This window comes from Enhydra lutris, unplaced genomic scaffold, assembly GCF_002288905.1.
Source record: "Enhydra lutris kenyoni isolate GAN:26980312 unplaced genomic scaffold, ASM228890v2 scaffoldscaffold35, whole genome shotgun sequence".
Lineage (NCBI taxonomy): Eukaryota > Metazoa > Chordata > Mammalia > Carnivora > Mustelidae > Enhydra > Enhydra lutris.
Window position 1 is genome coordinate 11,515,164 of NW_019154119.1, and position 72,089 is coordinate 11,587,252.

The 72,089-nt window shown below is 42.6% G+C and overlaps 1 protein-coding gene across 4 annotated transcripts; it reads right to left on the reverse strand.

The window, feature by feature from the left end:
• Positions 1 to 15,819: 15,819 nt before the first annotated feature.
• On the reverse strand, positions 15,820 to 51,663 carry LOC111154078 (DEAD-box helicase 1). Of its 4 annotated transcripts, none has more exons than XM_022513439.1 (26): positions 51,607 to 51,663; positions 48,464 to 48,515; positions 48,107 to 48,170; positions 46,933 to 46,962; positions 45,996 to 46,092; positions 44,063 to 44,110; positions 41,576 to 41,659; positions 41,263 to 41,346; positions 40,813 to 40,889; positions 39,836 to 39,908; positions 38,112 to 38,188; positions 37,885 to 37,999; positions 37,015 to 37,153; positions 31,791 to 31,851; positions 28,813 to 28,911; positions 27,641 to 27,730; positions 26,718 to 26,906; positions 25,815 to 25,866; positions 23,921 to 24,067; positions 19,927 to 20,018; positions 18,409 to 18,481; positions 18,183 to 18,255; positions 18,061 to 18,103; positions 17,220 to 17,315; positions 16,820 to 16,937; positions 15,820 to 16,145 (listed from the first exon to the last, which is right to left on the reverse strand). In XM_022513439.1, the coding sequence occupies exons 1-26, from the start codon at positions 51,620 to 51,622 to the stop codon at positions 16,015 to 16,017; spliced, it is 2,220 nt and encodes a 739-aa protein (XP_022369147.1). In that variant the 5' UTR covers positions 51,623 to 51,663; the 3' UTR covers positions 15,820 to 16,014. The 4 variants fall into 4 exon arrangements, 3 of the variants coding, with proteins under 3 accessions (XP_022369147.1, XP_022369146.1, XP_022369148.1); XM_022513438.1 differs by having other exon boundaries at positions 16,817 to 16,937; XR_002641059.1 differs by lacking the exon at positions 51,607 to 51,663 and having other exon boundaries at positions 16,817 to 16,892; positions 17,236 to 17,315; positions 45,996 to 46,064; positions 46,935 to 46,962; positions 48,464 to 48,517.
• Between the last annotated feature and the right edge of the window lie 20,426 nt (positions 51,664 to 72,089).

Here is a 72,089-nt window from a genome sequence, read left to right on the forward strand (position 1 = left end):
TGTTCTTCGGGATTATTTCCAGGGACGCAGAGCAGGGTAGCTGAAGGGACAGGAGCTCCAAGACAGAGATAAGAAAGTTCCAACCCCAGGCTCAGACTCACCAGGTGACACTTTGGGAACGTTTCTCAGAACTTCCTTAAGCCTCCCATTCCTCATCTGTAAAGTGAAGGCACAGTATGGCCTCCTCTGAAGAAATCTGGGGTCAGTAAAAAGAGATAATGAGCCCAGAGCCCCTGCTTTAGGGAAAGCACTCGATAAAACGTACCTGTCATTGTTCTCATTGAATCGGGAAACTGGCCCTGGGACAACAGCCCGATTTCTGATCGTGGGCCCCGAGTTCGAGTTTGCACTGGTTAAATGAAGGGGAGATTCATGAGCACCCCGGCAGCCCAAGGTGGGACTGGAGAGCTAGCTTGTGATTCCACCTCTGCCTTGGCTCTACCCGGGGTGCCCCTGGGCCCTCGGAGCCTAGCCACGGGGCAGGCAGGGGCCCGGACTTAGATGACGCTTCTCCGACTTCAGACTGATGGAAGGCCCACCTCGTCGGCAGCATTGGCCTTGCCCCATGAGAGTTCTCAACCGTCTCATGGCTTGCTTATCACCTAAGTGATGTGCAGGGCAGCTTGAAGAGGCTGGAGAGCTGGAAGAGATAGTCTTTCTTAAAAGGGAGGGGAAAAAAAGGCTTACCAGCAGCGGCAAAGCAGGTGCTATGAAGCCACCGCAACTAGTCAGATCAGGGCCACCATACTGGGTGAGGGACACGTGGGGCACTTGCAGGCCACAGAGTGAAGAAGGCCCCCCTCAGTGCCGGAGGAACTTGCCCCTCATCACTGCCACCTCCAGGGCTAGGCACACCTGCACGGGTCCCAACACACGAGTGCACATGGGTCCTCAATACAGAGTCCCTGTGGGGTCACGAGTAGCCCAGCTTTGTGTCAAGACCCAACTCCCTGCTGACCAGAGATGGTAAGACCAGACGATCCCCCCTGGCCCTTCCAGGTTGACTATCTCAGGTTCCTGTGCTCTCCCCTGTCGGTAATGTCTCTATGTCCCCTCCATGTGGTAAGTCCTTAGAAGTGATAAAGGAAGAGAAAGGCCCAACCCTGCCTTTGAGCCCTGGAGGGGTGCTGTGCCCAGAGATGGTGCTTGATGAGTGAAATGGGGCACAGGATAAATGTGGGACTGAGTTAGGAGAGACAGTGTTAACATGTGATAAGAGAGAAAGAGAGAGAATATTAGAGAACCCTATTCACATCCTGTGAAGCAACAAGATGGTATCATTGGGTGCTGGAGAACAGGAAGGAAAGAAGGAGGCTGGGGGCCCCCAGTGCCTCAGGCAGCCCTGGTCTCCCCTCTCCCTGCTGGGGGCTGCCAGAGACAGCCCTGCACCAAAGCTGGCCCACTGCTCAGTCTGTCAGCTGCTGCATGGAAAGATGAATCCAAGATTAAATGAGACCAAAGACTCCGTGGTCAGAAACCGGGAGAAGGAACCATTGTCCTGTATGAGGTAAAAAGCGAAACACCTGGGGGGCAAGGACAGACTCAAAGCTGTGGAACCCTGATGTGCTGGGACCAGCAAGGTAATCTCTGCCAGGACCAGGACAAGCCACAGATTTGGGCCCAAGACGCAATTTGAAGAGGACGGTCTACGGCTGGGAGGGGTAGGGGGTGAGGTGGCAAGACAGCTGAGCTGCTCCGAAGACCTGACAGCTGCCAACACTTAAGGCCACCCTAGGCCACATGAACAGAGGTCTAATGTCCAGTTCCGAGGAGGTGAGGAGCCTGTTTCTTTCCACACCAGCCGGACCCTACTTAGAGCATTGTGTCAGTGCTGGGGTCCATCCCTTGTCATTTTAAAATTCAGAGCAAAGTGACTGGGACAAAGAGGACCTTGAAGTCATATTAAAGAGACACAATTGAACGGTGCTGGCTCTTTGGTCTGAAAAGAAGCAGCCCAGTGGGAGGTATTTCTGAAGGACCTCCAGGGGTAGAGAGTTATCTGGCTTGGGGGTGGAAGAGTGAAGAGCAATGGAGGGAATTATGGGAATCCGTATTTCAACACAGAGCTATAATTTGTCCAGCAGTAAACTCATGGCCTCGCACTGAGTGAGCTCCCCATCCCTGGGAGCATGCAACTGGGATGTGCAAATACCACATGCATGGTTGGAGGGGTGGATTCCTGTGTTTTCCCTGCATCTTTGAGGTAAGATTCTGTGGTTAAATACAAATTCTTCCCCAGGTTGCAATGCAAAATGTGCCCGTCCGGATGCAGAAACACCGGCTGCCCCTCTCCTTTCCAACAATGTGGGCTGTACATGCTCGTGAGGTCCAAGGTGCCAAGCCTCAGGTCCACAGCAGAGGTGATGTCACTGTGGAAACACGAACATTCCGGCCCACACCTTTCCAGGTCACGGAGCTGTCCCTACAGCAGGAAGAAGCACTTCCTGGCTCTGGTCCCTCTCAGGGCTCCCCGGCCTGGTATCCTGTTTCTCGTCTGGCAGGGCATCCTGTGATGGTCACTGGGGCCGCTGGAGCCTCCCAGGGGTGCAGGCCTGGCAGAGCCCTCAGTGCCGACCAGAGACATCCCAGTGCTTGGAGCGGCTGGAGACTGGGCAGGAGCTGGCCCCCGAGGACAAGCTGGGGAGCGGCCGCCCCACGGCGGGAGGAAGTGCCACCCCAGAGAAGACCCTTCTGCCTTCGTGGCACTGCCCTCGGTCTCCCTGGGCTAACTCTCTAGCAAAACCCCTTTCCCAGTGTGTTGGATGCTGCCCCTGAACACAGCCCGGCTCCCGCCACGTGCCAGGCCACATGGCCAGCGGGAAGGTCACCACAGAGCAGGCAAGGACAGAGGTGGTCTCAGAAACTCAGAGGCCTGGGGGTCTGTCCCTGAGGAGGGTTTTGTGTGGAGGCAGCTCCACATCCAGTGCAGAAAGGGGTGTCTATCCTCCAGGAGGAACAGGCAGGGGCCTGAGCATAGCCTCAAGGAGCCTGTCCACCTTGGAGCCCCTTCCTAAGGGAGGACTCAGAGGTCTCTCGGCTCCAAGTTTAGGGAATTTAGAGCCTGAATATATGGGGTGTGGCTTCACCGGCCACAGGTCATGAAGTGATCAAGATCATAAAAGACAAAAAGTGCCCTAAGGAAGTGGGGCAGACCATTCAAAGGACTGTGTCCAATGTGTCGATGGGGAAACTGAGGCACTGGTCAGGCTAGCTGCTTCTTCCTCTCAGTTCTAAGGCCCATCTCAGTAGCGTCCCAGAGCAAAGCCTCCAGGCTATAGGTCCCTGCGGTCTCAGCCATTCCCGTCCTGCCAGGACAAGCAGTCACCCTTCTGTGAGGTGCCATCCAGCTCCTGAGGGCAGCGGGGCTGTCCTTCCTGACTGCCCACCAGCGCTAGCGCCCGGGACTGGCCCCCAAGCTGGGGTGTGATTGCCTCTGGGTCCTGCATTTGCCACGTAGTGTTTTCAGGGTAGAAGGACTGCCTTCGCCTATTCCTAACCGACGTGCTAATCCCCCAAGAATCCGGTGTCCTGGCCAACCACCCCTCCCTGAGGCTGACTCTGCGCCTCAGGTCCCGCAGGCGGCCACACTCGACCAAGGGCAGCGGGGCACTGCTTTCCTCAGCAGCGGCTGAGGGAGATGCCTCTTCACCTCAAAGGTTCAGATAGAGACGGACATGCCCGGATGGACATCTCCCTGCCATGTTGTATGGAAGGAAAACGGACCAACAGCTACAGGTGCCTCAGGACACAAACCCCATTTCAGCTTCTGATGTCTTCCCTGATTTCCAGGGCTCAAATCCCAACTTGCTACTCACCAGCCATGGACCGTGGATACGTTATCTAACCTCTGTGAACCTAATCATTTTCATCAGTGAATGTCCACACCCCCAGGGCCCATCCGGAGTAGGTCTGGGTCTATGTCACCCAGGCCCCAGGCTCCTCCTTCCAGCTCTAGCAACTTCTCTTGGGGGACCTTCTTCTTTCCTCATCCCATTCATTTACAGGGGGGTTCTGACCCCAATATGCCCAGATATTAAGAAAGGAAGAAAGGGAAGGTGGGAGGAAAGAAAAGAAGTGGAAAATGGAGAAAAGTTACATATTCTAGCCTCCCTTGCAGAGGTGTGGCCTCAAGTTCTGGCTGACGAGATGTGAACAGACGTTGTCGGGTCAGACTCGGAGAAGACTCTTCAAAAGGATGACAGGCAGGGAGTTCCCTTTTGCTCCCCCCTCCATTATTTTCCCCCTTCCTGCTGTTTTTAGTGCACATACGATGGCTGGAGCCCCAGCGGCAAGCTTAGACCATGAGGCATCTTTGAGGATGAAAGCTGTGAGCTCAGTATGGCAGAGCAGAAGGAAGCTGCGTCTCTTGAAGATAAAGGACCAACTACGTCAGCTTCAGGCTGCCTGCCTCCAAAACAAACAGCGACGCCTCCTCTGTGGTTAAGCCACCATTGTGAGCATACTGCTGTATGTAAAGGAACCTAATCCAGATGTCTCACCGAATTTTTACATTACTATTCGTTGATCATAGGGATTTATTTTATTCTAGTTATAAAATAAAATTTTAAATCTATGTCCAGCATTCTGGATAGTGCGTGTGTGCCGAATATTCTGGTGGCAAAACAGTGAGAGACACGGACATAGAATGAGGAGAGGGAGACATTTTACAATTATATCACTTTTTCTAAAAGTGAAAAGAGGGGGGAGAGGGAGGGTATTATTTTACTGATTTTATGGTATGGAAATGAGAGGTTGTTAATTTTCAAGTTAGAATTAAGGCTTATATTTCCTTACGCTTAATTCTGGCCCCTTCCGCCCCATCAACAGCAGGTGGGAGGGCTCTAGGCGATCAGAGTAATTCCTCCACGTCTTCCTGCCACGGAGCCTGAGTGGATCAAAAGGCCAAGAGAATGAGGAGACTTTTCTCCTTGAGAATAGCTCCTCAGCCCCTTGAAATGAATGAGCAGCTTCTTTATCACACTATCCCTCCAGCTCACATTCCCCACGGTTGGTGAGGCAGAAAATTCACAAGAACAAAGCTCTGGCCCTAAAAAGATCTTCTTTTCAATTTAGGGTCAATTCCACATTTGGGGCTTCCAGGAGAGTCACCTTTAAATTAAGAAAAAAGGGGGCTGTTGCACGTAAGCCGGGGAAATCACACACATGAATGTGCACAGCACCCGCCCCCCCGCCCCGCACCACACACACGCCCTTCATGGGAAACTCACAAATGGCGCTCCTCAAGCGGGCTTCCAGGAGGCAGGGGTGTGCCAGGAATCACAGGACCCGGGAGTCCCCAGGATGGATTCGTTGCCCTCCCCGCTGCGAGTCCTTGGGCGACTTCCAGGGGACTCGTCTAGTCCTTCTCGAAAATGGGCCAACTGCCTGCCTCCTGCCTTCATCATGTGGCAGTTCTCCAGCCAAGAAGATGTGCCATTAGTGAAGGCATCCCACTTTGTCCCCTGCCCCCAGGACAGGTGGCCCTGTCACTACAGCCTGAACATGTGGTAGCATTCTGCCATACAATCTACCTGGGATCACAGTCCCCCCTCCGCCGTTCAGGACGTATCAACATGCACTTGGGTTAATTAAAGTCAACATTCTTTACATTTCACCCCTTATAAAATGTCAGAAAGCTAGACTCCACGTGGAGGCTGGTCTGGCTCAGCAGGGGTACGACTGCTGAACCCTTGTTCCTAACCTATCAGCACGGGGCGGGATTCAGCTCCCGGTGCTGTGGGACCGGCTGCCCGCTCTGAGCCAGCCAGCCCTCAGCAGGGCTGGTAACCGGGGCGGAGAAGAGGGCGGCCGGGCAGCCAGTCCACACCCAGGGGCCAGGTCAAGGTGATCGAGTTTCTCGCTCCAGTCAGAAGCCCCATCACCCCTGGCTCCAGGGTCATACACTCAATCTTGGGGCTTGAGCTGTAACACGGTTCATTTCTGGGCCAAATCCCTGAAGCTGAAGGTTTATTTTTAAGGACAAGCAGTTTGCTGTTTTCAGCGTTTCTCATCAGAAATAGTGCAATTCAGCCCGATCTGCATGGGAAGCATAATTTATCATCTCACACAGATGGTTGACTAAGGGTGGGGAGGAGGTTTACTTTCCATTTTAGTTCAGCAAACATTTCCTGAGCCCCTGAGTGTGCCAGGCACAGGCCACGGCAGTGGGTCTCATAGACCAGGCAAGCTCCTGATCCTTGAGACACAGTCTAGGTAAGAGGAAACAGTGTCCCCCCCCCCCCCAACCCTGCCTGGTCCAACCCCAGCTTTGTCATCAGACAACCCTGGCTGGGAATCCTGGCTCTACCATTTACTATCAGGGTCACACTGGGAAATTACCTCACCTCTTTCTAAACAAGGTTGGTCAACTCTGTTGATCTTTTCAAAAACCAACTTTGGTTTTATTGATTTTTTGTTCTCTATTTCACTAATTTCATTTTTAATATTTATTATTTCCTTTCTTTTACTTGCTTTGGGTTATTTTTCCCCCAGTGCCTTAAAGTAGGTTAGGTTGATTTGAAACTCTCTTCCTTTTTAATATAGTCACTCACAGCTATAAATTTCCCTCCAAGCACTGCTTTACCTACATCCCCATAAGATTTCCTATGTTATGTTTGTTTTCATTCATCTCAAAGTACTTTCCCTCTTCCCCTTTGATTTCTTCTTTGATTCATTGGTTGTTTAGTAGTGTGTTAATTTCCACATATTCATGAATTTCCCAAAGTTCTTTCTGTGACTGATTTCTAGTTGCATTCCAATGTGATTGAAGAACATATTTTATGTAATTTCAATCTTTTCAAATGTGCTTGAGGCTTGCTTTATGGCTTAGCATAGCATATGGTCTGTCTTGGAGTGTTCCCTGTGCACTTTAGAAGAATGTGTGTTTTGCTGTTGTTTGGTGGAACATTCTGGAGATGTCTGTTAGGTCCAGTCAGCTTATAGTGTTGTTCAAGTCTTCTATTTCCTTATTCATGATTTGTCTAGTTGTTCCATCCATTGTTAAAAGTGGGGTATTGAAGGGCCCAAGCACTACTGTCAACTTGTTAGATCACGTCTTTGAAGGACGTGCCTTGCAGAGCTGTAGAGACCAAGAATGCAAAGCATGGTGGCACAGCCTGCCACACAGTGGCTATCACTGCTGTGTCGCAGAACTACTGGACAGAGTATAGCACGGTGGTACTGAGGATGTCCTCCAAAGGTGGTTCCAGGTTAAGCCAGGACAGCTTCAGCCTGAAAAACATAAGCTCTCTTAAAGAGAAAGATGAGGCTCACAGCCTGTCTTTTTCTATGGCCTTCTAGTCAAGATATGCAGATCTCCTGTCCAAAACACAAAAACTGAGTAGCAAACAATCTTAACTTCCCAACCTTATATCGTTAGCTAATGTCTAAAATTCCTTCATAGAAGGTTCTTGTGATAATTCTTCCATCCATCCATCTATCCTTCCTTCTCAACACATGTTTGTGAACCTTGTCTGGGCCAGACTCCGCCCTGAGGACCGAGGATACTGAAACCAGACCTGCTGTAAAGGGCCTACTCTACCTGGGGAAAGACACGGATATGTAAGCGGGTGAATAAAATGTAGGCATATAAATTGCTGTCATGAAGGAGCAAAAGGTTTGCAGGGCCCAGAGGAGGGAAGCGACCTGCCTGGTGTGGGAAAGAGAGGTCGGGATCAAGACAGCAAACAACCAACATTAACAAAACTGACCAGATCACCAGCAGCGGGAGTCCCATAACCCTCCCTACCCTGCCGGTCCTCTCAGGTACGAGGGCCCCTGGGAGGAAAAGGAGGAAAACAAGAGGATGTTACACAAAGTGAGTCATCAACCTCAAATAACCAAGAACTGCAAAGGCAGAAAGTTCTTGACTTGGAAGTTTGCCAACATCAATGCTGCAAAAATAACCATGATGAATTTACATATTTCTGTGTGAGTATCGGTCCGCCATAACACTGAAATCTTAGCCATAGGAAATTGGAGCTTTTGGCCCCATATGTTCAAAATCATGCTCATATTTTGGTCAAGATTTTCTTGAAGAAGCTAAAAGCTCTACTTTCCTATTGAGAGTGGTGCTGGTGTTCCATCCTGGCCTGGCGGGGACCACAGAGGAACAGTTCCTGCTCAGGATTGAAAGGCAGGAGGTTTCGGGTCCCTGTCTGTTCGGGGTCTCAACCCCTACGGAAGAACTGCTGCCACCAGCTAAGTCGCTGGACACTTGTCATAGCCTAAAACTTAGCAAGTCACTAACACTTGTATGCCCACTCGGTACACGGCAGGGAGAGAGGAGGGAGCCCAGACACCCACCCCTCCCTGGAGCCACTGGAGAAAAAGAGTCATAAGACAGTTTTTAAAAATTAAGAGCCACCTAAAGTGTAAGGACGACCCGAAGGCTTCCTAGGGGCAGAGCTTAGGATGGAAAGCCACAGGTGCTGGGCCTGACAGACAGCTTAATGGACTTGGACTCACCTCTCTGGGCTTTGGGTTTCTTATCTGTACACACAAAAAAAATTTAAAAATTCAAAAAAATTAAAAAGAACTTTGGCTCTTACATGAGGCTGAATATAAACTATCGGGCTCATGGCAGGCATTCAAAAACGTGCCCCCACGAAGGAGGTAGAAGTGACTCAGCCCCGTAAGGATGGGTGGCATCCTGACAGGCAGGGGGGAGGTGGGAAGGTCTGCCCGCAGGCAACAGCAGCCCTGCAGTCCCAGCTGTGAGAACACAGGGGACGCAGGGGTGAGTGCTTGCATGCAAACTTGGGTTGTGCCGCTCACTTGCCAGGGCATCCTAGGCAACCACTAAACACTGCGTGCCTTGGTGTTCTCATCTGTAAAATGGAAGAGCTAATAGAACTTATCTCCTGGGGTGGTTAGGAGAATTCTTCAACATGAGTAAACATAGAACAATAGCTAGCACATAGTGAAGGGTCAACCGATGTCAGCTATTTTTCTTACATAAAGAGGGTTGTGAGGAGGCCCGATTCGGGAGGAATGGCAGATATGGGAGACGACAGTAGGAGGGCTGGTACCAAATTTTAGAGAACCCTCAGTGCCCAAGGTAGTCTGGACTTAATTAAGGCAATAATGGCCCATTGCAGGTTCCGGAATGGAGGCTGTCATGGATTCACTGCAAGCTGAAAATGATAGACTCAAACGAGTTCCTATCACAGCTTTACATGACACCAGAAAAGGCTGTTCTTGAAGAGTGACTCAAGTCTCCTCCCGCCTCTACCCCTCAAAGATGGCATTCTTGGGGAAAAAAAGCAGAAGACAAACGACAGATCATGTGTCTGCTCATTTTCCTGGTCTCTCATTTGCAACCCCAAGTCATCACTTGGTCCGCAGGGAGACTGGCACTCGGGGCGTCCGATCATCATTCTGACTTCTCAAATTAAACAGCCATGAGCTACTTTCTGAAGTGACTAGGCTCATTGTTTGGGCTGCCTGTCTAAGCCCACACATCCTGCCCGCACCCCCACCCATCCCCACCCACGGGCAGGCTAAGCCAACTAGGATCATTCTGCAAATCTCCACCATGCTCTCAAAGGGCAATGCTGTAATTCCTGGGATCAGTGGGTAAGTGGCAGGAAGATGAGTGGGCGCTAACACGCTACCCCACCTCACTTCATTCAGATCTGGGCCTTTAGAGACAGGCAGAATCAAAGGAAGTGACTGAGGAAGTGCATTCTGCATTCTAGAGATGGTAATGAGAATGGCAATTAGCATTAATGCAATTTTGACGTGTGTGGAAGTTCTTTGTACAGAGAACTCCAAATACTGGGTTGGAAAGAAAGTGGGTGCTGTGATCTTATAAGTGCTTTGTAACAGAAGAAACCACTGGAGCACAAACTGTGTGCCCCCAACTCCTGGGGAAAATCCTAATGCACATTTCTTGGCCTTCAGGATCCAGAAGAAAAGACCACAGACTCTGACAGATGTAATGGGAAATAATTCCTTTGAATCTATGATTTGCCTAGCAGAAGGGGAAAAAAAAAAAAAAAAGGAAAGTCAGGTAATCCTTAACTGACCCCAAGTGGTAAAAATATACCAGCCCAAGTGTTTAGGGCTTTGTGGGTATTCACGGTGTGACATTAGCGCCACCTGGTGCACTTACCGGGGAAATGTCAAACCATAGAACCACAGGAGCGAGCACAGATGGGTCCTGCTGCCTTCAGTCATTTTGTAGAAAAGTATTACTTCAGTGCGGGGTGGTGAGCTGACAGTGGTAAAGTAAATAACAATTTATGGACAGAAGGATATGATGGAGTTTGTTACTACAACCAATAGAACTAACGTTTTAAGTGGACAGAATTTAATGCTGTGAGTATAATCCAGTGTCTCCAAATTGCTAGCCTTCAAGTGCCAAACAATACCTCACAGCTTCCAGCGTGTATGACTACAGGCTAGCCAGTTCTGCCCCAAATATGTCCAAGAATTCTTGGGAGTGCCTGCTAAACCTGACTGCCACCAAGCCGGACTGTCATTTGGTTTAGACAACTGCTCAGGGGTTTTCTGGTCCCCCACCCTAACCCCTGCAATGAGAGGTCCTAACCAAATCCCACACCCTCCAACACCATTTCGTCAAAACACAGCGCCCTCCCTTTAATACCTAATTCCTACTGACATACCTACTTGCTAACAAGACAGCAAATTTTTGAGGATTTCAAGGGGATCCCCATGTAGAAAAGGAAACCCCAAACTCACTATCAGACCCCATTGCTCCCACACTTAACTGACCCATTCCTCCCGGCAATCTCTCTCTGACTCCAACCTCCAACCAGGCAATTCCTATTCTGATCAGGATATCCCGTGCCGGACCCTCTTCCCGGAGACCCTGACACACCACAAACAGCTGGGAAGCCCTCAACACCTAATCTATCGCCTGCAGAAAGAAAACCTCTGGCTGCCTCTTCAAAGTCCTACTTTGGCAGTAGCCAGTATTTATGCTCTGATTGGGATTTAAGGAAACATACAGCTAACAGCCAACCAGAGCCTTTTCTGGTGAATAGGATGAGTTACCAAGCAGGGGAACAAGATTAGAGGTACAATAATGGGTTGAACCAATGATTTCAATAAGTCTATAAGGTAGCTCCGTTTTTAGCAAAACCAAAGTGGCAATGCCAAAAACAGAAGGAAAAGATTAAAACATCCTTAAAAGACTTGTCTGAATCGTCAAAATCACTATTTTGAAGGAAACATCTGGCTACAAAATTTATTTTTAAGATAATCTCAGTTTCTCAAAAATGATAGGACACCATTTTTATATATATATTTTTTTCTCTACAATAACCTCCACCGCATAACACAATATGCGGGGTTCCAGCCTGAACCTAAACTCTATTTAATCTTATAACATGTTTCAGCTTGGGTGTATGCAGAGGGCACACCGATCTGCAAAGGAATCAAGAACTATCCAGAGTCAGGCTCCATTTAAAGCAGAGACTCGAGCCTCGCAGCGGCTCACCATCACCTGGGGCAACAGGCCCCACTCCAGAACAATAAAATCGGAGTTTCTGGAGGTGAGGTGCAGATATTGGCATTGTCTTCCAGAACTCCCCAGGTGCTCCCACTGTGCAGCCAGGGCTGAGAACCACCAGCCTACAGAAAGAAACAAGGTATCATTTTTAGTATAAAGGTAGCCGACCAGCACTGAACCACAGATGATTCTTGTACAGCAAGCCTCTCAGCTACCCTTCTGAATTATCTCACCTGGATCTTAGGGTAAAAGACTATAGTGAGAATTATAGCTCTAAGAGCCATTTCTCTGGAACGGTGTTTCTTGATCTGTGGTTCAAGGTGCATCTGTGCCGCGATCTTCGGAGGAATGTGTTAAAATGCCGATTCCCAGGTCCCACCTGAGACCTACTGATCTGTGCATGTGATTAGCTAACGACAAGTTGGGGACTGTTGCCAGGGTCAGATCCAGGCCTGTCTGACTCCAGGTTCTTTCAAATTCCCCTCAAACTGTTGACCAGTAAGAGTGGGATCTCTGTCAGGAAAACCAAAGCTTTAGATGACTTTAAACGAAAGGTAATTATTTAAAGCAATAGAATGGAAAACAACAGCAAAAATTCCCCTTCCACTCCTCCCTCCAAAGGAATCCTCTATCAATTACTTTAGAGGAGCCAAATAATATCCCTCCCTTTCCTTCCTGTTCCACCACATTCTTTCCCTTCTAACGAATATTCCTTTTCCCCCAAATAAGGTCACTTGGAAAAATCCCTGGTAGGTGTCAGCATCTATAGGAAAATAATAAAATGTCTATGTAAGTGAACCTACCCCAGATCACATTTTACATTTACCTACACAGTTCTCCTATCTTACCTATCTCAATCACACTACAGTGATGTGCATAGTTCCCCCCTAAGTCCGAAGAATAAGGTAAAAAATGTTTCCAAATGGTTCTACCCATTTAGAACTGACTGGAAACCCTTTTTTTTTTTTTTTAAATCCAGGCTATTATCAGTCACCTCTACACACACTACTACTTTGGGAAAAAAAAGCAGTTTTGCACCTGATTTACAAGCTGGATCATTGTACAACAATGACGGTGGTGGTGAACGAGTGTGGTGAGAGGAAGGAGTCATGTGAAGAGAAGCCACATGTAAGATTTGGGTGACCTCTGCCCGCTGGCACCAACTCACACACCACACCAAGAACAAGTATGAAAACAAACTTCCAACGCAACAAGTGCCATTTGTAAAATACACTGTGCAGAATATTCTTCCTGTCTTGTTAGTGTCTGTGTCAACCAGTACAACCCTTGCAGGAAGTGATCTGGTAATGAACCTGAAAAATGGTCATAAGCATCACGCATTTTAATGCAACAATCCAGTTTCTCGAATCCAGTAGCAAGCAATCCAAAAGAGATCAAACATGTTCACAGCAGTGAACAGTATAAATACTATAAAACATGGGACGAGCACCTCTTATGTGCTGGACTTCACTGAATGCTTAACACAACCCCTGAATGATGAGAATTACTTTCACCATTTCTATAAAGAAAGAAACTAAATCTCAGAGGAACAGGCCTCTGTCATCTGGCTCGTATGGGTTAGGGCCAGAATCACCCCCTCGGGTTCACACCCGCCTCAATCCCCTTGGGGCTCATGAGCAGTAAGAACGCAGCAGTCATGTAAATTACAGCACATTCCACAGATTACAGAGCCATAAAGTATTTACAAGGGAAATACTATGTCAAATGAAAATACTGAACTGTGTGTACAGTAGGACCTAAACAGTATACCAAAAACCTCACGCACAAAAAATGAACTAACATGTTAGTAATTTCCTCTGAGAGTGGGAACAGAAGTCAAAAGGATGGAGGGGTAGGCACTGTTATAACCAGAAATTTTCACTTCTGTTTGTAATAGGAAAATATGTGCTAATGAGGTAAGCGATGTTTTGGCAATTCTATAGCTAATGCCACTGGCTAGAGTCCTTGAGACTCAGTTCTCTTTAACACAATGGATCCATAAAGATACCAGCTCACTTAAGTTTATTAATATTTGAAATTGAAAAAAAAAAAAGCCCCAAACACAAAACCAGTCACTATGAAAGTATAACCCTACCATAAATCAAAGCCTGAAGCTAGCTTCGAAGAGACAGAATGAAAGACTAGATAATGAGGAGGAATGTGGCAAGACTGTTAGGCCCCAGGCCGTGCAGGGTATGTTGAAGGTGGGGCAAGTCTTTGTACTTCTGTGTAGCGGGGAGACTGACAGAATTCCAGGCACAAGGTATGTGAGTATACTTACAAGCTCTTACACGGTAAAGGCTGAAGCTATGAGTCAGAAAGACGAACAGGTGATGGTTAGTATTTAATATGTCCCGGGCTTTCGTGCACCCCTCGTGTTCTGTATTAGCTGGGGTAGAGGCTTAACCATACGGTGGCTCGGAGACAATAAAGTTACACGAACAGGTGGGCCAGCCAGAGAGGGTAGCAGCTCCCCTACAAGGTCCTCCGGGTTCCTTGTCCCTCTGCCATTCCCAAAGTAGGACACTTTCCTAACGTGGACACAGGCTCACTACCACCACCTCCGAGGTGCAGCTTGAGCAAGGAAAGGGAAGGCAGAGGACATGAAGTTGTCACATCACTTCGACTCGTACCCCATGGACTAGAACCTGGGGAAGGCAGTCCCTAGCTAGTCAATCCTACCGATGAAAACTCGGGAAGTTCTGTTTCTAAAAGGAAGAAGGGGGGCAAACAGAACCCTCAGGGCTCAGTGACCATTTCTTTAAGACGTTCAACAGTTCTTTACATTCTTAGCATGAATCCTGAGGCCTGAAGGAATGGGTATCTGGAGGCAGGGACTAAGAGTAAAGGGAACGGTTACCGGTGATGTGAGTAGAAAGGGCCTGCCAAGTCTCCCGACAACCCCTTTGCTGGTCTGGGCACACAGTTTGCCCTCAGAAACTCTGTTGTGCAGGTCACTGCAGTTGGACAGTAATTTGCATAGGAAAAGCCAAATACCCACTTCCGGTCTCCATGCCTCCCTGGTCTACCCATTCGGACCTGAGGATCGTCTTCTAATGGGAGACAAGAGTAAAAACTGAGACAGGGGAACCCAAATTCTAGCTCCACTTCTCCAAACCAAGCCACGTGGGCATGCATTCCTCCAAACTGTGCTTCTGCCTCTATAAAATTCCTCCAAACCGTGCTTCTGCCTCCCCCAGCTCCAGTATTTAAATGGTCCAGATCTCAGTCTTTTCCTTGCTGTTATATTGGTTAAAATAACCCCTTTCTAAAGCAGTGATTAATATACGTGGACGCTGTGGAGCGCTATCATCGCACAGCTCCGAGATCAGCTGGGGCGGTTCTAGGACATCTCCAAAGAACGTGGTCTAAATGGGAGAGGATGCTATTCTCATCATTTCACACAAACTGTGACTCAAAATCTACGCAATGGTTCTCCCACTGTCTACCCTGAGTTTCACTCAAGATTTTGTTTAAAGAAAATATTTCTGTGCTAAAAGGTTTAGAAACCATCATACAAGAATTTATAATAGCCTGTGTTCTTAAAGAATCCTAGCACAGGAATAAGACTTTATAAACTAAGAGTCAAAAGGCACAAAGTAACAATTCAATTTTATCTCTTCTCTTTTCCTTTTGGTATTGTAGGCAAAAGGGACTGAAGAAACATATTCCAAGTACTATGTTTAATTTTACAACATAGAGGAACAGGGTGCCTGGGTGGCTCAGTAGGTTAAAGCCTCTGCCTTCGGCTCAGGTCATGATCCCGGGGTCCTGGAATCGAGCCCCGCATCGGGCTCTCTGCTCAGCAGGGAGCCTGCTTCCCCCCTCTCTGCCTACTTGTAATCGCTGTCAAATAAATAAATAAAATCTTTAAAAAAATAAAAAATTAAAAAAACATAGAGGAACAGTAAAGTAGTTTTATCTTTATAGTAACTATCCTCTGGAAAGAAAGGTTCTTAGAAACAAGACAAACCTTCCAAAACACATCCTTGCTGTAACCATCACACACTACTCCTCCTCAATCCTTAGACAAGGAACCTTACCTCTCTAAAAAACTCCAGGGCCCTAAAACTAACCAAGTGGTCCTCCTGCCTTATGATCATCCAATTTTCTTTCCTGTCATGAGTCTCCTCTAGCTTCAGCATACACCTAGGCAATTATAACCATCTCAAGAACATCTGCATTTGGGATCTCTTCCTATGATAAATTCTACCCAAGATAACCACTGGTGGTTCCACACACATCCTCTGCCAAATTCACATACCCAGAAACTTTACTTCGTCAACCCATAGTTTTCTTGAAAAAGAAAACCATCAAATATAAGACACAAACCTTCATAAAAATATAGTCATCAAATTTATTCTCATTAGGTTGCCATTTTATGAAGAATTCCTAAGATTAATGTTTCTTGACATGCAAGAGTCAGCATTAATAGCTCCTGTTACTCTAAATACTACTGCTTGGAAGCAGTACAACTGTTCTAGAGTTTGAGGACTACAGACTTTTATTATTCAAATCTTATTCAGTGTATGTTAAAATCAGAAGGTTCGGAACAGCTGGTTAGGAAGGTAGCCAAGATGCAGGAAGGATGTCTGAGCCTCCTTTTCAAGGGCAGCCAACTCTTGAACCGTAGGTGCCAAAATATCCACATGGCCTTTATAGTTTCCACCTGCATCACACACACAAATTATAAAGTAATGTAAATGACATGCTTGAAATAACTTGTCAGCAATACTTTGACTCAATTACATCTGCTCATACATTGCTTCTAGCAATAAAAATGTACTACTGGGCAAGTCATCTCCACAAGTGAGTTCTAAAGACGTTAAATCCATAGAAATGAATGATCAGGCCTCACTAACAGTGTCCCAAGGCCCCTAGCAATCCCTCCCCCTCTCCTTTTTTTTGGTTTGGAAACCACTAGCTCAGTAGCCTGAATCTTAAAAAAAATTTTCAGAAATGAGCTAAGGGCATTCCAGGCAAAGCAAACAGTATGCTGGGTTACCACTTGAAATTAAATCAAATGTTTTCAATTCTTTGTTCAAAATCGCCACTATACTTGTTTCCTAATAACTCTAAAAACATTCAACTACTCTTTGTGACATTAATACCTCAAGAGAAACAACTATGCTTCTGTCCTTCATTCACATACAAATCACACAACCCAAAAATGCTACAAGACACATATGGATAAAGTGCTATGAGAATAATGAGGAAATGATTAATAAACTAAAAACAGACACTAACCATGATGAGATGAAATTACTTTCTTCTACACACAGACGCCCAAGAAGGACACATTCACATTTAGAATAGAAATAAAAGTAACTCAAAACTCACCACCAGCAGCCCTTTTCTGACCATAGGTGACTTTCCCGTCAAATTCATCCACTGGTACCTTTATATCTGGTTCAACCTGAGAAATGGTGCAATTCAGATGCTCTTCTATCTCAGACAGCAACTAAGATGGGAAAGGAAATATAAAAAGCATTTTCAAATAAAAATCTCATTTTGACAGTTGCACTTTAACGATGTCCAATAAAACTAGGAAGACTATAATAGTATAAATGGAAGTTAGATTTCTGAAGAGATAAAACTCACAAGTTACCACTTACAAACTATAACTAACATTATAATCAATTACTACTTTTCCTCACATCTAACAAATAAAGCTAAGGTATTACTTTTATAATTAATTGTGGTCTATTGTTGCCAATTTCAATACATTTCTTAGGAGTCTTACCTGCATCTCATTGTACCATATAGTACAGCCACCGTCTTCCTTGAGTCTTGTGTTATAACACCCTTTTCCACGGCTGCTACATACATGGTACCAAACCTACATGAAATATGGAAAAAATATTAACATATATGGAGACTGCAACCTGCTAGATATTTTTATGCTCAATTAGTTTTTTAAATATTTTCTATCCCCAAGGACAAGAAAAAGAGACTGCAGTATTGTATGTCATCCAATGACTTCCACCCTTGAGGAGCTCATTAACTAGGTCTTCTAAAAGACTTCATTTTGAGAATGATCCTGAAGTTTTCCTAAAATGCATGCCAATTTCAGAAAGGAATTCTCAGATAAAAACAAGGATGAAAAAGTAAATACTGGAGAATACTCTATCAAAATTATATCAAAAAGTAAAGTCCAAATGCTTTCTATGATAAATACCAAAAAGCAAAATGAACAACTATTTTGGACAATGAGCTTATGGGAGTTTCTTATTCTTGCAACTGTTCGGTAAAGTTGCATCAAATTATACTGCAAAATCCTAAGTTACCACCCTCTACCACAAAAGTTCTCTGTGGCATGATGTCAGGGAGGGTTTAAATAGTTTTTGGTGAAATCAAGTACACTAAGGCTATTAGTGAAAATTATATTTTGCATTTTTCCTTTCTAAACTACATCCTACTGCTGGTCCATACAAGACTATAGAGAAAAAAGATACCATTAAAAAGTTCACTTATATCCATATGCAACTGAATTCAACGTAAATGGAAAAATCAAACTGCTCTTACTTCCAACATCTAAAGCGACAACACAAACAATGAATGTAATACAGCATTGAAAAGATTACCTTTTCTTTCTCTGTTGCTACCAAGGAAATGGCCAGACCCATCCTGAAAAGTTTTAGAAGTCTTTATTAGACTTTATTCCTGAAGCATACAAGCATTAAAAGAAAAAAAAATGCAGCAGTACCTTTCAGCTCTTCCTACTCTGCCAATTCGATGTACGTAGTTTTGCTTTTCATCAGGCAAGGTGACATTTATAACTGCAAATGAAAGTAATTATTACCAACTGCCATTAGTTTCTAAAATTTTCAACCATATTAGATGTTCGATGTTCTAAATATTTCAAAAACACTAGAGGGTTTACTTTGAACTCCATAAAATTTAAACTGCAGTTATAAAAACTTTCTTTTTACCATAAGGAACACCATGAATATCAATTCCTCTGGCGGCTACATCTGTGCAAATCAAGAATCTTACATCTCCTTTCTAAAGAAAACAGAGAGGGGAGAAAGGAATTTATTACAACATATGCTAAAAAATAAATACAAATACTACCATTCCACTAAGACCACTAACTAATGTGTTACTATCAGATTAGAGGTCCAGATACTCATAATTTACTGGACCTTGTCTTAAATTTTTAAGTTATGATCTACTAAAACAAGACATTTAAGGTGAATAAATCAGTAATTGGATTCATTTTTATTTGCTTTTTTCTCACACCAAAGATAAACTGCTTATAATTTGGATTTATCTTTAGAAATCCTGACTGGTAATGCCAAAGAAAGTTTATAAAATTTAAAAAAAAAAAAGGGGGGGGGGAGAGAAAATAGGAAAAAAAATGTTAAAATATAAACATTATCTTTACCTTATATTAAAATAAATTCAGAATACCAGGCATTTCACCTTGAGGTTACACTTTTTGTGACAACAGACAAAATTCTAAGACAAGGGAACAGAGAGTGGGCCCCAGTGCTCTCATCAAGGAAATACAAATTAGCCTTTGGACGTCATTTGTGCTTCAAGGCACAGCAAAGTTAGAGACAGAGTGGGGAAGGCATGCTGACCTGGGGTCCAGCGTACGAGCCTGGGTAGAGAAGGGCAGACATACACACACTGAAATGCGACCACACAACACGCTCCCATATCCACACTCTGCTCACGTGGAAGCATAATCCAAAGTTCCTAAGCTCAGTACTTTCCACCTTCTATTCATACGATGGGTCTGAGAGAAAATGCTATTTGTACTCTGCACTGGGGTGAACACACGGTAAACAACGAGAATGCTGTGGGTGGAGGCTCCTGCCCTTGTGTTCGAGACGGCTCAAACCCTCCCTACCTCCACCGAGAGCTAACCCACCTGTCTGCGGGCTGCCAGCATGAAAGTGGGACAGTGCGCCCCAAACAGTTACAAGTGTTTTTTTTTTTTTTAAAGATTTTATTTATTTATTTGACAGACAGAGATCACAAGCAGGCAGAGAGGCAGGCAGAGAGAGAGAGAGGAGGAAGCAGGCTCCCCGCTGAGCAGAGAGCCCGATGCGGGGCTCGATCCCAGGACCCTGAGATCATGACCTGAGCTGAAGGCAGCGGCTTAACCCACTGAGCCACCCAGGCGCCCGTTACAAGTGTTTTTAATCCCACAAAACAGTACTATCCCATGACACTTCTCTTAAAAATATCTACCTGAAAGAATTCAACTAAGACTTAAGTTGAAAATTCTTACCATAGCAGTGTTGCACGGAGAACATATAACTGACCGTTGCGTGCTAAAGATGACTAAGCCCTGTCATCAAGGATATATCAACAGAGCAAAAATCTTTTGAAATTTCTAGAACAAGAATGGCTTTAATAATACTAACTATAACTGGTTAAAATTGACTACGATTCTCCCCTTAACTATTAAGGAAATGCAGTCAACTAAATAGCAGTACCTTAAATCTTTCCAAATTTTGCTTCCTTTCATGAGGCTTTCTGTCCCCGTGAAGACAAACACATGAGAACTGATGTCCTTTTTTATCAGGTCCTGGTGAAAGGCACATTAAACAGTTAACCTTGGAAAACAATACACCAAAGACTGTATCAAAAAACCAAGAGCATTCCGACTACAATGGTGCCATATAATTCCACAGAACTCTACACCCCAATTTGCCACAAACCACAGTTAACACAATTTCTGTCATAAGTGAAATGCCATTAAAATAAACTCCAGGAGCATTAAAATTGATTTACTTTGAAGGACATTTTTAAGTCACTCTTCCTGATGTATAGCAGACAGAACAGTATACCAGATGTGTTACTAAAAGGAAAACCTATGTGTATACCAGGAACCTCTCCTATCCCATATAAAGAAAGCTAAGAACCAAAAAAGTAGACAAAGAGAGATCAATCTTGGAAGAACCAAAATAGGCATGATGAACTTCAGGCCCTTACTAAAGGCCACGCCCACGAGCCTACCCTCCTCAGAATGTCCTAACAGCTTCATTATCTGGTACCCTGGCCAAAGCAGATTAGGAGCAGCAAACTGGTAGGATGGAAAGGCATATACACTGAAAGCCAATTCTAAAAAGGAAACTCAAGTAGATACAGTAAGAAAATCCATCCAGTCCTGATCAGAGAAAGGGGAAACAGCCATCTAGAGCTCAAAAGAACCCGTAGGCTCCAGAAGGAATGCAGAGTAACAATTACACCATAACTAACTACTCTCCATAGTAAATTTTAAGTTCAATAAAAATTACTTCAGAATTCAAGAAAAATATACCATGAAAGCTACCCACCCAAAAATGAATACAAGAACTAATTATGCAGAGAATAAATAATAGCTAATCAGAACTTCGAGAGGCCTACCCCTTAGGCCTTACTGCATTCTGAATTCAAGTGGTTTAGGGAAGTATCACACACACACTCCTACTCCCCAGTCGAGCCGTGTATAGAGAAAGGAGGAATCCTTTATTTTCCTCTGTTAAACCTCTCAGGTTACTTTGGTAACCCAGGTGTCCCGAGCAATGGCATTTCTTTTTTTTTTTTTTTTTTTTTAAAGATTTTATTATTTATTTGTCAGAGAGGGAGAGAGAGCGAGCACAGGCAGACAGAAGGCAGGCAGAGGCAGAGGGAGAAGCAGGCTCCCTGCCGAGCAAGGAGCCCGATGTGGGACTCGATCCCAGGACGCTAGGATCATGACCTGAGCCGAAGGCAGCTGCTTAACCAACTGAGCCACCCAGGCGTCCCGCAATGGCATTTCTAACCAAATAATCAAATTCTCCTTTCAAAACCAACATGGACAGGAAAAAGTATTACAGAACAGTCACTATAACTAAAACAACCAAGCAAGGCTGTTTGCTATGACTTGGGGGCGCTGGGGGCGGGGACAGGATGGTACTAAACTGTTCACAGTGATGAGCAATATAATCTGTTCCTTATCAGTTCAAACTTTTTAAACTGTTTGAGTTTTCTGGCTCCCTGACGTACATCGATTATAAAAAGAGATGTGTTTGGGGCCCCTGGGTGGCTCAGTGGGTTAAGCCTCTGCCTTCGGCTCAGGTCATGATCCCAGAGTCCTGGGATAGAGTCCCGCATTGGGCTCTCTGCTCAGCAGGAAGCCTGCTTCCTCCTCTCTCTCTCTCTGCCTCTCTGCCTACTTGTGATCTCTGTCTGTCAAATAAATAAATAAAATCTTTAAAAAAAAAAGAGAGATGTGTTCGAGTTCTCCCCACTATGAAAGCAGGATTCATCTGTTACCTTGTACATCTGTCAATTTTTGCTTTATCTATTTTTCAACATTAATTTTCAAACACAGCAACAATGAAAAGATTCTCAAAGTAAATAGCTGTATTTTCACCTCCTAGATTATACCACTAACATTTACTATATTTACTTTACTGCTTGTCTAGCTCTTTTTCTTTTTTTCTTTTTTTTTTTTTTTTAAGATTTATTTATTTGACAGACAGAGATCACAAATAGGCAGAGAGGCAGGCAGAGAGAGAGGAGGAAGCAGGCTCCCTGCTGAGCAGAGAGCCCGATGCAGGGCTTGATCCCAGGACCCTGGGTTCATGTCCTGAGCTGAAGACAGAGCCTTTAACCCACTGAGCCACCCAGGTGCCCCTAGCTCTTTTTCCTATGAATTCATTTTTATATTTTTGATGCATTTCAATATAAACTGCAAGTACCTGTACAGTTCAGCATGCATCTCACTAACTAGAGTGCAGTTATTTGTTTAGGTTTTATGATTTTCCTTCAAGGTGAAAGTCACATACAAGGAAATGTACAAATCTTAAGTGGATGTCTGCTGAGTTTTGACAAATGCATGCACCTATGCAAGCCCAAAGTCCTATCAAGATAGAAAATATGAATGTCACTCCACAAAGTACCCCCATTCCCATTATGCTGGGGAAAAACCACTGTTGTGGGTTTCTTCCCCTTTCAGATTAATTCTGACTCTTCTAGAACTTCACACAAATGGAATCATACAGAATATAGGCTTGTATAAAGAATCTTTCATTCTACAAGATGTGTGAGATTCACCCACAGCTGCTGAGTCCACGAACAGTCCATTCCTTTGTATCGCTGAGCGGTATTCCAATGACTAAATATTTCACATCTGGTTTAAGCCATTTCCCTACTGACAGCCACCTGGTGTATCTTCAGTTTGGGGCTATTATAAATAAAGCTGCTATGACCACTCTTGCTCACAGCTTTTGTCAATAAATCTTGGATAAACTTTATTTATCTCGAGTAACTAGGAGTTGAATTACTAAGCCATAAGATAGCAATGTTAATTTTATTTAAAAATGTAAGACCAGGGGCGCCTGGGTGGCTCAGTCAGTTAAGCGTCTGCCTTTAACTCAGGTCATGATCCCAGGCCCCTCATCCAGCTCCCGACTCGGCGGGAAACCTGCTTCTCTCTCTTCCTCTCCCTCTGCTTGTGTTCCCTCTCTCACTGTGTCTCTGCCAAATAAATAAATAAATAAAATCTTTTAAAAAAATAAAAATAAAAAAAAAATACAAATGAAAATGGAAGCCCTTTTACCGACATGGCTGTCCAGCAACAGTGTGAGTACTCCAGCTGCTCCACAATCCCGCCAAAAAGCGGCCTTGGATTTTTAATCTAGCCATTATAATGAGCGTACAGTGCTACTATGCTGTGATTTTGCATGTCCCTAATGACTGAGATGTTGAGCATCTCTTCATGTTGGTTTATATGTTATAAGGAGCAAAACACTAGAATCATCCTATACTCATTGTAGATTAAATATTTGATTACATAGTGACTTTATTTCTAGTTAATATTTTTGTCTTAAATTCTACTGCATCTCTCGTTAATATAGCTAGACCAACTTTCTTTTCACTAGTAGTTTAGATGATACATATATTTCTTCAGCCACTTTTGATCTCTCCATGTCCTCAGGTTTTAAGTATATCTCTCATAAATAGCACACAGCTAGATTTTATCCAGTCTAACCATCTACACCTTTTAACCGAGGACTTACGTAGTGTTTACTTACTCAGATTTTTTCACCAGCCATCTTACTCTGTAATTTCTAACCATTCTGCTATTTCTTATTATTTTTCCTCTTGCTTTCTTAGCCTTTTTAAGATATTTTTTTCTCCATTTATTGGCTTAGAAGATATACATTCTATTATTTAATGATTATACTTGAAATTTTAACATTAAAGTTAATCAATAACATTACCCTTCTTGCAAATGGCAGCAGGGCCTAGAACACTGTAATGCACCTGTACCTGCGTGGAAAGCCCTCACCGTCTGCCTGGGGCTTATCCTATGAAAAAGTACTAGATAAGCACAGATACTTACAATGCACCATTGCTACTTTAAATTCTGTGCATGCATTCAAGACTGTATCAACATGAGACTAATAATCTATTAAATGAGGAAATAAACACAATTCATTTCAAGTGAGGAAACATTACCTCCTCCTTGTTGCATAAAATATTGCTCCAAGTTATCACAGTCAATTTTGGTTCTACAGAAAATAATAGCTTGATCCATCTTGTGTTCCTTGATCGCCCGGACAGCATACTCCCCCTTCAGGATTTTAATAGCTTCAGACCACATCTCTTGAATACCATAACAACAACAAAAAACATAAAAAGAATTTCAATCTAAAATTGTTACAAACACACATAATTACAGTCACAGTCTTACTGCTTAACTCACCTACAACACTTTGCTTTAATAAAAAAATAAGTGAGATTAGGATAGGATGAAATGGTGAGAATATCCATTTACTCATTTATTCCTATTTCTGTTAATGTGCATTTGTGCCACCTTATGGGCACGAAAACACCTATAATCATACCTCTTATGAGGGAAACAGACATATAACCACAAGCAAACAGAGCTTCATACCTACAACAAAACTCTGTTCCTATCTCTCATAGACAACTAATCATATTCTGCCTTGCATTAACTTCCCTAACTGCTCAATAAATGTTTACTCAATTATTTTAACCCCTTTTAAAAATAATCAATGTATTTCTTAAATTTAACACCAGAAAGTTCTTCTAAGGAATAAAAAACTGTATGTCAAACTAAGTCATTTCTTAGCCATCACCCCCCATCTGTTTCAGTGGGAAGCTAATGCTACAGTTACCAACTATCTAATGGGAAATTTTAATTCTGTAACCCACCATATTTCTAAAGTCTCTCTAGTCATATCTAATTGTTATATAAACTAAGCAAAACATTTACAAGAAAAAAATACATGAAGTAACAATTTTTACTTTATAAAATGTATTCTCAAACAGTGGGAGGATACATTATTTTGAATCATCAGTGTCTCTGCTCTTCTCCAACAAAAAGACTATTTGAGCATTTTATAAATTTGGAACTGTACATAAAACTGAATTCAAAGGGACTCTATTTAATCAAGATTTCAGAAAATTCACCTTTCAGATACTTGTCATAAACCTACCCATGAATCCAACCGTGAAGCAAATGCAGTCTCACCCTTCCCAATGACCCACGTGAGACATCAGACATCAAACATGCAGCCTAATGGGTCTGAGATCTACTCTACGTTCGACAAGCACTATCCTTGCAAAAGAATGTACACTCATAGATCTTTAAAATATTATGAACCTGAAACAAACGGTCTCTGCTCTGCAAATAAATATCTTCACTGAATTAAATGTTCACCTTTTTAAAAACCAATAAATATTTAATGATCTAATGATATTCAGTTTAGGAGGATGAAAATGGCCTAGAGATGGATGGTGGCCATGGATGCAAAGTAGGAATGTACTTCATGCCACTGAACTTGATCCACTTGAGAATGGTTAAAACGGGAAATTTTGTGTTAGATATACTTTACCATTTACAAAAAGAATAGATAAACTATTTCAAGATAATTTCTGTATCTTTCACAAAGTTGTAAGCTAAAGACATTTTCCTTTGTTACTTAATTCCCTCAATGAAGAATCTATGTGACATTTCTCCTGGAATTCAGGACCAATATAAAATCTGTTGTCAGAGAATTTTGCTAATATCCTATGATAAAAAAGAATTCCAAAATCCAAAGTATGTGTGACCTAGCTGTCAGGAGACTAACATCTGAAATTCAGTGATTAATGCTGCTCTTAGCTGACTGATATCAACATTTCCCTCATTTCCTTATTATTTTTGGTGCTTTTATCTTCAGATTTCCTGTTCTAATTTTATAGGTCACCTCAAATCCTTCATGAGAATAGATGGGGCATAAATTCAATTAAAACAAACCAATTCGTTTTCAAAATCTTTCAAAACCATTCATTAATTCATTCACCCATTCATTCATTCACTCACTTAATCACTCATTCAACTTACCTGGACTATTAGCACCAGGCCTTGTGTTATCTTTTGCATGTACATCATCAGTCTATTAAAAGAAAAGGTTAACAAAGGGTAGCAAGTGGCTAAGTAAGGATTCCAAATAGGTATCATTTTTTTAAAGGGAAAAATGTATCTAACTTTAGACTGCATTTCAGATGTACGTCTTTAGAGTATGTAGGCAAAAGCATTCTTCAGATTTAGAAAACCCTTTATTAACTGTAAGTCTAAGACTAAGCAATTTTAAACGTAATAAAAATGCAAAGGTGGCTTTTAGAATATTATATACTTATAATATACAACACACCCTTATTTTATAAAGGTAAATCTAAGAACAGCGGAGGAAAAAAACACTAGGTGGACACATGAAATTTATTTTTAGGAAAATAAGGAACCTCAAGAGGACACTAAAATATTATTGAAAAAGCATCATTGTATCTGAAATTAGATCTAGGTATATATATTATCCGACTCATTTATCAAAATTACATCAAGGAAGATGATCATTAAAAGTAACTCTTAGAGAGGGGGCACCTGGGTGGCTCAGTGCCTTCGGCTCAGGTCATGATCTCGGGGTCCTGGGATCAGGTCCCGCATCAGGCTCTCTGTTCAGCAGGGAGGCTGCTTCCCCCTCTCTCTCTGCCTGCCTCTCTGCCTACTTGTGATCTGTCTGTCAAATAAATAAATAAAATCTTAAAAAAAAAAAGTAACTCTTACAAAGAAAAAAATAAAAGCCCATCACTTATTCTGTGCTCTCAAGGCCTAACCTCTTGCGGTCACTGGGTGGACTTTTCTTTTCTCAGGTACAGTATCTGGCCATAAGCACCACTAAGAGCCCAAGGTTAAGCTAGTTTATGTAAGTTTTATTCCCCACAAATGTTAACAGTGTAAAGTACTCACTCTAATGTGGTTTTTCCCAAGCCTTTCCCAGAGTCTGTCAGTTTTGGGATTCACCGGGACAACCACATGGTGTACAGTGTCCGGAACAGAGTCCTCTCCTTTTAAATCAACCCAGGTGGGAAAATGCATTATCTTCTCAGACAGCTTCTTCACATCAAAAGAATGCAAAGTAGCAGAGCAAACAATCACCTAAGAGAGAAAAAAAAGTTTAGATCAACTTTTATTTTACAGTAATAATTCTACCATATGAATACTAATGTGGGCCCCAAAGTATGTTAACCTGGAATCTACAGATGAGTTTAATACCGAACCCTGCAGCAGCAACTGGTGACAGAACTCTGGGCCGGTTAATCTCTCTGAACTACAATCCCCTCGCTCACAGTCCATCCCCTGGCTCACAGTGAGTCCCCTCGCTGCTACAGAAACCATGCCATCGATTCCACGAGGTCCTACGAAGACTAAGATGAAGAGGTTACTGTTTGTTCCCTTCTCTCCCCCTTAAAGCCTCTTCTACCTCTCAAATTCTTCCTAGGAACTAAGGGTGAGAAAAATAAGAGTAATATTTTGAGAAATAATGACAACAGCTGTTTTCAACAGCTCATGATATTGCCCCCTCAAACAGGAAGCAGCCCTCATAGTCCGGAATATAAACTCTAAATGCTCTGTAGAAAAAAAAACAACTAAGAATTTTTTACTTATCATCTTCTGTGGCACCTAATTTCCTCAAGTTCCCTTCTCCTTCATTTCTATGAGCAGCTTTCAAGACGTTTCTTTATGTGTACTATTTACTCAGGTAATAAAGAAAATGTTTTATATAGCAGTTAACGTAATCAGAAGACACCAAAACAAAATGTAGAACAAAACAAAATAAGCATTATTTTGTATATGCACATGTATTTTAAGATGCATCCGTCATTTCATACCTGAAGTCTTTTCCCATCAGAGGTAATTTGAGGAATCTGATTATGAATCCTATTTATAAAATCAGAGTAACCTTGGGAAAGAAGCCCATCCTGAATGAGAAGCAAAGAAAAGCATAAATTTTTTAATCAATACCTGAATCTTTCTTTTGTAAATCAAATGTAGAAAGATAATGGGAATGTATTCATAAGCATACATATCCCCATATTCTCAAAATGATTATTTCCCATCAGATAAAGACAAGTTATAAATTCAACTTTAATTCCATGTGACTAGAATATGAAAAAGCTGACCATAAACAATCCAAAAACTATACTCCAGTATTCTAGAATGAATACTAGAGATGACAGTTTCTACCACATATCCTTAAACATATGATTTTAATACGAAAAAATGAAGACAAAAATCCTCAGTACTAAAAAACTACCTCATACTGAAAATACTTTGGAAGTATGTCTCAAGAGGTTCCAAGAAGATGGAGAGGAGAAGGGAGTTGAGGGAAATTGGAGGGGGAGGTGAACCATGAGAGACTATGGACTATGAAAAACAACCTGAGGGTTTTGAAGGGGCGGGGGGTGGGAAGTTGGGGGAGCCTGGTGGTGGGTATTATGGAGGGCACGTATGGAATGGAGCACTGCGTATGGTGCATAAACAATGAATTCTGGTACACTGGAAAGAAATCGAAAAAATAAAAAATTTAAAAAAAAAAGAGCTTCCAAGACATTAATGTTCTTAGACTTCACATTGTGCAACTATGACATGAAAAAATAACTGTAATGTGTAAAATAATCTATGTATCAACAAAGATAGCTATTTGGAGTAAAAAATCTACATATCTAGTGAAAAGAGTGGTTAAATAAACCATGAAATATCCATATAACAGACCACTAGACAGCCTTTAAAAACTATTCACAAAAAAGGACATGAAATACTTAAGAGACTTTATTAAGGAAAAAAAAAGTTTTCCTAGATTCACATAACTTGATTTACCATGTAAAATAGTATTTATATAAATACAAGGAGTGGATGAAAATATACCAAACTACTAGTAATGATTATTTCTAGGTATTGGAATCATGACTGAATTGTGGTTTTTTCCATCATTTTACATATTTTTATCTCCCGAAACACAAGCAAAAAAATTTTTTTGAAGTACGACTATATTTCAACATACAGCTTCATCCAGGACCAGGAATCTAACTTGGGATAAGTTCAGCTTTCCAGTTGACACCAAATCATCTAGTCTTCCTGGAGTGCCGACGACTATATCTACCTGAAAAATATCAAAAGCACCTAATGAAAACCAAACCACTATTCTGATCACTGTAAAAACAGCAACAAACGGTGGTTTACTTACGGTGAAAACACGCACACTGAAGCAGCCATCATCAGCTCAAAATTCTCAAAACAGGAACTGTAGATAATGCCCTATTACCAAACCTGTATTTGTTTTGGAATTAATGTAAAGATTTTGGATAACTAATTTTGACATCCTTAACTGTTACGTACAGTCTAATACATAAAATTTGTATTATGTGAGTGAATGAATTTATGGGAACTCTGAAATCCAACCAGGATTCAAATGCCAGCTCCACCACCCAGCTGTGTAACCTCATCTCTTCTACTTTCAACTTTCTCTTTTTTTGAAATGGGCAACACCTCTGGAGATGCAAGATGGCTCTGACAACTGATACAACACCATGCTAATGTTTTAAAACTACTGTTAATCATCTCATGACCACGAAAGGAAACACTACTATTATTATTCCCTTTTTCTTTTTTTAAGTAGGCTACATGCCCAGTGGGAAGCCCAAAACAGCCCCAGTGGGGCTTCAGCTCATGACCCCAAGTTCAACACCTGACCTAAGATCAAGAATCGGATGCTTCACTGACTAAGCCATCCAGATGCCCTAAATATTCATATTTTTACATGAGGAAACGGAAGTTTAGAATACTAAAATCACAAGAACTTAAATGATACAGCTTATAAGCGTCCAAACTGGAATTTCAAACTTGGTACAAACAAGAGAAAAGGTCTAACTCAAGAACAAGGTTTATTTTAACTTTTTATTATAAAAATTCTCAAACATACTCAAAGGGAAGAGAATAATAAACCCCACACCAGTACAAACAATGAACAGTATTTTACATTCACACATGCATCTTCTAATCAAGTTCACAGTGATAGGAATATGGGTTTTAAAGTAAGTGCTACCTAGGGGCTGTAAGATGTTGGGCAAGTGACTTAATATTTAGTATAAGTCCTCTTCCTAATCTATAAAAATGGGGAGAGTGTGGTGCCATTTCATTAGTACTGATAACTATAAGCAAGTCTCAGTTCAATGTAGAGAATATTGCCTGAAAATATGAAGATAAGGCCTGTTTAATGTATTAAGAACCAGCTATGTGCCAAGCACAGTGACAGGTCCTATACATAGCAATGAACAAAATATCCTTCTGATTCTTTACTCTTTACTATAACATCTCCTTACGATAAGATTCCAACCCACATGTGAGTCTCCACTCTCTCAATTTCAGCAGCTAAAGTCATCATGAAAACTCACTTTATGTGAAATATATACACTAGGTCTCTCAGGTTTAAAAAATGATAAGCTGGAAAAACCTGTATAATAGCACCAATTACTCCTCTGGGCCTCAACTGCACATGTTGCTTAACTGTACAACCTTTTAAAACTGTAAAACTTACACAGTTCTACTCTCTCACTCCAAAGCTGACTTTAGCCCAGGACAAGACACAACACAGGACCATGGCTGAGCCAGAGGATGATGGGAGATCACAGGAGGAAAGATGGAAAGAGCGGAAAGAGAATGTATTAGATTCCCTAAGCAGAATGGACCTGAAGGTGTCAAGAAAGCCACAGAAAAAAACTACCATTGGATTTAGCCAGTACCAAATTTTAGATATGAATGACAGAAGCATACAGAATTCCCTAAAATCTCCACAGCTGGAAAACAGGAGTTAAGAAACTTAATAACTTCTGAGGAAAATGGATTTGGGTTTGAGGAGCCAAGAATGGAAATGAACATTAAATCTCTTACAACCACTAAAAAATATAGCACAGCAAAGAACATATCAAAGCAATATTACTATGTTAAAATAGTATTAACAAGTACAGTAATAGGATTCCTTGCTTTTAATATGTCATACCAGGTCAATCTAAACCACACAGCATAAAATTTCATTTCACGGGGGCACCAAAGGAACTGAAGAAGTGGACATAATTCCTTGCCATGACTCAGTATCAGGTGGGTTAGATTAAATAATAAAATATTTAGGGAAGGAAATGGAAGAGAAATTTGAAAGGGACAAGTTACTTCATACATATAAAATATTTTATGAAGTCCTATCTATATCTAGCTCCACAGGATTGATGAGCCCAGTTAAGAATATTACCTAATAATAAGGATCCCAGCCCTAGCTTTGTCCTCTGTAACTGCATGCCTGCGCAACCTTTGTAAGGCTCCCCTGACCCATATCTGAACTCATCTCCCTCCTCCTGAAGCCAGAGCTTATCACTTTTCATCCATCCCTTGAGTCACTGCCAAAATGTCCACATTCTCTGCAATCCACTTGATTTCCATTTCTATTCTTAACTCCAGTTTCTTTATCTCCAAAAGAAAGGATTCTTTTTTTTTTTCTTAAGATTTTATTTATTTACTTGACAGACAGAGATCACAAGTAGACAGAGAGGCAGGCAGAGAGAGAGGGGGAAGCAGGCTCCCTGCTGAGCAGAGATCCCGATGTGGGGCTTGATCCCAGGACCCTGAGATCATGACCTGAGCTGAAGGCAGAGGCTTAACCCACCGAGCCACCCAGGTGCCCCAAAACAAAAAAGATTCTTAATTCATGAGAAAGCAAGAAGAAAATCCTCAAGTACTCAAAAGGAAAACCAAAAAAAAAAAAAAAAAAAAAAGTATGCTGAATTTTGCATGAGGGGTTTGGAAGAAACTACCGTGCTGTATACTCTTGCGAAAAGAAAAGACATACTTGCAACATGTTTTTGAACAAATTTTGTTTTGATCTTGTTCTAATTTCAGACTCACTTGATTTTTCTTGAAACACAACAGAAGTACAACGGCCAAAATGACAGCTCATAATGTAACCTCTTAAAAATTAAAAGTACAACTTACCCCATTATCCAAAACAGAGAGCTGATCCCGTGCCGCAACACCTCCAATTATCAGAAGCTCCCTGAAATAAATACCATAATGATAACATAGAAAACGATTCAAGCTGGCTGTATTGTTTGACTTGTATCCATTTCTTTTCAATGGAAATTAAGGGTGAGTTAAGTAACCGAGAAAGAATCTACAACCAGAGGCTGGAGAAGGGTGGAATTTGAGGACGTCAGTTGCAGCAGCCGCATAAATGGTAGAATAGGCCGTGCAGAGGAGCACGTGAACACTCGAGACCCAGAAGACACCAGTTCTCATTCGTTTCCGTGTCCTCCTGCACTAGGCTAATTCCCAGGGCTCCGAACTCTGCTTCCAATCTACCTTCTTGAACATTGTGGTTGCATGTGTATAAATTTTATCTCTGAAACATGTAAGTATCAATTGTTAAAAGTGGCCTCCAGATGGGATAACTAAAAACTGGGGAACTAGGTGAAATACTTATTTTTCACAGGATATTCTTTCACATTGTTTGAATTTTTCTCATTCCAAATAAATTTTTTTTTAATGTTTAGGTTAAAAAAGATCACGTTATGCCAAGGCAATTTTACGTGGGGGAAGGAACAGCCTTTTCAACAAATGGTGCTGGGACAAACGGATATGCACATGCGAAAGAATGAGGTTAGACCTCTTCTTTATACTACATACAAAAATTAATTCAAAATAAATTACAGGTGCAATTACAAAACACAGAACTGTAAAACTCTAAGAAGAAAACATGGGGGTAAATTTTCATGACTTTGGGTTAGGCAAAGTCTCATCATATGGGACACCAAAAACAAAAGCAACAAATGAAAAAAATAAATCAGACCTCATCAATATTAAAAACCTTTGTACTTCGGGGCACCTGGGTGGCTCAGTGGGTTAAGCCGCTGCCTTCGGCTCAGGTCATGATCTCAGGGTCCTGGGATCGAGTCCCGCATCGGGCTCTCTGCTCAGCAGGGAGCCGGCTTCCCTTCCTCTCTCTCTGCCTGCCTCTCTGCCTACTTGTGATCTCTGTCTGTCAAATAAATAAATAAAATCTTAAAAAAAAAAAAAACTTTGTACTTCAAAGACACTATCAAGAGAGTGAAAATATCCATAAATCCTATATCTATAAATAATACCATATGCGTATCAGAATATATAAAGAACTCTGATAACTCAACAAAACAACAACCCAAATGAAGAATGGTCAAAAAATGTGGACATTACAAATGGCCAATAAGCATAAGAAAAGATGTTCAACATCATTAGCTATTAGGGAAATGCAAATCAAAACCATAATAAGATACGATTTCATACCAATTAGGATGGCTACAATCAAATGAGAGGTAAGTGTTGTGGATTTGGAGAAACTGTAACCTTCACACATTACTAGTAGGAACGTAATAATACCATGTTGTCACTTTAGAACACAGCTGGGTGGTTCCTGAAAACATTCAACATGAAGCTACTATATGATCCAGCAATTCCACTCCTAGGTATATATCCAGAAGAGATGAAAATGATGTCCACCCAAAAACTTGCACACTAACGTTCATAACACAGTGGCCAAAAAGTGGCAACAAGCCAAACGCCCTCAGTTAATGGACGCATAAGTAAAAACACGGTCGACGCGTATAAATGGGATGCTTTTTGGCAATAAAAAAGTAAGCACTGATCCACACTGTGTCATGAACGAACCCTGACATCACGCTAAGTGCAAGTGGCCAGTCACAAAAGAACATGTATCACACGATCCCATTTATGTAAAAGGTCCAAAACAGGCAAATCTACAGACAGAAAATAAATCAGTGGCTGCCTCGGTATGGTGAGGTCAAGAGGAAACCGAATGGCTGTTAACAGGTACAGTGCTTCCTTTGAGAGTGAGGAGAAAGTCTAAAAACGGTTTTGGTGACAGCTGTACTACTCTGTGAATATAATAGAAAAACTAAAAGCAACCAGAACACTTTAAAGAGTGGGTTGTAGGGTATGTGAATTAGATGCCACTAAAGCTATTCACGAAAAGATTGTCTCCTCCTTATAAAGCAAGCAAAATCACTTCCTGATATAGCCAGTAACTTCCAATCAGAAATATCTACCATGTATCTTCCTTTATTAATTTTATTCTTAATGATCACAGTCTTTTAAAAAATCCTAGAACACACTAAGAAAGTTGATGACCTTAACACTGAGTCTTGTAACACTACAACTGATTAAAAGTTGGCTTTATGGCTTCCTATCCTCATCTTGAACAATTTAGACAGAAGAAATACAAAACACAGAGTGCTTTCTCACCTATGAATGTCCATTACCTTGGCATATTCCCTAACCACGTACCATTCTAGAGCTGTTATATTTCCTAAATATGGTAATATTAGATACCAGATTATCTATATAGGAATCACCTGGAAGAGCTGCCATTCTTCCTAAAGAAAACAAAAAAATTCTAATTCCTATCCCCTGGAAATTCTGATTCAAAATATCTAAGAGAAGAATAAATATCTAATATTAAATATCTAAGAGAAGAATAAACAATTTGTATCTTTAAATAAAGTCCCTAAGTTCCCAGGTTTGGAAACTATGATCCTTAAATCTATCATTTCTTCTGCTACAATACTCTTTTCCACTTTCCTTATCAGTTATATTTATCCCTATAAATTTAGCAGAAGATACACACATAGCCCAATCTATCCTTGTGTACAAAGCACTGTAGGCTTGAGGAATATAAAAGAACAGCCCTTGACTTAAGGATTACAAAGCTAAGCTGGGATGAGCAAAACTATGCATATTTAAAACAAGAACACTAACAGGTGACAGTGTATAAGGATTAAGGTGAAGCACACACAGTCAGTGGTATCCAAGGAGGGAGAAAGGACTGGGCTGGTGTAGCTAGGCTAGCCTCGCAGACTAGGACTTGAGCTGGGTTTTCAAGGAAGGCTCATTCATACAGAATACCAAAATAAGTAAAACATAATTTTACCTTTTTTTTTTTTTAAGATTTTATTTATTTGACAGAGAGAGAGAAATCACCTACGCAGAGAGGCAGGCAGAGAGGGGGAAGCAGGCTCCCCGTTGAGCAGAGAGCCCGATGCGGGACTCAATCCCAGGACCCTGAGATCGTGACCCGAGCCGAAGGCAGAGGCTTAACCCACTGAGCCACCCAAGCACCCCTACAATTTTACCTTCTTAATAAATAGATTTTATTATTCATCTTCCCTTCCAGTCCCTGTCCATAGGTATGTTAACCTTTACACATAATTACAGCACAAAAATCCATTCATATTAGCATTTTACATTCTTTCAAAACACACTCTCTTATGAAGAATTCCAAGTCCCTGACATAAAGCAGATGCCCTGGTTGTTTTCCTACAGTGACTTTCCCTATCATATCTCCAATGCATTTTACCCCATTTATTCCATTGTTTCTCTCACTTTCACACAATCCCCACACTCCCACACTTAATCCTGTGAAAGCAAAGACTATCTCACTGTTATGCACCTGATCCGGAGCCTAAGACCCCACACATAGTAGGGTATTCAAATAATTCCCCAATGAGTGACATATGCATCAACCCTCAAAACAAAACTAAGAATTATTTCACCTAAAAAACTGTATCAAGTATAGTTTATCCCTGAGTAAGTTTAACTTATAAGAAAGATCAGTATTAAAAAGATGGTCCTGGGGCGCCTGGGTGGCTCAGTCATTTAGCATCTGCCCTCAGCTCAGGTCATGATCCCAGGGTCCTGGGATCTAGTCCTGCATCTGGCTCCTTCGGCAGGCAGGGAGCCCGCTTCTCCTCCTGCCCGCCGCTTGCTCTCTCTCGTGCTCTCTCTTTCTCTGACAGACAAATAAATAAAATATTAAAAAAAAAAAATGCCAACAATTCCAAATTTCTGAAGTTAGACAGCGGTGATGCTGGCACAACCTGACTGTGCCAAAAACCACTGAATTGTACACTTTAAAATGGTGGGTTTTATGGTGTGAGAATTATGTCTCAATAAAAAAGGTAATTAACAAAAATCAAGTGACAAATCAACTCACACAGTAGTTTATAAGGCATGGCCTTCCTCAAGACAAAAGGGACTGCTACTGAGCAAGGAGCTCCACAGATCACTTCACTTACGGTCTCCCTCCAGGGGTTCCGGGAGCCCTCTGACTAGGCAGTGACCAGTGAAAGCCCGAATGGAAAGTTCTCATCCCTGTGAAACAGGCTAGACTCAGCTTCCCCAAACTGTTTACCAACATGTAGGAAACAGTGATATTTTCTACACAAATGAAGTGATGGATCTAACAGTGCATGAAATGTTCCCTTAAAAAAATTAATTTCTGGGCGTGGCATAGTCAGTTAAGCCTCCAACTCTTGGTTTTGGCTCAGGTCATGATCTCAGGGTCATGGGATCAAGCTCCGCTTCAGGCTCTGTGTTAAGGGAGGAGTCTGCTTAAGATTCTCTTTCCCCTCTCCCTCTGCCCCTCCGCACCTCCCACCCCTGCATGCATGCATGTACTCTAAAATCTTTAAAAAAATACAAAATAATGGAGTGCCTGAGTGGCTCAGTGGGTTAAGCCTCTGCCTTCAGCTCAGGTCATTATCTCAGGGTCCTGGGATCAAGCCCCACATCAGGCTCTCTGCTCAGCAGGGAGCCTCCTTCCCCCACCCCCCTTTGTGTGCTGCTCTGCCTACTTGTGATCTCTGTCAAATAAATAAATAAAAATTTTTTAAAAATACAAAATAAAAAATTAAAATTACTGATATTGTTTTGCCAACCATGGCATTTCATGTAAGAGAAAAATCTCAATTTACTTATCTTTGAACAAACTTATCAAACAAGAGTTTCAGGGGTGCCTAGAAGGCGTCTGACTCAGCTAAGGTCATGATCTCAGGGTTGTGATATCCAGCCTTCTATCAGGCCCTGGGCTGGGAGTAGAGCCCGCTCAAGAGTCTCTCTGCCCTCCCGCCACCCCACCTCTCCCCACCACCGACCCCAGCGCGGGAGCATGCAAGCTCTCTCTTTCTCTTTCAAAATAAAACAAAAATATTAAAAAAAAAAATTTTATATAAAAACTACTTGCTACTATATATCAAAGTTAAAGTTCCACAATCACACCTGTGCATATGTGTGCATACTGAATTTCTACCTCATTTTTTTTCTTACTCTTCTTCCAAAACACCTCAAACCTAAAAACAACAAGGCATTTGAGCACAAAAGGAAGCTTTACCTTAATTTAGGATTATCAACATATTTCTTAAACTGCTTGACGTTGTTCAAAGTTTGCTCAGCTAACTCTCGGGAGGGCTCGACGATGAGAGCTTTTGGAGCATTGGGGAGAAACTTCGTTTGTGCCACCTGCGCATTACCTTAAGAAAATGAAAACGATGGGAACATGTTCAAATCACATCTCAATACCTTTATTCGTAAAGCATGAGCACAAATATTCCAGTATCAAAAATTCCAATAACTGTCAAAAAACTACAGGATATGGTCATAAAACAAAATAAAGCTAAGATTCCTAAAATCAACTATAGCTTCTTTAAATTTACTTGCAGTGATTGCAACTGATCATATGTTTTGTGATAAAGTAAACAAGCTATGAAATGTATTTACTTTAAGTAACTGAAATAGATTAGCCAACACAATGGTAAGAGTATGAGCTTTCAAGTCCAACTGCTTGGGTTTAAATTCAGTTCTACCACTTACTTGCTGTGTGACCTTGGGCAAGTTACGTCAAGTCCCTATTCCTCGAGGTCTTTGTCTGTAAAATGGGAAGAGTACTACCTTATAGGGTTGTGAAGATTAAATAATCTATGTAAAGAACTTAACACAGTGCCACAGCACTTAATAAGCACAATTTTATAAATACTAGATACCATCACCATGATCAGGCTCCCCAAAATGCCTAAACAAAACCAAAATACTCAAGAGTTTATGAATCAGGTTTTGAAACTGAATTTTACTGACGTGTTAAGTAAAGATGTGTGACTAAACCAGCACAGGGAGCATGTGTAACTCACTCACTAGGAGAAGCCTCCTTACTGGAGTTTTTGCCAGTACCCCATTCTTGCAATTCTTACCCACTCAGAAGCAATACCTGTGTGCTGTGATTTGACAACACAACTATCCGGTGCCTTGGAAAGAGCAACAAAACCATCTTTTGGTGGAAACTTAAATTCTTCTTCACCGAAGTTAAACTTTAGTTCAGCATTCTACCATGGAAGAAAGGGAGAAAATGAAAATTCTTAACCTAACAGTGAACTAACCAGTACAAATAAAGCAGATCAAAGTAGCTTATAATCATAGCAACATTCTTCTGATTACCTTCAAAACACAAGCAGGAAAGAGGGCTTGGTTCTTCATATGTGGTGGTATTTCAAAGGCCAGACCAAGGTCTTTTCCTAAAAAAAAAAAAAAAAAAAAGAGGGAGAGAAAGAGACTGAGGAAAACAAAATAATCAGAAAAGAACATCTGTATGCTCACATCATCAAATCTCTCAACCCACCCACATTCATGCGTTTTCGTCCTGCTCCCATGGCTAAACTGGGCTGCCCAATGTCAAACTCTTCACTTTTTACTTCACTCCTACAAGTGCCCCTTCTCCCACTCTACATTTTTCCCTTCATAATGGATCACTTCCATTAGACACTTCGACGAGACAGCCCATGGCACACAACCATACTGTAACTTTAAAACACAGACAACCTCCTTGAATCCACATCTTCCTCTATCTTCTATTTTTCTTCTCCCATGTGTAGTAAAACTCCCTGATTTCCACTGTCACTGTGTCATTTCATCCCATTCTCATCACTGAAGTGACTCCCAGTCACACTCCCCCAACTCACCCATCAAGCTCACCAAAACAGAGATCATGAGCGATATGCACTTGCCAAACCCAGTGCTTAATCTTCATCTTTCTTTCTAGGCTACACCCATCGGAAGCACTGGATACAATCTGATTCTTCCCTCCTTCAAATACTTTCATCACGTGGGCTACAGGACTTCAATCTCTCGATGCTCCTCCTCCTTCACCTCTGCTAAGATTCTCCTCAATTTGCTGACTTCTAACCAAAAGAATCCCCAGACTCGGATCCTTCCTACTCCTTATCTACTCTCATTCCCTAGGTAGGGAATCCAACCTTCTAGCTTGAAGTATCATCTATAAGCCTTTGTCTTCCAAAGCTGTACCGCCAACCCTGACCTCCTGCCTTACACATCTGACCACTTATACTCGACTTCACCACTTAGATGTGTAGTATCTCAAATTTAATATGCCCCAAATACAATCCCCAGCAACCCACTGGCCCCCTATCTACCGCTACCACACATGCCATTCTGTTTTTAACACAGAAGCCATGAAACAGTGAAAGTGAAGAGAGAGGATATCAACTCTCTCTCTACTCAAAACCCCAATGGCTTCCAATCTCACTCAGAAAGTTTGTATCATGGCCTAAGAAGGCCCTGTATGGCCTGACCTCACTACCTCAACTGACCTAACATTCCACCGCCCTGATCCATGCTCAGTGTGTTCCAGACCCACTGGCCTCCTCAATGTCACTCAGACACCTCAAGCACACTTTTATCTCAAGGCCTTTGCATTTACTGTTCCCTCCGCTTGAAATACTCTTTGAAGATTTTTGTACAGCCCACCACCACACTCATTCAGATTGCTACTCAAATGGCACCTTATCAGAGAAGGCTTACTGACCACCCAGTACAAAGTAGCATACCCCTAGACTATTAGCACCCTCCATCCCCTTACCCTGATTACACTCCTTTCAATGTACTTTTTCCAACCTAACATACCCTGCATCTCTCTTTCCCCACCAGTAGGTAAGCCACAAGATGAAACAATGTTTGTCTACTCCATCCTCTGTTCTAGATAGAGCACCTCCTGGTGTGCCTGGCATTGAGTAAATGCTCAAAACATACTGGTTCAAAAGAAGGGCAGGGAGGGAAGGAGGACTGAAGAAGAGGGTAAGAGAATTATAAATCACAAATATTGGGTATCTTACCTTCCCTAACAAGACAACCCATTGAAAGCTTACCATTTTTGGAGAATTTGACATGCCCCTTATCTATATCAAGATAACATCCAATGGTATCATGCATAGTGAATTCCTAGAAAAGCAGAAAGTGCAGTGCTATTAATAGAAAGAAAAATCGTAAATTAAAGCTAAAAGTTCAGGGGCGCCCGGGTGGCTCAGTGGGTTAAAGCCTCTGCCTTCAGCTCAGGTCATGATCTCAGGATCCTGGGATTGAGCCCTGCATCGGGTTCTTTGCTCAGCAGGGAGCCTGCTTCCCTCCCTCTCTCTGCCTGCCTCTCTGCCTACTTGTTATCTCTGTCTGTCAAATAAATAAATAAAATCTTAAAAAAAAAAAAAAAAGCTGAAAGTTCAGTACAGCTGCATCAAAAGTAGTCAGTGCTTCAAAATAGTTCCTTGAAGCCCTAATGGAGGTGTTAAAAAGAGCCTATTGGGGAACCTGGCTGGCTCAGTTGGTGCAGCACGTAACTCTTGATCTCTGGGTTCTGAGTTCAAGCCCCACGCTGGGAGCAGAGATTATTTAAAATAAAGTCTTTAAAAACAAAACAAATTGCTTATTACAGCATATCATATATCATAGCAGAGGCATCTTGACAGGCTTTTTAGAATCAACATGATATCCAGGCTCATCCTCCTTACTACAGATTACGACTTGACAAAAAAACATTTAGATTCACCATGATTAAAAATAAGAAAAGAGAAGAACCTATACATTCAAGTCAAAGCCAAAATCAAAATAGGTGAAAATAGAGACAAAGTAATATATTTTGGAAAGACTAATAAATGGCGTAAGAAAAAAATATGCAGCTCATTTTAAACATTTCTTCACGGAAATCCAAATCTGAACTTTGTGTGGAAAATGTTCAGAAAATCCACCTGAATTTCAGAGTCCCTTTTATACTCCTAGACATGTCACAGTGATCAAATAAGTACACAAGAAAACTTACTAATGCTACGATTAGGTCGATAATACAACTCACCTCTCCGTAATTATCAAACTGTTTATTATGGGATTTCTTTCCTGTTCCACCAAAGCCAAATCCAAACTTGTCGGTACCTAGATTTTAAAATGTATTTTATTTATGTGGTTAAGAGTAAAAATAAAACTAAAAGCTCCGTACAAATCTAAAAATCTACAAAAACTCGAAGCATCTATGCAGTTTCGTGTGGTACATATTGCTGCATACTAACTGTACTCTGACTTCCCTCATATTCTTAACCTTCTTCCTCCTGTTTTATACTGTAATAGTATATATTTTTTAGTACTTCAAATCTTTTTGGAACACAGTGAGGTATACGTAGATTTATTATTTCCAAGTCTTGAAAATAGAAACTTGTGTGGTTAAGATTATTTTGCTCCCCACTATCATAAAATGTCAACAATCCACAAATATAAACCAGGAAATTCAGTTTATTTCAGAAACACTCACCTAGGTCTAAGGAAGCCTGCATGGAAGACCACCCGACTCTGCATAATCCTTGGTCATGACAGGACACTTCGTAGTAGTGCTTCCCTAGAAGGGCAAAATACTGTGAGATTTATACACACCTGTGAACCATTTACCATGAAGCCCCTTCCCCACGATTTGAATTACAATTTGTTATGTTCCAAATGAAGAACTACAGATCTTTTTGTAACATTAGAAATCTTTTCAGATCCTTGATTTAAAGCTACTTGAAGAAAGTTCATGTATTAATACATTACTTCACAAGTTGATACAAGTGCAAATGCTATTTAAATACCTTTCGTTAACCCCTTAGTCGCTCTGCATCCATGCCACTCCTTCACTTCTCTGCTCTGACAACAAAGACCATCGGACCCAATTGCTGGATTTGAGAAAAACACAAAAAACCATGTCAGCACAGAGTATATAAATTAAGCATCCTGAAACGAGTATCATTCAGTCTCACCAACAAAATAATTGCTTCACTTGACTTATTGCCATGTTCCAGACACTGAGACTTACTGATTCCTGAGTAAAAAGAGCTTCCCCAAAAGTAATTACGCTTATTAACCTCTTGGAGGGCCATGGCCATGTAGCAGACTAGTTCCTGTACTGTTACCTGTTAACTAGGACAAGATTTTAGGGCATCAAGTCTGGAAAGGAATCAACACAGCACCCAATCTCACTCCCACTGACAGTGTAGCTGTATCAGCAACACAAATGTGTCTAGACGACCATTCTCTAGCGTCTTAAAGGAACGGATCCTCAGAGGGGACGCAGCACTCACTCATCAATACCTGTGGCTTTGATTTTAGGCTTAAATTAGAGCTTCAGCGAATACTACACTAAAAGGAAAACAGGAAGTATCTCTGGCTTGTTTCCCAATCCACCGATCCAGATCCATTAAGAGAAAGCAGGACAAAGACAAATAAATAAACCTTGTTGTTATTTGCTAATATTAGGACCCTAAAAATTATGTCCTATATGGCACCTCGTGGTCAGTCACCACACTTATTAAAGCTTACTGACTCTAAAAGAAAGCACATGGCTTTTGTCTGTACTGGAAGGAAACTCTAACTTCTGTCCTGATTCAGGCTTGTAACCCATATTCAGCACCTGAATGTAAAACAAACTTTCAAGAAAAGCATCTCATCACACATCACCAGAAATTAATTTATTCAAAGTATAAATCCTTATTCATATGGGTACTACATTCTATAACTGTGAACTTTTTAAAAAGTTCTCCAAGCAATGGCAAATCCTTAAAATTCTGATGCACGTATACAGATATACACCTGATATAAATTGAGGTCATATGGTGGACAGCAGCAATTTGCATGTTTTTGTTTGTTTTGGGCATGATTCCTCTTGCCCACTCTCCATTTCTTTGCATTCTGCTTTTCTGACTCACCAACACCTGGTGGAAATTTCTCCAAGTCAACACTGCAGTTCTGGCTCACTCTCTGTATCGGCTACACAGTAGTCCTCAGATACAACCTCATCTGTGTCAACCAATCTTTTAGCAAGAACATTCATTCTGTTGTCAGTTTTTTACCGTTACAAATAATACTGCACCAAATAACTTGGTATGTATAGCCTTATATACTGGCACGCTTATTCCAATGGGCTAGACCTTCCAGAAGTAAATACATATTTTTAATTTTAATTGGTAATGCCAAAATGCTTTCCAGAAAGGCAGTAATTTGTTAGGTTGGTTATCACTCTATTCAGTTCTTACCAATCAAATGGGTATAAAACGAAATCTCACTGAAGCGTTAACTCCCATTTCCCTACTACCTATAAACATTATTTTTGGATGTTTATTGCCATTTGGATTTGCTCTTCGGCGAGCTGCCTATTTGTATCCTTTGCCCACTTTCATTATTGGTGATCTTCCTTACCAAAATAAGCACCTTAATCTGCTACCTATGCAAGAACCCCTCACCAGTCCACAAGTATTCTTTATAGTTCATCAGCATTGCAAGTGTTCTCTCTGTATTTTTTTTTGTGGGCTATCTTTTCCACATATGTATTTTTTTTAATTGTGTACAAATAAACCTGATCTTTTATAATTTCCAAGTTTCCTCTTTGGATTAGGAAAATTCCCCCGCCTCAAAATTGTACATGTACTTTTCTATATTTAAATTATATACATATGGGCACCTGAGTGGCTCAGTCCATTAAGTGTCTGCCTTTGGTTCAGGTCATGATCCCAGGCTCGGGGGATCCAGCCCCATGTGGGCTCCCTGCTCAGCAGGGAGTCTGTTTCTCCCTCTCCCTCATCCCTCCCCCTGCTGTGCTCTCACTCTTGCACTCTCTCTCTCTCTCTCTCTCAAATAAATAAAATCTTGTTAAAAATAAATAAATAATACATGTATGTATATTTAAATCCTAAGTACACATAGAATTTGTCTCCAATTACAAATTAATTTTACATTGCTCCAGACGGAGCATCAATTATGCCAGCATCCTTACTGAATCAATCATTCTTTTTCCCACTGAAATACTGTTTCCTGCATGTCATCTTATGACATATACTAGGACATATTTCCATTATATTCCAATGACTTATTTGACTATTCCTATGTCACTACTCAACTACTCAAATACAGCAACTATATTCTAGTATCTGGTAAATTAAATCTTCATTTAATACTATTTTTCATTTTCATTTTCACCATAAATCTTCATTTAATACTATTCTTTTTCATAATTTTCTTGGTATTCTCAGGTAATATTAAAAACAATCTTCTTACAAATAAGCTGCTAAAATCTATCTACTTACCAAAAGCAGATCCTCTGTCATATGGATTCATTTGCCATTTGTTGAGCACTACAATTTAAATAAGTCACACACAATCATACGAAATTAAAAACACTCTCTAAAAAAAAATATATTTTATGTGATACCTTAATTCAGATTTATACCTAGATTTAATATGATTTTACAAATTATTTGGAACATACAAGTAAACATTTTGCTCTTTTTAGTAAAGGCAAAATTGAAAGTGAAAGCCAATAATTATTGCCCTTGGGCTAAAGCCTTTTCTCCTCACTTATTTCACAGCACTTGGTAGTAGATGGCACTGATCTCTGTCGTAACTGTGAAGGCACGGATAAAATGAAGCTTTGGTAACTAAATACGTTGAAATAAACGACCAAGTTGGGCGCCTGGGTGGCTCACTGGGTTAAGCCTCTGCCTTCAGCTCAGGTCATGATCTCAGGGTCCTGGGATCGAGCCCCACATCGGGCTCTCTGCCTGCCTCTCTGCCTACTTGTGATCTCTCTCTCTGTCAAATAAATTTTAAAAATCTTAAAAAAAAAATTTTTTTTAAATAAATGACCAATGTATCAGGATCTAGGTTAAGTATCACTGTGTCATTTTTAAAAGAAAAGCAAGTCCTTTACGTCACTATCACATTCGAAAGTCACAATTTTTTTCCCTCCTCACTTGCATGGAACCAGCATTTTCCTTCTTTAAAACATCTTAATAGTCTATGCATAACCGAAGAATTGTATTAGCTAGAGAACTCTATATATACTCTATATATACTTCAGGCCTAACTTCCTGCCCAAGGCAGAAATCTTTTCTTGATTACTTGTGGCCCAACAATATCTCCCATCTGCTTAAACACTCTGATGGGGAAGTAACTTACTCTTGAGGTTCTCTTTCTCATTGCTCCTTCTAATTACTAGGAAGTTCTTAAACAGAAATCTTCATTAAATTATTTCTAATTAGTCCTGGTTCTTTCTGAAACAGTTATTTTCTCTCCAGATCCCTTCAGTGATTTTACAATCATCTCCTCTCTTCTGTACTTGTTTCTCTATGTTTAGACCTCTAGTGTCTTTGCTCCTCACAGGCCATGATTTTTGAAACTACTACCTCCTCTGGAAGCATTCTCTTTTACCGCCACCTTTCCTAAATGAACTATCCATTAGCTCACAATTTATTTATGAGTTCATTCTATGAACTATGCAACACTGTGACTTTCAAACTGGTGAGAAATGTTGATCTGGCAAGTCCATTCCACTTAAGCTTGCTGTTTTGTCACAGCTGCGTTCTGTGCCATGAAACAAATGTGACTTAAAATACAGAACAAATTTTGTCAAAATATAACAAAATAGAACCATTTAATGAAAGCAACACAATTTACAGATGAGGAAACTGATGTAACATTATCCAGGGCATAGACGGGACTGGAAATCCTAGTAAAAGGATGGATCTCCAGGTAAATTGGACTAAACATAATGCACTTTCAAATTTACACTTTACATTTTAACTTCCTGGACTCCTTTCTTAAAGGAAAAACAAAGCATGCCTCCTTCCCCTGTGGAAGAAATACGTCCCACCATCATGGACTCTAATTCCATCAATTTTTTATAAAATCCTCAATACTTTTGTAAAATACTGTACCAATTTATCTTTAATATTAGACATAAAAGTCATTAAGAAAATCATTAAAATAACTAAATATAATTTCCAAAATGCCAGAGTTTTCTCAAAGAAAGCACTGTTAGTATTTTAGGAGAGACAATCTTTCACCATTTATGCTGTAAATGGCATTTAGCATCCCTGATTTCCAGGGCACCAAATGCCAACAGCCCTATCCCCCAAACATTGACAATAAAAATACACACTCTCACCTCCCATCTGTCAATGCCAGGAATAAGAATTACTATTTTTACATAGAAGGGAAATATTAATATGCAAAATTTACCTGAAGCACCAGTTTTAATTGTTGTTTTTCCTTTTTTGCCTTCCTGTTGGTCTTTCAGAGTTTCATATACTATCTGGATAACTGGAATACTGAAAGCCTATCAAAGAAAAAATAGTTCTCTACATTAGTATTCATATTAATGACAATTTAACAATCAATGTTACAAAAGTTACACATGCGCATTAAATAATTACATATTCCAGACTGCTACTCTAATTTCATTTGCCAAGTCCAAAATACCAGCAAGATAACAAAAGAGTTGATTAAGTGAAGGAAACAGGAAGCAGCTGACAACCCAAAACCATAAACAATGGGGACTTTCAGAACAAACCTAAAAAGGAAAAATACTGTCCGGTCTGACCAACCCTGGTCCAGGCCAATAAGAGAGCCACCTCTATTTGCAGCCTCTTTATTACTAAAGCCATTGCATTAAAATTCAGAAATAAATACAAATGCTAAAGATACTGCAACTCTTTACCCAAGATCAGTTTGTATCTGTACTAGTCTTAAGCCTATACTCCTGCAGATCTTATTTCAGAATTAGCTGCCAACTAAAATATCATTCTCAGTGGCAAGCAATCAATTCCTCACATTTTGGAAATGGTTGTTTAATTAAGTACTCAAAGTAAAAACTACTGTTCAAAACTCGCTTTAAAAATCAACTCTTGGGACGCCTGGGTGGCTCAGTTGGTTAAGCAGCTGCCTTCGGCTCAGGTCACGATCCCAGCGTCCTGGGATCGAGTCCCACATCGGGCTCCTTGCTCATCGGGGAGCCTGCTTCTCCCTCTGCCTCTGCCTGCCATTCTGTCTGCCTGTGCTTGCTCTCTCTCCCTCTCTCTCTCTGACAAATAATTAAATAAAATCTTTAAAAAAAATAAAAAATAAAAAAAAAAATAAAAACTCTTACAAAGTAAGTCAACTTAAGTTCATTACTTACACCAGTTTTTCCACTTCCTGTTTCCGCAGCCTAAGTGGGAAAAAAATAATTGAGCTTACAAATTAGATTGTCAATTTAAAAAGTCAAATTAACATGACAGTATGGAGAAATCTTTAAGACTTGACCGGCTACTATAATTTTCACAGTGCCTCTAGATTCCTCAGGTTTCTTCAGTCAACTGTGACTACTGCCAATCTTGTCACTTCTCCCACATCCCTCAACAATCTGCTCTCCCCTCTTCTTTCCCATTGCTACCATTCAAATCCAAGCCCTCATCATTCTAATCTAGATTATTATAAAAGTATCCCAGCAGAATCTAATCTCTGAGCTGTACTACAAACTGCTACCAAATCAGCCTTCATAAATACACAGTTCTAACGATTTAACAGCCCCACTTAAAAATTTCCAGTGACCCCGGGATACCTGGGGGGCTCAGTTGGTTAAGCGGGCTAAACATCGGACTCCTTGTTTTAGCTCGGATCATGATCCCAGAGTTGTGGGATGGAGCCCTGCATGGGACTCCAGTCTTGGTGGAGTCTGCTTGAGATTCTCTCTCTTCCTCTCCCTCTGCTCCTCCCCCACCCACAGCTCATGCAGGCATTCTCCCTCTCTAGAATAATTTTTTTTTTTAATTTCCAATGATTCCCCCCTGCCAACAAATACCAATTCTTTAACGTGACACTTGAGAAAGAGTCCAAATAATCGGACCCACTACATACTTCCCATCTTATATCAAGTTATACGCACCCCCCCCAACATTTTATGCTACATCTGATTAAATTACTCTGGGATCATATCCTGCATTCTCCTACTCACAGTTTTTACTGATATAGTCTCTACTTATGGAGCATTCCTCTTTCATCTTTCCTTTGTCCAAAATATACCTCCCCCAAATAGAGCCACTTGTATGACAAACACTTCTCTGTGTACCTGTCTTAATATGCTACTGGATTTAAGCTTCTCAAGGGTACAGACTGCATCTTATTCATCTCTGTGTTCCCCACAATTTCTGCCTCATTACTCTGATTACAGTGTATGTATCCTCAATGTGAATAAAAGTAATTTGGTGAAAATACCATTTCTAAGCCTATGGAGGAGCTCTTCAAGTGGGTCACAAACTGCCACAGAATTGTGTGTCCTCAGCTCCCAAATACCTCCCCAAAAGCAAACATACCATAAGTACATCACCGCCGCCAAGGATCAAGGGGATAGACTCAGCCTGGATATCAGTTGGGAGACTAAAAGAATATTTTGAAGAATTTTAGTTAGTAAAAAGAGAACCACCTATGCTAAATAAGTTATGTTAAACGATAAACTTAAAAGAGAATTTTATTTGGTAAACAGCACCAATCTTTTCCAGCTAAAAATACATCAAAGTTGAAAAAGGAAGCTTTCTATAATTTAGAGAACCTTAAGAAAAACTGAATTTTAGTTACTCAACTAGATTCAAAAATATCTGATAAGATCACTAACAACTGTTTAAATTACTGAACACTGTTGTCACAGGTACATTTAAGCTTTATGTACTTACAGCCAATCCATCTCTTCTACGGCTTGAGCAATCTCGGGCATAACACCCATCTCTGAAAATAAAAATGCACTTTAAAAAACTGAACATACTAAATGTAAATAATACTGCTTTTAAAATTACTGTCCAAAGAAAAGGGAAGAGCTTTTGGAGCGTAACTGTTATTTAGTACCTCCAGAGTATGGCACCGTTGAAAAGAGTATATAGTTAACAGAGAAAGACTTGCGTTCAAATACAAACTCTCCCTGGCAACGTGACCTTGAGCAAGCTCTAGAGCTTATGAAGCTATAAGCCTGTTTTCTTCTGACAAAATCACTAATGTGATCTAGGTTGTAGAGCCACAGGAAGATTGTGGATAGTGATAAGTGATGCATCTGACACATAGTTGTCCCTCAATACACAGTAGCCACCAGTGAGTGTCTCCTTCCTGTGACTGGTGAAAAAGCCGGAGAGGTTTCTCAACGAACACTTTGGTTGTTTTATAGAAAGATAACGTGGAAGTGATGTGCCTTGACTATTCGAGGACCACCTGATTAGCCTCAGCGATCCGAGAAAAGTGAGCAGACAAGTGGAGAGAGGGGCCCAGCCTTACTGGCAACCATAATCAAACTCTGGCTAACTAAAAATGGAGGCGCTGGGGGGGCACCTGGGTGGCTCAGTGGGTTAAAGCCTCTGCCTTCGGCCCAGATCATGATCCCAGAGTCCTGGGATCGAGCCCCACGTCGGGCTCTCTGATCAGCAGGGAGCCTGCTTCCTCCTCTCTTTCTGCCTGCTTCTCTGTCGGGCTCTCTGATCAACAGGGAGCCTGCTTCCTCCTCTCTCTCTGCCTGCTTCTCTGTCTACTTGTGATCTCCGTCTGTCAAATAAATAAAAATAAAATCTTTAAAAAAAAATAAAAAATAAAAATAAAAATGGAGGCGCCGGGGTGAAAACTTGGGTAACTGGAAATCACACCTGAAGAACTATGGTTCTTCACTGTTCAGGTATTTGAATAATTAATTCACTTTGAAGCCAGTCTTAAGATTGTTTCTGATTGTATTTTGTCCTTTCTCAAATAGTTACACATGAAGTAGTTAGTTGGACTGTGTAAACCTCTTTTCCAAGTAAGTGATTTTTAAGTCTGCATTTACAAAAATGAAACTTTTATTATTATTATCACAAAAATACACATTTCTATTAAAAAATTAACAACACTCAAACATTCCTAAGCCCCAGAGATAGCCAATTTGGAGATGTTTTATTTCTTGTAATGTGAAACGGCACAAATCTACACATTGAACATATGCACTGGAAAAACAGCTTTTTTGTTGCACATGAAAGGAATCATACTAGCAATTAACACAAGAGGTACAACACTAAAACTTCGGTACCTAGTCAACTCATTAATACAAATATTAACGATAGGGAAGAGTATGAAAATCTTTTTCAAAAAATGTTTTCCTACCTCTAAATTTCCTCCAGGAAAATCCACAGATCAAAAAACTAATGAAGATCTGAAGCTGTATATCCAAGCAGGCCTTTCTAAGAACTGGTCCCATTAAATCCAGCTACATCCTCGCTCTAAAACCCATACTGCTTGAAAAAAGGTAAGCGATGCTCTTAAAAAAGCTGCGGAGTCTACGGCAAGCTGAAGTCGCTCGTCAAACAGACCGCAAGAAGCAACCACAGACCGCTTTCAGCAAATTCTAGATGTTCTGTTCCACTCTGGTCATGTTCTCTGCATGTTTGCTTTGGAACCATGTTTTCTCTAAATAGAACACTTTGGGGTGCCTGGGTGGCTCGTCAGTTAAGCGTCTGCCTCTAGCTCAGGTCATGATCCCAGAGTCCTGGGATCGAGTCCTGCCTTGGGCTCCCTGCTCAAGGGGAGAGTCTGCTTACCCCCCTCCTTCTGCGTCCTGTTCATAATCTCTCTCTCTCTCTCAAATAAGTAAATAAATAAAATCTTTTTTTAAAAAATAGAACACTTTAATATTTAAGGGAAAAACAGGAAAGCTCATGTTCTGGGATTCCATGTCTTGACTTCCTATCACAGACTCTTCCAGTCCTTTACCCTAACGTTCCTGAAATCTGGGCATGCCTCCGGAAGAAGCAAACCTATAAAATGACAATCTGGAACTGCTCTACACACCCGGGCTCTAGAATCTTGCCTTAGGGGGAGCTGGGGAAAGAGAGCCGGCCAGGCCAGCACTCCGGGTAGGCGCCGCTTTGCCTCCTCTTCGAAGATCCCACACACACAAACCAGAAACCCTCCCTGGTGACTTAAAGATGTGGAATTCCTCGTGTTTTTATAGCAGTAAAGGGAAGAACGTACATCACTGTGCTCTATCTCAAGTCCCCCCAACAGGCTGAGGCCACGGGAAGATCACAGGCCCAACGGGACACAGGACTGTTGCACACATTCCGCGCCCTTCCTCGGCAGGACGCCGGTGGCAGCTCCGTAAAGCTGCGGATGTAAATAGGACGACGACGAAGAGGGAAAGTTCACGACTCCGGGGTGAAAGAAACCACCTCGAATGACGGCTGGGCATCAAGGAGAGGGTCGCGGAGCCAACAAAGAACACGTGAACTTGCAAACCGTCCGCTGCGCGAGTGTTTGCGGGCGACCATGCTTCGGCCCGTCACGTTACCGCGGCCGGCTCGGCGTTTAACAAACACACACCTGACGTGTGCCTGGGGCTCTCCGTCCCGCAGAGGCCTGGATCCACGGGGGCACAGGCAGGGCGGCCCGGTCCGCGGCGCCTGCCCACGCGCGGCCGCCGGTCGGCCGGGCGGAGCCCAGCCCGAGCACCGCTGCCACGTCAGACCGGCAGGAGGCCTGGCGCGGCGCCGCTGCCCCGTTTCCGCGGCCGCGGGTCCCCGGGCCTGCCGGCCGGCGGACACCAAAAGAGAAAGACGACGGGGAGCCAGGGGGCGCGCGGCCGGGACCCGCGGAGAGAGGCACTCGCCAACCCCGAGGCGCACCGGCCAGGCCTCCCCGAGGCCGCCGCGGGCCCCCCCCCCCCCCCGCATTGCGGACACCGCTGTGGACAGCTCCCTCCCGGACCGCGCCGCACCTGTCCGCCCCCACGGCTCCCGGCCGGCTGCCCCCGGCGCCCGAGCGCGGATGGAGCCGCTCGCCCCAGCCCCTCCCCGCTCCCAAGACGCACCAGAAAAGGCCGCCATCTTCGCCGGGTCGCGCGCGGCTCCGCTCTCCCTCCCTCCCTCCCTCCGCACTGACACGCTTCGCAGTGGCAGCGCGCTTCCGGCCTGCGGTCTGCGGCTTTCCGAGTCCGGGCAGGACCCCAGTCCCGGGAGAACGGTTCCGGCCGAAGAAAAGGGCCGTCCGGGAGCGCGCTGCGCGTGGCCCAAGTGCAGCAAGACCTCCTCACCTTCCACCGGTAGCCAGGACCGGTGGTCGTCATTAGCCGTGCTAATGGTTACCGTTTACTTAGAGCGTGCCCTCGGTCATCAGGACCACTTTAACACACATGAGGAAACAGATGTTATATGATGAGGGGCGCCCGGTGGCCCAGGGTGATCTGAGGGTAAAACAGGGCCCTCTCTGCGGCCCGGTTCATCACCCCCAGCCTCTGATGATCAGCGGGGCTTTGTGGTGTGTGAAGGATGGAGGAGACGCACTGAGCTCATTGCCCAGAAAACCTACACTACGGAGTGCCTGTACCCAAGACATCCACTCGGTGCCTTTGATGGAAGGTCCCCAACCTCCCTGCCCCGGTGTTCCACGTGGTCCTGAGCATTCCCAGGTTATCTGACCGCCCTGCGGCTTTGACTCCTTTCTCTTTGCAGGGAGAGAAGAATGAGTGAGGGTTTAATGCTCCCCACACCTCCCTCAGGTAGTGTTAGTGCTTTTAGAGGAGGACAGGAAGAGTCAGGAAAGTTAAGGAACTCGTCTGAGGCCACACACAGCCGCTCAAGAGCCCGTGGGATCTGAGCGCCCTTTGCTTCAGGGCAGGTGCCTGCTGTACCACCGTTAGGCTGCCCCGGGATGACACGGAGGAAAGTGAACCCCTCGGGCAAGATGCGTGGATGGAGTTAGAGGTGCTGCTGCAGGACCCCCGCTTCCTGAGCAACCTGTGTAACCTGCACAAGTCTGGGCTTCGGGGCACTCACCTGTAAAACAGCCAGGAATAGTAGCACCTGCCTTACAGGGTTGTTAGGAGGATTCCATAAAACAGGTAAAGCACAGCGCGCGGTAAGGATTGGCAAGTATTAGTGTTACTGTTACATGTGCAGTGTTTGTTACATGTTACATGTTCAGGGTTTGCCTGAAGCTCCAAAAACCAAGGACAATACATTTGGCCCCAAGCTTCACACCTCCAGGGTTTTACATTTACATTATATTTACATTTACATTATATTCTATATCCGCACACGTTTTATATATAATTCTGCAAAAGATACCCCCGAGGGTTATGCAATGTAGCAATTCGGAATAGATGTCACATTCTAAAGACAGACAGGAGATCACCCATCACCCAGGACTTGCCTTTAGCCAATCCTTGCCTTAGCCAAGAAAGGATTGAAGGTATAAGAAAAAGAGATTTCTCTGAAGAGAGTTGCTGACATCCTATGGCATTTTTCCTCTCTCAAGACAGAAAGCGTTTTCCGGAGGACTAGTCAGAATTTTTGATCTCTGGGCTTTGGGAAGCATTAGACGTGCTGTGAGTAGCTGTGGCAGGCTGAGACAAAGGGAAAGACAAGGTTGCTGACAGAGCAGGTCACATTACCAACACCTGTGGGCGAACCCGTGTGACCTTTCTCCCAAGGGCTCGCTGGACCTGTGGGAACGGACTTGAAGTGGTCTTCAAAGGAAATGTGCTGCAGAGAGCTGCCTGGAGAAGCTAAGTGACACAGCAGGCAGGCTCCCAAAGAGCCCAGTTGAATTCATACCTTCTAAGCAGTGGAGAGATATCACCTACCTGCCTCCTGTGAGTTGTACCTGGAAGATACCAGCAAAAGAATCTCCAAGATAACCACAGAAAGTACACCCTTAGAGAATCAACCTTGCACATGACTGAACCAGAGAGGACCGGAATCAGATCACACAGCAGCAGACAGATAAAGGTAGGTATCTCCCCGACCCCACATGACTTTATCTCTTCCCAGACCCCAGAGAAAACAGCTAATAGGAGAGGGGAGAGCAGAGCCTGACCCCACACCCCACCCTACTGCCAACCCTGGGGAGGGAGGAAGCTACAATTTTGGTTCAAGTTGTGAATTTTGATCGTGACACTGGACTCAATAATTTAATTACAGAAGTGAGGCTGTCATTGGGATGGAAGAAAGCAGACAAGTTTTCATTATCTGAGAGTAACCAGAAAAGCTTCAGAAGATGCCAGAAGTTCTATCTAGATCAGGAAAAGAAATAGCCCGCAGAGAGGGTTTGAAGGGAATGAATGATGTTTTCAGCTTATGCCCTATCAAGTTTAGCTCTAACATACTACTTTGATAAATATCAGTGTGTGGGTGTGTGAGTGGGCAGGCGTGTGTGTGGTAATACCCTAAATAATGTGCACTGGGATAAAATGTGATTGACTGCCCACTTTGGCAAGTAAGGACAAGGCCAAGCAAAGAAGTGGCAGGCAACTCCTTCGCTAAACCAAGAGGCAGAGGATGGGTGCCTTCAGACCAGTATGCTCCTGGTCTACTCTTCCCAGAACAAGCTGATAACATGGAAGCCTCCTATCAGGGAAAGTCCTAGAAGCCCAGAAATCCAACCACTCCCTAGATCGGTGGGTGGGACGACAAGCACCACCAGGTGGCGCCAAACTGCAGCTAAGCCTGGTGAAGTTTGCACTGGTTTTAAAACTACCAGCTGGGGCTTCTCCTGGATATTTATTTCTGGAACCTCACATAGAACCCCACATCTTATACGCTGGGGTCTTTTGAACCCCACTAATCATGTTGTGGTGGAATTTTACTTCATGATCCAGGTACCCAGAAAGACTGCGCTGTATATATTCAAGTAAGCTGTGCTACGGTCCTTGCAGAACATATGGTTGATTTTGCAACTACTGAGACAGGCCTAGGAAAGAAACATGCCCTTCAGACACCAGGACAGTGGAAAGAGAAGGAGTCTAATGAAGGACTCTGTAGACTGGCCACCCAAAAGTCACACACAGTTCCCTTCCCTCTTGCTGTTCTCTATTACACAGACTGGGGAAAAGAAAAGAAAAGAAGAGGAGAGAAAAGAAAAGAAAAGAAAAGAAACCCATCACTTTTGCAGACTCCCTTGTAGAGAGAGATAGCCATGAGCCCTGGCTCTGCTTGGAGAAGTGTAAATGGAAGTTCCATGTAGGGACTCCTTAAAAGAGAAAGACCTAACTGGCATGGCTCTTCTTCCTTCGGGGACGTGGACGTGGTGCCTGGAAAGGTAGCAATGCGTCTTGAAGGTGAAAGCTTCCTGCTGTGGCTGTTGAAACAAAATAGGAGGCGACTGGGTCCTTGGTGATAATGACAATCCAAGTTGCCAGCCCGCCTCTGGCTACCTCTGGACCTCTTGCAGTTTGAGAATGCCTTATGTATTTAAGCCACTGATAATTCTCTCCTGCTTGAAATCCAACCCATTGCTAATAGGTACAGAAAAGAACGGAGACGCAAAATTCACCAGTATGGATTTAGTGTAATGCGTCATTCAGAAAAGTTTTTCAAGGGGCACCTGGGTGGCTCAGTGGGTTAAGCCTCTGCCTTCAGCTCAGGTCATGATCTCAGGGTCCTGGAATCGAGCCCCGCATCGGGCTCTCTGCTCAGTGGAGAGCATGCTTCCTCCTCTCTCTCTGGCTGCCTCTCTGCCTACCTGTGATCTCTGTCTGTCAAATAAATAAATAAAATCTTTAAAAAAAAAAGAAAGAAAACTTTTTCAAGTGATCTGGAATAGAGCAATAAGCAACCAGTTGTGGCTCTAAGGAGGAGGAGACATTTTGGCCTGGGGCATGAAGGCAGCATCAAAAACACTCCTTGAATACATGGTCATCTCCTCACAACCAAGAATAAGAATGAAATGTGTCCTATACAGTGGAGGAAGTGACCCTGAATCCAGCCCAGGAAATAGAAGTCCAGTCAGCTTCTTTACTTTGTCCTTTCGATTGACACCCAACCCCCTCCCCAGACCTCAATCTGGTTCCTGATAAAGATAAAGCAAACTGCCTAGTTCCTAAGGATCCAGCCCCCAAGAAGATGGAAGCAGTGGGGAGAAAAAGTCGTCTTCATGTGAAAGAAGTAGATCAGAAAATGTGATGTCTTCATGATGAAACCCAAGTCCTTCCCCTTATGATACAAAGCTACCCATCATTCCAGCCATGAAACCATAAGCTTCTGCCTCCTCAAATGCAGCCCTCCCATCCACAGGTTAGGAGAAGAGCGGGCTCTAGAGGACTTGGCTTTGGATCCTGAATCCTGCCTTCAGCATTCCTGATGTGGTCAACCTTCCATTAGGAAACCCCCTTCCCTTTGATATAGTTCAGGGTTGGTAAGGCTCCTGAATCCGCCATCCTTAGGATGGCTCACACCAGATCCTCCGCGCCTAGTGCCTACTTAGCGCCAGCTCATTACCTGGAGTCATTTCACCCTCCAGCGTATTAAATGCTGTAGGATTCCTTACCGACACCAGATTGCCTCCTGCTGCTATGTGTTTGCTTATGCTCCCTCCTCTCCCTAGCTAGCAAAACCTTTCTTTTTTAGTGTCGGTTACTTATTGCTATGTAATATCCTCTCCAAAACGAATCCAGCAGCCAATGTCTTTGTTCATGATTCTGTGAGCTGCCTTCAGCTGGCCTCTGGCTGGGCTGGGCGATCTGAGAAGACTTCACTGCTGTGTGGTACCACAGCACCCCCATACATGGTTTCCTCTCTCCGGAGGCCAGCTAGGACCTTCTCACAGCAAAACTTGTCCTGGGAAGACAGACTTCCTACATGGTAGCTGGGTTCCGAGAGGTTGTGTTCTAAAGATAGAAAGCAGACCATGCATATTTCTTAAATCAGCCTGGAAAGTAGTAACTGTCACTTTGGGCACATTCTGTTGATCAACACAAATCACACGGCCAGCGCAGATTCATAAATAGGGGAAATAGGCTCTGTCTTTTGAGGCGTGCTTGGTAAAGAGTTTACAGACATACAGAGGATAATCACTCCTGTCTTCAGGGCAAACTCCTGGTTGTTACTGAGATTCAGCTAAGCTAGTAGTGCCCAGCGGCAAATCCTTTTTGATGCCAGTCTCCAGCTAGTTTCCCCTGATATTTATTTCTCTTTTTCCTTATATTTCTGACTCTTGGCTGGATGTATGGCTTCCCAAAATAAGGACTCCCCAGCCTCCCTGGGACCTAGGTATGGCCATATGCCTGTGTTCTGGTCAATGGCATATACACAAAAGGGAACTTAAGGGAGGTGATACATTCTTCTTACTCTTCTTCCTTTCTGTTGGCCGGACTGTGGGTGTGATGTCCGGAGTTGGAGCAGCCATACTGACCTGAGAAGAGAGCCATATATTTAAGATGGCAGAACACAAAGAGAGTAGTAGCTCGAGTCCTTAATAAGGACTTAATAAGGTATCTCTTGCTACAAAAGAAGGTGCCCCACAATCCAGTGACTTAAAACAGTAACCATTTATTCTCACTCACAGTTTCTGTGGAACAGAAATTCAGGAGCCGCATGGCTGGGCACTTCCGCTGGGAGTCATTCCTGCTATTGTTGTCAGTCTGCGGGCGGGGATTGCAATCATCTGAGGCTGGGGAGAGAGGCTCAGTTTGTAAAGGTAGCTTTGCTCTCACGACTGTGTGGCCATTAACAGGAGGCTTCTGTTCTCCACATAGACCTCTTCCTTGGCTGCTTGCAATGTTCTTTTGGTATGGCTGCTCGTGTCCCCTGCCGAAACCCACTCCCTTACCCCCGGAGCAAGTGGTCTTAGAGAACAAGGTAGGGTGAGGATATCTTTCACGCGCTAGCCACCAAAATCACACAGTCACTTCTGCAGTATCTTCTTGGTCACAAAGGCGTAGTCACTGTGGAGACACAAAGAGGTGTGAGTGTCAGTAGATAAGGAGCATTTGGGGGCAGCCATCTTAGAGGCTGGCCACCACAACCCCTTGCTTTTCTAACAGACCCCTGATCTATTCAAGTAACAGGTGGTAATCCCTCAAAATCAGGAAACAATATATTCATAAGGCATCGTCTGGGACAAATCGGGTTCCTTCCAGACCCAGGCACTGTTGTCATTAAATTTGTTGATGTTAGCTTATCCTGTTTTTCTCCATTTGCCTGACTCAGAAAGCGGTTTGGAGAGAGGGAGGCTCACATTTAAACATCCTCTTTTTTTCCCTCTGAATTTCCTCCAGCTTCTAAGCTGAGCAACAATCATTGAATTTTATGCTTTTGTCAAAATAAGCTGTCAGAAACTGGTCCAGATCTAATAGAATGCAACATCATTCTCGCTGCCCCAGCATTCACCTTATGGTGCAGCGACCAGAGGGGGCCTGGCAAACACGCATAAATCCAGAGATCTATAATTCTCTATCCCCTGAAGAAGTAGCCATAAAGTCCATCACTCCAGATATATGGGGAGAGGGAGACAAAGGACAACCCGGATGAGTTTCAGGGGGACTGTAAAACAGAAAAAGAGATCTCACTAACTGTGTCGGTCTCATTATAAGCAAGCCAGGCAGGGACATGATTTATGGTTGGGTGCTGACTGGCCGGCAGGCATGAATGCCACTCTCTCTCCCATGCCCGCCATCTTGAGCGCTCATCAGCCCCTGTGAGCGATGCTGATGGCTCTGGGGAAGATGGTGCCACACGTGGGAGCCCGAGCAAGAGAACATGGCCTGGAGGTTATGGGTGCTTAAGAACAGACTGTGCACCAGAAAAATGCTCTGAATCCAGCTGCCCATGATCCGCCAGGACCCCTGAGTTCCATTACCCACGGAAGAGAGCCATTTTACATCTGCACACAGGCTTCAGGCTTGCTTTCTCAGCCTCCCTCCCAGTGTCCTTGCTTCCCTGCCCCTCCTCTCTGTTTATGAAACCGATCACAGGTTTTCTTATTAACAAGGTCTGTGGTTTTCATTTAAAGCTGGCTGAAACAAGACAACGTGCTATATTTATTTATTATTTTTTTAAAGACCAATAAGAAAGATGCCAAGAAGTCTTCAAAATGTCTGGGGAAAATAATCATGAATACGGAAATTTATACTACCTGGACATAGGTTCCTATGATATTGCTATAATAAGGCTGGGAATTCATGGAGGCTGCCTTAAGTAGAGCTCTGAATCGTGTTGTTCCAGGTACTTTGGCTGCATAACAAATTACCCCAAAATGTGGTGGCATAAAATACCCATTTATTATGCTCATAGATTTTGTGGGTGAGAAACCTGTGCAGAGCACAGCAGGAATGACTTACCTCTGTTCCTCAATACCTATCACTTCAACTGAAAGACTTGAGGACTAGGCACTGGAATCACTTGAAGGTTCCTTTACTCACATGACATAATTGATGCTTTCGTGTCATTAACACCCTGGCGGGGGCTGTTGGCCAGTTGTGGCCTCTCCATATGACTTGGACTCTCTCACAACATAATGGTTATATTCCAAAGGCAGCATCACAAGGACCAGGTCATCTTTAATGACCAAGCTTCTGAAGTCAAGTTGTATCCCCTCCTCTCTGTTCTATGAATTGAGGTATTTACAAAGATTTGTTCAGGTTCAAGGAGATTCTAGATACTACCCCTTGAAATGTGAGTGGCAACACTTCATTACAAGAAAAGCACGTGGGACAGAGTGTAAATTTGTGTGGCCACGTATTAGAGTTCTCCAGAGAACAGAACCAAAGGGATATAGACATATAGATAGAGATATAGAGATAGAGATAGAGATAGAGATAGCTATATAGAGAGAGACTTAAGAAATGAGCTCATGCAATTACAGAAGCTGGTAAGTTCAAAATCTACAGGATGGGTTATCAGACTGGAGAACCAGGAACGGCTGATAATGCAGTTCAGGTCTGAGGGCTGTCTGCTGGCAAAACCTCCTCTTCCTTGCCGCAGGTCAGCCTTATGTTCTGTCAAGGCCTTCCACTGATTGAATGAGGCCCAACTTTACCCAGACAATTTGATGATAAAATTAAGCACCACGAATCCACTCCTTGTCAACTCAGCCCCCATAGGTATCTTCTTAAACTACATGTAATCTCCGAACAAAGACCATGACAAGGTTACACTCCCAGCTAATATGATACAACTATCCTGTGCACAACTGAAAACTCACTAACCCTTTCCCCAGATGAGGATGCAAAGTCCTTGCACTCTTTTCAGTATCTTGTAATTTGAATACCATGATGTTAAGTTAACAAAACTTAAATACTGGGACATAAAATAAATCCATCTTATGTTATAGGATGAAGGGATAATAGAGGGGAGGAAATAAAGATATTTGCTTAGACTGTATATAACACACACACATTCATCACAAAATGGGGAAGAAATTCTCATGACAATTGCAGTCACATTTCTAAAGCTGGTCACATAGTCATAGCTGTTATTTACAACTCCCTTCTTCCCCTACCCACTCCACATTTCCCTGCCTGTACCTCATGCCATCACTGAGGCAATATCCTACTGGTTACATGGACAAGCCCTCTTCTCTGTGGGGGAGCTACACAAGGGCATTGGATAAAAGGAGGCTGGAGGGCGCCTGGGTGGCTCAGTGGGTTAAGCCGCTGCCTTCGGCTCAGGTCATGATCTCAGGTTCCTGGGATCGAGTCCCGCATCGGGCTCTCTGCTCAGCAGGGAGTCTGCTTCCCTCTCTCTCTCTCTCTGCCTGCCTCTCTGCCTACTTGTGAACTCTGTCTGTCAAATAAATAAATAAAATCTTTAAAAAAAAAAAAGGAGGCTGGAATTGTTGGAGGGCATTTTTGGAGATGAGCTCCTACACCTGAACATAACAAATATTTCTCCATTCTTCAGATATCAAGTTCAAATACTCAAACCCATACAAATAAGGCCACAGCAGTTGGATCTGGACTAGATTAGGGAGGACTATGTCTGTCAGATGAAGAAGATTGGTTTAATCTGGGAAGTCAGTGGTTCCCAACCCTCAGTGCGCATCAGAATTACCTGGACGGGTTGCTAAAATGCAGACATGGGGCTCTCCTCCCCAGAGTTTCAGGTTCTGGGGGTCTGGGGTTAGTAGACCTCTCATTGGCATCTCTCACAAATTCCCAGGTGCTGCTGCTGGTGGTGGTCGTGGTGGTGGTGGTCTGGGGACCACAGTTTAACAACCACTGTTTTGGGTGAAGCAGATTTAAAGCAATGAAGGCGGGGACATGATCAGATTTTCCTTTTCTATAACTCTTTCCGGTGGTCTTGTGAAGAATGTATTTGTAGATGCACAGGGGATCCCAGTAGCACACCAAAAAAGTAACGGAAACTTGAACCAGGACCATGAAAGAATGTCGGTCCGGAAGGGAGAGATAAGGGCAACATCGTTAAACTGGCCGAGCTGGATTTGCCTGGGGGCAGGGTGGCAGGGAGAGGAAGTGGGATACGCGAGAGAGGAAGGAAGGGATTGGTACTACTCCCAAGTTTCTGGAGGGGATAACTGGGTGAATGGTGTTAGTATCAATTGAGAAAAAAGATTAAAGGTGGGGCAGCAGGTTGGCAAATAAGTCTATTTCTTTGGGATGCTGCCGGTTGCCTCCCTTTGGAGCCTTTTCACTGGATCTCTCTCTCTCTCCAGTAGCATAGCCCAGGCTTCTTGGCAGCTCAGAAATCTAAGAGGGAGAAAACAGAAGCTACCAAGCCTTAAAGTCTAGGCTCGGATATAAGAGCAGTCACGTACAGACCCAATTCAGATTCAAGAGCAGGGGACATATGCGCTTCATGCATTCATTCAGGGGACTATATCCCCCCACGGAAGGACTGGAAGACTTGTGGGCCTTTGGCCTAGACCTCTCCTATTTATATAGGCTCTGATGGAAAATGGGCAGAATTCCATACTTGTTTCTCTCCCTCCTCATCCCACCCCCCAATTTTTATTTGAGAAATCTTACATAATAAATGGTAAGGCCAAACAAATATGTACTATGCCCTCACTGCTTGTTTAGAAGAAATTTTCCACCTGTACATTTATACTTAATCGATGAGGCCACTGATCTTTAAACCCAAGTAGATCAGAATTACTCTGGGGAGCTCTTTCAACTGCAGATTCCTCAATCTCGCCGTGAGGAATTTTGATTGCTCCCATTTGAAGTGGAGTTCAGAAATATGCATTTAAACACGTTTTGATGTATGCGGGCATCCATGGACCACATACGTAGAGAGATGATTTTAGAATTGATTTTTTTATTCGAGTTTACCTACTTGGTCATGTCAAGCTTTATTCTTAGATGTCTATTTTATTTATTTTATTTCATATCTTATTCTATTTTTAAAAAAATTTCTTTTCTCACTTCTTGAATTGTCAAAGATAGAACAAGCCAGACACTGGTTAAAGTGGTGAGGACAGGTTTTAGTCAGTAATACATTGTTGCATTAGGGAAGGAGGTCCAGAATGAACTAGGCTCAACTTTGATTTATACAGACTTGGCTGAACATTTTAAAAGGAAAATCAGAGACTAGGGAAGGGAACCAGTGGAAGGTTGAACAAAGTCAGGGAAGTGAAAAATTACAAAGGGTCGGTCCGTGTAAATGTATATTAGGCCACCTGTATCATTTAGTTGGCTATCAAGTTAGGATTCTGTCCTCACACAGACACTTCTGAGACAGAGGCCGTGTCCTTTCTGAGGATTACATTTCAAAAGGAAGCTTTCAGGTCCTTGAAAAAGACACTCCTGAGTTACAGTAGGTAATATATACATCTCAAAGGGATAGAAGAAAGAATTCACAATTGTAAACGTTTTAGGGAATGAGAATGGGTGGTCAGGGACCTATGCCAGGTGTTGGCTAGAACAAACAGTGGTAGCTCTTTCTAACAGGCACTTTGGGGAAGAGGGGACGCTGGGACCATCGTGGGAGGTATCTTGAGCTGTTAGAAACTTTTATTAGTGTTTAAGCCTTTAAATGGTGGGGGGAGGGGTGGACAAAATCATTTGTGCTGAGAATCTACATGTTTTAATGTAGACTCAGAGGAGGCACCTGGTTGGCTCAGTCTGAAGAGAGTGAAACTCGGGAGAACATCCAGAGTTTGGTCAAGGAGAGAATTTTTGTCAGAACAATGCCTTACTCTAGGTCTTCCCACTTTAGTGAGGAAACCAAGACACAGATAGATTAATTAATTTGTGCAAACCAATAGTAGAACTGGTCAGTAACAGCTGTGATTCAAATGGAAGTTTTTCAGAATCTAGAGTCTAGGCGCCACCTGTGTGGCTCAGTTGGTTAAGCAACTGCCTTCTGCTCAGGTCATGATCCCAGAGTCACGGGATAGAGTCCCATATCGGGCTCCCAGCTCCATGGGGAGTCTGCTTCTCCCTCTGACCTTCTCCCCTCTCATTCTCTCTCTCACTCTCTCTCTCTCAAATAAATAAATAAAATCTTAAAAAAAAAAAGAATCTAGAGTCTATGCCAGAGGCAGAGTAGACACTGGAAGGTTGTACAAGTCAAGATCCCCTGGGGTAGAAGAGATGCCGTACTACACATGTGTATTCACTACAAAGCTATTGAGTTTTATCTCCTAGGTTCAATGTCAATTCCAGATCAATTCCTAGCATATCAGTATATTTGACTTTAACATACTGTGTTCTTCTTCAGTGACCTAACTTTGGTAAAGATTTGTGTCTCGCCTCAAATGCCTTTAATTTTTCTTTTGGTTAATCCCTTTAGGATTTAATTAGGTTGGGAAGCTTCTTTTAAAATCATTAATCTCATGTCTGTATCAGGGTATAACAACTTAAACTTAAAAAACTTTGAGAGTTTAACACTGAGTATACATTTTTATCTAAAGAGAAACCTAAAATGATAAGGACTTCACCAGGAAATGGTTCGCTGCATGAGATTCCACTGAAGAGGTAACATCATTTAAATTGGAAGACATTAATAATTCTACCTCAAATGGTTCTTAATCCTTGGTGTTTAATTTAGCTTTGGAGAGTGTGTGTGATCCTATGTAATAGCTTCTAAAAAGTTAGTGCTTTGCTCTACCAAACACATTACTAATCCCTAATCGGCTTCATTGAATCTTTGTTCTGTTGGTTAATATTCCCAGTGTAGGTTTCCATTAGCAGTAACTCAAGGATAAACTGGACTTGACCATAATTCCAATACAACCATAGGAAAAAATACAGCTCAGACATGGGCTATCCAGAGAAATTTTCCTTGAGAAAATTACTATTTTATTGGAGAAAATAGATGACTTTTAAAAGTTGCAGTTTCTCCTTTAACCAGAAAAGGGTTAATCTACAACAGTGGGAACATAACCATGAATAATTCATGCAGTCAAGAAAAATGGATTCAGGGCCAACCTTCAAGCTGGGTTTGTGGAGATTAAAAAGCCATTGTTCCTGTCCACCAAAAAATTATGGTATTTTGGTTCTGTAGTTGCCATTTGAATTCTTGAATTATTGGTGTTTTTGGAGACCCCCTAGGTGTCTCCAGTCTGCGGACAGGAATGTAGTCATCATCGAAACGTGAAGCGCTGTCATGTCACTGGTCTTGCTTCTAGCTGGAAACAAAGGCCCCTCAGCCATTTGTAAACTCCCCTCCCAAATATTTCTGGGGAGCCCCAGAGGTGTCCTCTCCATGTTGGCAAGCAACACCGTTTCTTTTGGATGCTGACAGTTGCCTCCCTTTGGAGCCACTGTTGTGTTGCTGTCTGTGCTCTGTGCATCCCAGCTGCACGGCTGTTGGTGGCAAAGCTGGGGAGAATGCCTTCCCCCACCGTGTTTCCCTCTGCGAAGTTCAGGAGGTTCATTTCAGATAATTGGTCAGACAAGACATCCTGAGAGACTCTTACAAACACTGAGAGTGCTGGCTAGAATATAAAAGCAGAAACACAGCTTTAAAATGAGTGGATGAGTTTGTGAGAAGGAAAAGAACCTCCGAGTCCTGACAACAGCCAGGAGAATTCCCAGAAGTAGTGACGTCACCAGCAGCCTCAGGGATGAGTTTTGGCTTCAGGGCTGGTGATGGAGGTGTGGTGGGATGGAGAGGCTGCGTCAAGGCCTCAGACTTGGGATAGGAAGGGGAGTTGGAGCACCGATCAACCTACAAAAAATTAGGATCCATGATGAGCGACCCTATTAACATAAAGTCTCCTAAAACAGAGACAGACAGCAAATAAACTTGTCTGCTCAGCCTGGAATCTGAGTGGCTACAAAACTCTCCTTTGAGAATTTGTGGCCACGGCCTGCCTGAATTTACAGAATTTGTAACATCTGAAATAATTTAGAGTCTTAATTTAAAGGGGATCCAATGGGGCGCCTGGGTGGCTCAGTGGGTTAAGCCTCTGCCTTCGGCTCAGGTCATGATCCCAGGGTCCTGGGATAGAGCCCCACATCGGGCTCTCTGCTCAGCAGGGAGCCTGCTTCCTCCTCTCTCTCTGCCTGCCTTTCTGCCTGCTTGTGATCTCTATCTGTCAAATAAATAAATAAAATCTTTAAAAAAATAAAATAAAATAAAATAAAAAAATAAAGGGGATCCAAGACTCATGAGTGCCTTGCAAAATTGAAGGCAAGTCTTCCCAGGGGAAGGCACCATCCAAGCCAGGCCTCTAAACTCCCAGAATGGATTCCAACTCACAGTTATCAACACATGCACACACAGTGCACAAAGAAACAAGTCACCATGAGCAAGAGTCAGCAGGAAATTTAAGAAAGGCCTTTGAAGACTTTAGGTATTGGAAATATCAGGTAGAGAATACAAATTATATTTGATGTATTTCTAAAAGTAGGAATGGAAACATAAGAAGCAACAAACTAACAAAATGACTAGCATACTTGATTAAAGAAAAAATAAAGGACTTCCAGAAGTAAAATATCTATAATAATTGATATTAAAAACCTGGCGGGAAAATTACACATAGATTAGCCTGAAAAGTGAGCCAGAGGGAACTGGAAAAGAGAACTGAAGAACTTATCCTGAATGTAGAGCAGAAACACAAAGAAATGCAGGGTATGGGAGGGAGGCTCTGGCTAAAGGGGCTATGACGTCCCTCTTGGCTCTAAGGACAATGGTGCACAGGCAACCTTTGAAGATGTAGTGACTGAGAATTTCCAGTAAGTGGTTCAAACAATTGAAAGGAGCAGGGAAGAAATCCCAAACTTCTGAAACCACTCTTAATAAACCAAGGTGAGACAGGCAGGGAGTATGCTGGATGTGCTTGCCGTATGTGAGGACACACACGTGTATGTGTATGTGTGTCTGTGGGCTCCCATGTGTGCGTGAGTGATGTTAGCTTCATGATTATTGTACCACCTTACTCCAGTGGCAGGATTTTCTCTTTACATTGGTCTATATTTGTGCATTTATTCTTTCCCTGCCTCAAATTGATAGTTTAAAAATTTCCGTTATTCCATTCCATCCTCTGGTTTGAAAGACGTATGTCTTCTTTCTTCCTTTTGAAGGAAATATATAATAACAGTAGGTTTTCCTATTGAAATCTGGAGTTATTTAATATCAAATCCTGCTCCCAAATATATAATAACAGTATGAAAGGATTTTACACTGAACACTCGTGCACCCAGCCCTCAGATTCTATCGTTAGTATTTTCTACTCTTGTTTTATCACATCTTTCCATGTATTCATCCTCAATCCATCCATTAATTCATCTTATTTTTGATGCTTTCAAGTATATTACAGATCATCTACCTTTGTTTTTAAACCAAATGAAACAGAATGGCCAGTCACTTGTAAGTCAGTATTGACTAATTTGCCAAGGTAAATGAATTTATCTAAATTAAATACATTCACTTTTTCTTTCCTTTTTTTTTTTTTTAACCAATTGATTTGCTTGCTCTCACACTTGCTGCCTGTGCTACATGTGGGTCTGGTAAGGCCTATTGCCCAGCTGGTTGTTCCATATGATTTGTGAGTGAGGAAATGGGGGGGAGGGGGGAAGTAATGGCCTATATGAATTGTGCAGCAAATTAGAGGAAAGGAGCTTTAAGTAAGGGGCTAGAGGTTTTTTCTTAGGTAATACCATGCATGAGCTTTATGATGTCTATTTGGCTGCCAAGAGATTTATAGAATTGACTGGGGTTCTCCAGGCTTTCTGGAGGAAATAGAATGTTGAAAGTTGCTCTGAATATTATTTTATCATTACGACTAACATTCTCTTCGTAAAGAGCTAGTTTACCATTCAATCAAGTACAAATGTATGACACTTGTAACAGGTAGCATTTAAATGCCCAAATTCAGGGCTCCTGGTGGCTCAGTTATTTAAGTGTCTGCCTTTGACTCAGGTCATGATCTCGGGAGTCCTGGAATGGAGTCCCTCTTGGGATTGGGCTCCCTGCTCTGTGGGAAGTCTACCTCTTCCTCTGCCCTACCATCACCTCCCATGTGTGTGCACGCTTTCTTTCCCTCTCAAATAAATTAATAAAATCTTTTTAAAAAATGTCCAAATTCAATTTTATTATGCAATTTCAAACTAAAAATGGAAGCAACTTCATATGATGCATTAATCTCTTTAAGTCTTTAATATGCAGAAGCATAATGGGTTAAATGCTGAATCATTAATGGCTTTTGGATTAATAGGCTTTTTAGCTGATACAAGCTAAAACACAGAGCTCCTACAAAATGAACCTATCAGTTAATGATGGCTCTACATGGAAGAATTAATAGGGAAAAAACAATTCCTTTATGTAAGGTAGTGTTAAGTAAATTTTGTTTGGTTCTAAGGTAGAAATGTCTATTTCTATTTCAGCAAAGTGAAGGAGAATTACATTTTAGTTCCTCTGAGGTGTAATGATATGATGTGAAGGATAGGAAGAAATGAAACATTTTATCTTTTTCCTTCCCCTCATCCAAGGCTTATAAAAACATCAAATCACTTCTCTTTAAAATGCCTATTTTGGAATTGTCTCAATTTTTATTTCAGTCTTATTTCTTTAAGCCGCTCACAGAGTTACTATTTGTGTTGGTAATGTGGAAAACAAATTTTTCTTTCGAGAAATAACTTATTCATGACTTAAATTGTATTTTATTATTTTTTAAAAGATTTTATTGATTTATTTGACAGAGCGAGAGAGAGCAGGAGAGCACAAGCAAGTGGGGAGTGGCAGGCGGAGAGTGAGGGAGAAGCAGACTCCCCACTGAGCAGGGAGCCAGATTCAAGACTGAATCCCAAGACCCTTGGGATCTTGACCTGAGCTGAAGGCAGATGCTTAACCGATGTGCCCAGACTTAAACTACCTTTAAACCAGGCCTGGACTCTCAGCTAAATTAAGAATTTGTTGGATGACCACGGTAATATGTGGCAACCAAACTCTCATATATAATATCCTTAATATCTACCTCCCCCCCCCCCCGACAGAACACGTTGACAATTCTCCCACTCCACGTGTTGGTTGTCATCCAGAACAGTTCATTTCCACTTTCAACCATCTAAGCGCTCCATCTGTCTTCTCAGTGACATGCTATGATGTGAAGAAAAGATCAGAGGATCAAGACTTGAGGAAATGTGTTTGAATTTTGGCTCTGTTGTGATCTGGCATTGCCCCAAGCTTCAGTCTTCCATGAGGACGTAAGAGTTTTGTAAGCCATGGTTACTATCAATGTATTGATGTAATAATACCATTTATGTTTTATTAATACTAATTCGAATGTGTCAGAAGCAACATTGCAGAGATCCATACCCTAAATAAGGATTCTAAATGAGGGAAATTTGCAAAGTCTATTGTAGGAATGTTGACAGAGGAGTGGTTTGAATGCATTGACATTCAACTCAAATTAGCCTCAGGTGAACTCCCTGGGTCACGAACGAAGGACGAAGATGTCACTTATCTCACACCTGTTAATACCAAATGAGGTCTTTATCTCTTCTCTGGTTTTTTGTTTGGTTGGTTGGTTTTGTTTTCCTTCTCATTGGCTTCATTCTCTTTCCCTGCAGAGAAGGTTCTGTACACGGTGAGTAAGAGGGCTGCTAAAACTCCCAATTTGTCTTTTTTAAACCATGTGATCTGAAAAGGAACAATGCTTTTCCTCCACTTCCACTGTAAAGTCAATCAGTCCAGGCCAGGGAAGAATTCTCTGCCCAGTGCTAGAGGTCAGGGGAATGGGGCTTTCTGAGTGGAGAGGCTTGGATCAAGGAGGCAGAGTGAAGGGAGAGTGAGGGAAACAGTTTCTCCGAAAACTAATGGCCTGGGCAGGCAAGGATGGTCGCTGTCACTCCGTCCATCACCCTTAGAGAATCAGGAAGAGTCTTGCTGTCTTTATGAAATACCCATGCCTTCTTCACAGTGTCGCCACTCTCTGGTTCTAGTTTAGTGTGCCCATCATATCAGCTTGCCCAAGAGAGTCCTGTTTCATGCCTGTTTTCCTAGGTGAATTATTAAAATCACTCCTTTTCATTCTCAAAGTGTCTCAGTTTGGACAGTTAATCATATAGTTACTGAAAATAAGACCCATTAGCGACTTGACTGAGTCCTTGCCCCCCCCATCTGTCTTAAATCATCCTGACCCTTAAACTCAGCTGAATTTTGATTTGAAATTGATCTCTTCTCTGTAGATCTCCTCTGTGGAAGGTCTGATGCTGTAGATTTGGACCTCTTCTCAGGATCTCTTTATTCTTCCCACCTTCTTCCCTTTTAGTGGGCACCTCACCTTCTTCTTTTTCCAAGAAATATTCCAGAGTTTAAGTAGTGGCGAAGAGGGCTTCCTAACCTGCTTATCCATCTGCTCAGAGCATGTCTGGGGGTAGAATTTTCCTTCCAGAAATTGCTCCAATTTAAACGTGCAGTCATGTGGTGTGGTTTCAGCCCATGCTTGCTGTTTCTTTAGACCGGGAGCTCCCATGGATCAGTCAGGCGTGGCCTTAGGTCTCCTGTTCTGCTGTATAGACTATGGCAAGTGGGGCTGCGTGAGGACAGATAAAGCAATTTACAGTGTGATGATGCTAAAAGAAAACCATTTTCTTGGTGGTATGTTTGCACCTGTCCCCTTCACATACCGAGCTGTGTCAGCTTGGCCAATTACCTCCTGGCTGTTTGGGCGCTGATCCGCTGAAGGCGGTGAAGGGCATGGAGGAAGCAGAGAGCAATCTCAGTCTCTGTCCCAGACTCTTGGATGAGCTGGGGAGGAGAGGAGAGCCGAGGAGACTTGGTGTGCAGGACGGGGTGAAGGCAGGACCAAGGAGGACTTGCAGCTCCAGGGGCCACCTTCCCTGTGTATTTCCACTGAATGGCATTCCTGCCTCTTAATGCTCTACCTCATGCCACATCTGCGTGCACATGTCTGGGGTCCGCGGTTGAGAATCTGATCAAAAAACACCACTGCTCTGAAGAGAAGTACTTTGGGGGAAACAAAGTTTGAAAAAGGTTCTGGGGGAAGTTTTTCATTTATTCAACAAATACATATATATCTTGTCCTGTGCTCTGTGCCAAATTCTGGTGTATATTCTGGGGATATAGTAGCAAGGTATATGGCATTTGTGAGATAGAAGGAAAATACAGCTATGGGTCTTTCCCCCTGGTTCCTGGCAGAGCTCCTAACATCCTTGTATTCCTTAAGGGATAATACTAGGTGTATCTCTTGTTCCAATATTTGTCTTCGACCACATGCCTGACCCAGGGCTTCTAAAACCTTTGTAAACTCCTAAGTGATAACAGCACTAGGAGTGTCTTGTTTTAGCAAAGCGACTCTGAGTGGGCTTCTAGATGACTCTTTAATGGCAGCAGGTCACCAGACAGGCCAAGCCATGATTAGAAGCTTGGACTTTTCTGCCCCTTTCTCCGGAGGGAGGAGAGGAGTTGGAAATGGAATTAATCATTGATCATGCTTAAGTGAGGAAGCCTGTATAAAATTTTCAACAGTCGGGGTGGGGGGAGGGGTTGGAGAGCTTCCCGGCTGGTGAATACAACCACAAGAGGGGGTGACACTCCCCAGCTGCACAGGACCATAAGTTCTTGCACTTGGAACCCTCCCAGACCTTGCCTTATGTACCTCTTCATCTGGCTTTCATCTGTATCCTTTATCATATTCCTTAATAACCTGGTAGACCTGTGTTTTCCTGAGTTCTGTGAGCTGCTCTAGCAAATTAATCGAACCCGAGAAGAGGGGTCTTTGGAATCTGACCTGTAGCTGGTAGTCAGAGGCACAGGTGATAAGGTGCTCCCGTGGCCCGTGTTGTTAGCACGCACTGCTTACACAGAAGCACCTGGGCTTTCCACTGGCATCTGAAGTGTATGGGAGTGTGCATGTGTGTGGAGGCAGTGTTGTGCGACTGAGCCCGAACCTGTGGTATCTGATCCCATCTCTGGAAGAGAGGGTCGAACTCTTGGGACATTCCGCTGGTGTCTGAGAATTACTTGATGGTGTGGGGGAAAACCTCCACACATTTGGTAACCAGAACTGTCAGAAGTGTTTGGTGTATCACTACATTTGTATATTTAGGGCAAATACCCAGTAGTGTGATTGCTGGGTCGTAGTGTAGCTCTATTTTCAACTTTTTGAGGAACCTCCATGCTGTTTTCCAGAGTGGCTGCACCAGCTTGCATTTGGAAGGGGCATGTGCACCTGAATGTTTATAGCAGCAATGCCCACAATAGCCAAAGCATGGAAAGAACCTAGATGTCCATCAACAGACGAATGGATAAAGAAGATGTGGTATGTATTAGTATACACACACACACACACACACACACACACACACACACCACGGAATAATATGCAGCCATCAAAAACCCCTGAAATCTTGCCATTTACAAGGATGTGGATAGAACTAGAGGGTGATATGCTAAGCAAAATAAGTCAGTTAGAGAAAGACAATTATCATATGATCTCTCTGATATGAGGAATTTGAGAGGCAGGGCAGGGGGTTGTTGGGGAAGGGAGGGAAAAATATGAAACAAGATGGGACTGGGGAGGGAGACAAACCATAAGAGACTCTTAATCTCAGGAAAAAACTGAGGGTTGCTGGAGTGGAGGAAGTTGGGAGGGATGGGGTGGCTGGGTGATGGACATTGGGGAGGGTATGGGCTATGATGAGTGCTGTGAATTGTGTAAGACTGATGCCCCGAAGCAAATAATACACTATATGTTAATAATAATAAAGTGTTTGGTGTAGGTAGGAGGTTCATAGGAAAAAAACATGTAGTAGGGAAGAACTGGATTTTCCCTACACAGGGAAAAAGCTGATTTTTTTTTTTTTTTCTATTTCAGCAGTGGTATGTATATGGTAGTGCACTCTGTCCTGGTGGAGCCTACATTTTAGTGAATGGGGACAGACAATACAAAAATGGAATGAAACATACATTATATAGTGTTTTGGTGATAAATGTTATAGGAGAAAAACAGAAGGTAAGGGGGGATCTGGAGTTCAGGGAAGGTGGTTACAAATTTAGAAATAAGCAGTCAGGGTAGGCTTCCAGAGAGAAGGTGACATTTGAACAAAAACTTGGAAATGAGAGAGAGAGACAAATACCTAATAGAAAACCTTCCAAACAGAGGGAACAACCCTTGCAAAGTCCCTGAAGGGAAGTGTGTTTGCTG

Excerpts from the sequence above, each read along its gene's own strand:
- LOC111154078 (XM_022513438.1), bottom strand. Across the intron at positions 48,171-48,463 it reads GTAGAAGAGATGGATTGGCT|TCTCCCAACTGATATCCAGG; the intron begins GTAAGTACATAA and ends ATATTCTTTTAG. Across the intron at positions 18,104-18,182 it reads AGAGTAGGAAGAGCTGAAAG|GATGGGTCTGGCCATTTCCT; the intron begins GTACTGCTGCAT and ends AAAACTTTTCAG.